The 72,089-nt window shown below is 33.1% G+C and overlaps 1 protein-coding gene across 4 annotated transcripts; it reads left to right on the plus strand.

Moving 5' to 3' along the window:
* Positions 1-14,236: 14,236 nt before the first annotated feature.
* On the plus strand, positions 14,237-51,305 carry ARL6 (ADP ribosylation factor like GTPase 6). Of its 4 annotated transcripts, XM_015598239.2 has the most exons (10): positions 14,237-14,700; positions 16,289-16,347; positions 17,729-17,878; positions 23,507-23,568; positions 23,982-24,050; positions 27,788-27,882; positions 37,508-37,637; positions 41,310-41,365; positions 46,148-46,228; positions 48,563-51,305. In XM_015598239.2, exons 3-10 carry the CDS (start codon positions 17,756-17,758, stop codon positions 48,586-48,588), a joined length of 642 nt encoding a protein of 213 aa, XP_015453725.1. In that variant the 5' UTR covers positions 14,237-14,700; positions 16,289-16,347; positions 17,729-17,755; the 3' UTR covers positions 48,589-51,305. The 4 variants fall into 4 exon arrangements, with proteins under 4 accessions (XP_015453725.1, XP_015453724.1, XP_024896555.1 ...); XM_015598238.2 differs by lacking the exon at positions 16,289-16,347 and having other exon boundaries at positions 14,239-14,700; XM_006923413.3 differs by lacking the exons at positions 16,289-16,347; positions 46,148-46,228 and having other exon boundaries at positions 14,242-14,700.
* Positions 51,306-72,089: the final 20,784 nt, after the last annotated feature.

The following is a 72,089-nucleotide window of genomic DNA, read 5'->3' on the forward strand; positions in this document are numbered from 1 at the left end:
CACAATGGTAAATAACTCAGCATGGATGTGTAACTTTGTATGGCAGTATTTGGAAAGTGTTCAGGGACTTAATCCAAAGGAATTTGCCCAGGTGTGGCTTCCTTAATGATGTACTTAGAATATGATGGTAGATTCAAAAGAAATTGTTGACCTTTTTTTATTTCATGTTTCGTGATCAAGTAGCTTCTAAATTGACATGAATATTTATTTGTTAGATAATTATATTCAACTCTATGGGTTGTATTGTTACTTTATTTTATAGTAGTTTCACTGTTGATAACTGATGTTAAATTTGGAGAAATGAGTAATGATTTTATGTAGTGAATTCTTGTCAGGTATGACTATAGCGAGAAGGGGGTTACTAGAGAGGGAGAGGGAGAAACATACTATGCTTTCAAGTCTTCTAAGGCTGGGTTTGTCTATTTTTTTTAATAAACTTTATAATGTCCTACATATTTTATAGTAGGTGGTAGCTTAGAGGCTTTTCCCCTCTAATTTTTTACTAACCTATAGTACATTTCTTTACTACCTTACGAAGATCACTCCAGGAAAGACCAAGAGTGAGTCCACTACTATAAAGGCTTTCACAGAGTAAAGTATGTAATAAAACCATCACTAGTCCCTTGGTTCTTCATCACAGGTTTTCAAAAGTAATTTTCAAAGTGCTGAGAAAATTAATTGTTCTCAGTAGAATCGCTTTGAATAAAAGATATAAGATTATAGCCTTGGATTTAATGTAAAAAGATTAATTAATTTAAACAGAATTTTATGATAGCTGTATGGTGGCCTAAGAAAACAAACTATCTACCAATTGTTTGATATTAATGCATTTTGCAAGTTTAAGGATTTTTGTTTCATTTGTAAAAATAAGTTACATGAACATGCTGAGCTGTTTTCCAAACCTTCCAAGAGACAAGTATGCTGTTGCATACTCCAAAGAGGACATAAACGGATCTAACATATGAGCATATATAAATTGTATGTCAACCTGGGTTTATTATATTGTAACATAAAAATGAGAACACAGCTAATGTGTGCTGTTGTCATCATCTTCTCAGAGGCTGCAAAAAAAAAAAAGGCAAATATATTTTTTAGTGAATTAAGCTGAGTCAGGTTATCAAAATAGAGCTGTCTTATAAACAAATTCAGTTATATCCTATAAAACTAAAAAAGATATATCTACTGTGCTAGGTAGAAGAGTAGGGAGAATATGTTAAGGGAGGGAAAAAAAGATCAGGTTGTCTAAAGATGCTGATTTAATAAATCAGTTTTTATTCGATCTCAGAGATAAAGGTGCCCTACTCACATTCTCAGATTCCTACCTAAAACACATTTCTTGGTGAAAGTAGCTTTCTTACTATTAAAGGAGACTCACTTTTTCTTTTTTTCTTGAGATTTGTTGATTTTCCCATTAGACTAAACCCTTCTACATATTTTCCTTTGCTGATTTATCTCTTGATTTTTGCCTACCACAGATTAATTTTTCTCATTTCAAAAAAAAAAAATAATGTATAGAGCTAGAAGAAAGAGTCTTTAAAGTATTCCTTGAAGTATACTAAAGAAGCAAAAAATGCAAAATCCATCACTTTTTAAGTAAGTTTGTCAGAAATAGTTAGCAACATTTTCCAGCCATCACTTGCATGGTCATGCATCACTCATAGACTATCTGCAGTTTGCTTGATACATTTACACAAATATGAATACATTTAGAGGAAATGTAAAATTTCCATATTTATCTGTCTTCAAATATATATATTAAATACTAACAGATGTAAAACAGATTAAATTTATTAATCGTATATATTTATTTTTATAATACAATAAAAAAGGTATTTAGGAAAATAAGAAATAGAATAATTGTGGTCTTCTATAAGATTCTGTCAGCAACATTTATATACTTTGATGACATGAATTCTATAAGCTATTTAAATTTCTGTGGGATGGACATTCAGTGCTTGCAAGATTCAAGTTCTCTGTTAAGATTTTTTTCTTTAAAAAGTCTAATTCTACAATATATCTGGCTACTTTATACTTCTTTTTTCATCCCTAATATCTTTGTCTAGTTTTATTAAACTGCTTTTTTACTTTGTCTCTTACTCCAAATTCTCTTTAAATTTTTTAAAAAATTATAGTTACATTTTTCAGAATTGTAAGCATGATAATCTTAAGAGCATAACTTTGAACCTCATTATGGTTAGAGCAAAGTTGAAATATGTATGATATATTAAACAGAAATGTTAAAAAATAAGGATATTTATTTCTTTACTGCCAATCAATCACAGACTCCATGATCCCAAGGGTGTTATAATATCCAGAAATATTAATAGTTAAATTACCAAATTTGTTTGTAAATTTTTACATGAAATATTTTGAGATTTACTAGTATACATATTCAGTAATTAAAATTATTTAATATGCATAAGCATAGAATTTAATTATAGAAAGAAAATGCGTAACTTCCATAAATCACAAGCCTTCAGAAATAATCTTTGAAAACTAAAATATGCATATATATTCAAGTACCTGCTTTAAATTTTCTAATCTATACTACCAAAGGTCTTCTTGGATTTTGAAAATCAGACATTTGAAGAAACTATTTTCATTTTATTTCCTGGGTGGTCAATTTCCAATCTATAGTCAACTCATTACTTCTTATAGTATAAGGCATAGCTGGAAAAAAATTTAAAATAATGTACAATCAAGAAGAGAGATTAGGTACATAAATCATCAATCTAAAAAAGCAATCAGAAATCGTAAAGCCCTTGGCTTAACAAATATCAAGAATCAGAGCACTTTTGTACTAAGTTAACTGTTGATAAATAAGTTATGCATGCCATAATCGAAATGATTTCTCTTATTTCACTTTGTGTTACTCTTTAAAATCTATCCAAGTGCTTATCACCTGAATAAAACAACCACCCAGGTACAGCTTTAAGTCCTATCTCAGCCCATGAATGGAAAACAAATCCAAATCTAATCCTCGAAAAGTCTTCACAGGTCTTCTGAAGAGGTGGTGAAGAATAAATTACACTATCTCCCAACCCCATTTTCTTAAAAACACATTTTTATTTCTTTTCCTAACAAATTTCTACTCTATAAAGCATTCAGTTAAATCTCTTATCTCAAAATTTTCACAAATGCTAGGTCTCTTTATTCTATTCCTTTATTAATTTTTCTAAAAATTCCTTTCTCAGCCTTCTCCGTTCTCTCTTTATTCTTCCATCCCATCTCTTTTTCTTTCTAAGTTCCTACCACTCCCTCGCTTACCCCTATTAGCAATAGAAAGGTAGCATAGCAAACCCAAAAAGATATTACAGATCTCCTTAGAAGAGTCTGAAGGTGGAGGGAAGAGGGAATGTTACAAAAGTCATACTTTAATATTTTGGTCCTACCACATAAATGGGAGCATTTGCATGCACAGAGGGTATGAGTTCTGGCTTTTCATTAACTGCAGATCAAGTGCTTTGGAAAGTAATTTCAAAATGGATAATAATGATCCTTTCTTTAGCTTCAGCTAAAGAAATTTATTATTAATTTAAAAGAACTTATTATTTTAAGGATCAAAACTGATATCATCTCACACTTGGTGTATATGTCTTTATACAACAAAGAGATTAGAAGCAGATGTTATCACTTTTTTTAGTATGATCATTTTTAAGTTTTCCAACCTCAAATTCCATTGTTAGAGACTTATTTTGCTTCATGTTCAATGCAAAAATATTTTAATGCTTTTATATGAAGACTTCAAAAGGTAATGGAGTTTACAGGGTCAAATTGGTGATATTCTTCCATTAGGACACAAGGCATTAAAGTCAGCTAACTTTTGGGTTTTATGATCAACATTTTCAACAAAATTTCAATTTTATAATGCTTCATAAAGGCAATGTAAACTTTATTTAATTCAATTTAACAAATGTCTAAGAGGTGTCTCCCACATACATAAAATATTATGGCAAAGATGAGTTTGGCTGTACTGTTCTTACTTTCAGGTAACTTGAAAGCTTAAAATTTGGAGGCTAAAGCCAATTTGCTATGTTTGCTATGATTGCCACGTCACTAAGGATTTGCTCTTTCCATGGAAAAATAAATAAATAAATAAACCTCTGTCCAGTCTGAATTGGCCTTGCAATCCCTCTAGAAAGAAATAATTTGGACCTCTGATTCTCATAGAATACTCACACTTCTGGCAGAATGGGAGCAGGCTTGCTGGATGCTCTGACAATCTCTCTTGTTAACAGTTGATCCTCCTCAAGACTCACAGATTTTTATTGCCCAGTGGCAAAATTTTCAGTTTATGTGTAGACTCACTATCTCAAAGTTCCTTTCAATTAGAAAACATCAGCCAGTTTTTCACTAACAATTCCAGAGCAATCTCTTGCCCAAGCCAATTCACTGTTCTGAATGTAATAAGTATGAACCTATGTGGTTACATAAAGTTCTTTCAAATATGGTACATTATCGAGGAAAAGAGATGATTACTCATGACTAGATCTAACATATTATCCAGTGAAATAAAGGAAAATGAGAATCTTTATTGCAGAAAAGTAAATACTCCATTTTTCTCTTACCGTTTCCTTAAAAAAAACAAGTATTAGGTATTTCAAAGATGTCTTGGGATAAAAAAAATATATGTTTTTTAATGTTATAAGGGGACGTCACATGATATACATGTTTTCTGGGAAAAATGGTCAAAAGATCCAGAAGATACAGGTCATCAAAATGTACTTTAAACTAATTCTCTTTCTTCTAATAATTAGATTCAAATTTCAAATTATTGATAGATATATATAAAATGTATTTAAAAGGATATTTACATCTTAATTGAAAGACTTGGGTTTTTTGCTCATAATTCAAAAGAGTGTTTTTGTTTAGTTGTATTTGCTTATTTAGGATTTTAAGACTAGATTTGAAAGTCTACCTTTCACTTATATGTCAATTCAAAATTACTGAATTTAGAAATGAAAGAAAAATATTAAAAGAATTTTAATTACTAAGTAAGAGTAGCAAAGCACTAGTAACAGAATAAACTTCATCTTTTAAAAAAGAATATAGCAAATACAAAGTTTCATGTATCTCTTAATGATACCAAGTCACCTGCATTTTATAATGTTTTTGCACTTTTCCATTGAAAGCGATGTTCTTTCTAAACATAACAAAGGAAAGTGTTGTTGCTTGAATTTCTACACTAGTTAATCAGACTATTAAATCTCTAAGGGAATTTTTAATTAAGAGAACTTTTTATTTGTTTCATTTAAAGAGAAAACTCTCAAAGAAGAATTCCACTACCTTTAGTCATACCTAATTCATCCTTAAAAGCAAAGGCATTAAAGAAAAATTATCTGACAGATAGCTCTTAAATGTAATATAAAGATGTGGTTTCTACTTTCGATTAGAAAATAAAGTACAGATTAACAACACTATTTCCTGGGACTTGTAAATTAGAAAAGTGTCAGAATTAGTGAAAATCTCTCAAGTAAAGTTCTGTCCTTATTCATGTTTCTCCATTATTTGTAACCTCTGGCTATCTTTAATTTGCCATAATAACTCACTTTTGGTTAAACTCACTTTTGGTTAAGATAATAAGTTATCAGCTCAAATAATAAAGCAGAAGAACTGAGATATCACTTTAAAGTGTTCTACAAAATAATAAAGGGAGGACAACCCTATTTCAGGATTCTTGTTAGCATCAGGTCCTCCACCTTATTAGCCTTCATTGAAGGGAGACTATCTTTATTCCAAAATAATGTTATTATAAAGAAAATTCCAAAAACACGAGAACATTCATTTTTCATATATCTAATTCAAATTTTATATTTAAGCACTATCAACTTTGAAGATAGATGTCCTTGTTTTCATGAGTTAAATGTAAGTTTCCCTGACAAGCAACATTGATGTGAACATTTCCATGCACATTTATAGATCATCATTCTTAGAATAATCTTAATTTGCAACTGTTCTAGAAAGACCAAATGTCATTTAACTTTTTGAAATCATGATAGATGAAATGAATAGTGCTAAATTAAAAAGATGAGTAAACAATACACTTTCAAAATTTTTACCTAATTTAAAATGTCCTCTTCTATTGCTTTTATAATAAATTTAAAGTCTCTTTTCTACATTTAGTAATTTGTAGAATAAAATGTACACATTTAGATAGAAATGGATTTTTTAAAATTTTCATTTAACTACATCTTTGCTCAGAGAGAAGCCAGAATTAACTCTATTTGCTAATTATTCATACAAAGTAGTAACTTTGCTCTTTCAAATTATTTACCCAGTAATATCGTCATTAAAGTTGTAATGTGTTTCCTTGATTGTACATGTTTTATTTATTGCCACATATTATTTTTGTCTTTGAAAGTAAATCTGCTTAAAACTGTGGTCTTTAGAAGTTCTACAACAAAATCAATGGCCACTCAATTTGCTAACAAACTTGCAAATGAGCGAGCTGTGTTCCTGGTCAACTGATATGAGCAATGTTAAACCTAACTTGTTTGAAAATCCATTGGTACTTTATCTAAAGCTATATCTTTAAAAGTATCTTTAAGCAATACTGAGCTTCACTGACGATATAATAAATAATGATTAGGGCTTTTAAAATTTTCTGCACTGCTTGGAAAATAAGTTTTAATGTGCATAAATGTTTGTCATTGAAGTTTTTAATTTGCTTTAATGTGATGTTTCTTCTAATGCCATATGTACGTATTCAATGAAAATTGTAATAATATATATACTATGCAAAAATATCATTTCTTCTTACAGATGTAAAATTTCGATTTAATTTTCTTTTTTATGCCTCGAAGAGAAAAAATCAAATGTGAAATGGGAGCTTTTTTTGGAAGGTGGGGGAGAGATACAAAACCTGAACAATCCTAACACTATAAATATGAGTAACTCTTGATTTTAAATATTACTATATGTGCTTCATTTCTGATACATTATTAATCATTTTGTTAATCACACTCTTAGAGTGTGTCATTGAAAATTTGAATAAATATAGGATACAAATGTCTTTGGACACTCTTCACAAACTATAGTTGGGTTTCATTTTGTATACAGTGCAAACTCTGTTTCCTAAAAAGTTATGTTATATTTTATATAATAACATCACTTTTTAAAATTCAGAGGCAGAGCATGAATGCAGAACATGGAAACAGACCAAGTTCCATTAAAATTGAGGAAAAGACAAAAAGGTAATACAAAGAGGAGTTTGTGTAAAAATTAGTAATTACCTCATAAAAAACAAAAACAGTACTAGAAGAGTGGTTGCAAATTATGTCATGTTACTATTACTGGTAATCTTGAAACTAAAATGCATTTTGAGGGTGGGAATCTCTAATACAAGTAAGTCCACTAATATTTGTTAAAATACATATCGATGCATAAAATTAGAAAGGAATCTTACCAAAATATCCAAAATAGAAATTTATTTTTTTAAATTGTATTAATAGATCAAATGATCACAATTATTAAATTTCCATACTACTAATTCTTTTTATTCCTAAGGCCTATATAACCAAAGAATTTGCTAAAAATAACATATTGAATATTGGACTGTCAAAGCACTTTACACATATTAATGAACTACTCCCATTAATAACTGAGTTTTTCTTCTGCTTTATTAAATTTGACAGTAAATATAGATAAGGTGCAAATAAAAAATAATTGAGTCGAAAGGGTAGTCTTTCAGAATCAATTTATGCTTTTATGCAATTACATAAATTTTACACATTTAAACACATAAATGTTTAAAATATGGTATCTACATATTAATTTCATTATATCATATGACCTCTAAATGTTTATATTCTTTCAAAGAGTTTGCCTTTTCTTTTCAATTGTGTTTTTTTTTAAAGAGCTGCTTTATTTTTTATATTTCCATTCAGCCTCATAATGCTTGTAACTTTCTAATTCTCAAAGAAGTTGAAGCCAAATACCATAGCATAGTGGCTAGAAGTTATTATTTTTGAAATTACTCTTATTTTATCATATGGTGGTCATATATCCCATAAAGTCTGCTGGAGAAAGCAAACTTCTGTACTTTTGCATGAAAAGAATTACAAAAAGAAATCCTCCATTGAATTTTGTGAATTCAAAATATTAAGCATATATTTTTATAGTTACTTTTCACTACTTACACTTTATTCAGTTTTTTAAATTTCATGAAATGAGATACTTCAAACAAAAGTTTAAAGCCATCCCATTTTTGTATAAGCTGCAATTTTCTTCAGAGTCTCCAACAATCCCTTTGAGGAAGCAAAACATTACCTCTCCCACTGTACAATCTTGATCACTCTACTATTAAATGAAATAGTTAGGCATCTATTGTCTAATGTAAAAAACAACAGCAAAAGATCATGATTTGTCCAGTAAAAGCTCTTTATATTATGGGGAAGAGATATAACAAACAAACAGAAGTTAAAGTCATGTCTGTTTGCTGGTTCAAAATTGTATAATTCCTAAATTTTAAAAATAGTATACATACATATATACCAATTTTTAAAAATATATATTTATCCATAAGTCCATTCATTCATTAACTATTATTTATTGAACACTATTATGTATCAGTGACCTGTTTTAAACACTGAAAATACAGGGTGACCAAGACAAGCAAAAGCTGTCTCATGGAATTAACCTTCTAATGGTAAAGACATACAGTAAAGAAAGTGATACATGTTATGCTGACAATTAAATTAATAAAATTATATAGCATGACTGTGGCTTCTTTATATTAAGTGGTAAGAAAAATCTCTAGGATGTGACACTTACACTGGTATCTGAAAAGTGTGAAGGAAACCAGTCATGGGAAGATCTGGGGGAAGAGCATTGCAAGCAAAGGGAATAGTTTAATGTATGGGAGTTTAGAGTGTTTGAGGGTAGAGAGAACAGTGCACTTGGTACACAGTAGATGAGCCAACTGAAGCAAAAATGAAAGGGGGTCAAAGAATATTTATGAGACGACTGTAATAGTTCAAGCAAAAAAATAAAATGGGCGGTTCAAAGAGGATTGAGGGAAGTAGATGGATGTGGGGTATATTTGAAGACAGGTCTTACTAGTAATGAATTGGATATAAGGAATGAAGAAGAGAAAAATCAAAGATAAGTTCTACATTTGGAGAATAAGAAATTGAGTCAATAGTAGTGCAGGAGAAGTGGATTTGGAGGGAAAAATCAAGAGTTTGGCTTTAGCCATGTACAGGCTAAGATCCTGTTAGATATTCAGATGGAAATAACAAGTAGAGAGTTATAAATGAGAGTTTCAAAGAGCAATCAGGGCTAGACATCAATTATTTGGAAGTCATCAGTATATACATGGTATTTCAAGTTTTGAAATAACCTAGGAAAAGACTATAAGATAGAGAAGTAGGCCTCGATTGAGGTCCAGGGCATTCCAATGTTTAGAAGTTAAACAGACCAACAGGACACTGAAAAGTATAAGATAAGGTAGAGAAAAAAGAAATGCAATCGGTGATCTGGATTAAATGCTTTTAAGAATTCAAGATTAGAACAAAGAAATGGCCATTGCATTTGGCAACATGGAAGTTATTTGACCTTGAGAAACTCTGTCTCTATGAAGCAGTGAAGCCAAAGCCTAACTGAAGTGATTAATAAGATATTTTCCAAAAGAAGGTGGAGTATTTATAAACAACTCTTTCAAGAAGTTTTATTGTAAAGTAGCTGGAGAGAGATGTGGGGTCAAGAGATATTTTGGCTTCATGTGTGTGTTTTTAGAGAAAGGAGGACAGAGCATATTTATATACTAACGAGAATGATCTGGTAGAAAGGAGAAAAGTGATTATGCAAGAGAGAATATAAAAAGGCCTTTAGAGGTAGAAGGGTTAGAATTTATAGCATAAGTGGGGAGTTTAGTTTCTGATAGAAGGTGCATAGAACTGCAGTTGAAGGGAAGGCAGAGTGCATAATATGCAAATAGTTTGGTAGATTTGTGGTCCAGAGGTAAGGATGTTACTATGTGAGTAGTTTTATTCTGCCAAGGGGAGATACGTCAATAAGGGGAGTAGGTAGGAAGGGAGTATAGGTTGGAGTAGAGGGATGTAAGTAGTTGGAAAGGGGGGAAGTATATATATACACATACACACACATATATATACATACATACATATATATATACATAAACATTATCAGTGAATATTTGTGTATATGTAATACATCATAGAAAAAAGATCTATTGTATAAAATATTTTAATGCCATTTCTACTAAATATTTTGAGATATCTTATTTGGAAGACCTGAGACTGAATTCTGTGCTTTCCAAGGACTCTGATAAGTTTTCTTTTCCATAACGTAGAAATGAAATGAGGACTTCTCAATGCCATAGATATTTCTCATGTTTTATTTATTTTTGTCTATTATAGAGTAAAAGACAAATACTTTTTAGCTATTCTAATTCAAAGCTTATGAAAATTAAAATTAGTTTAATCCCAGAAGTGTACTGTATACTCAAACTACAGTTTCTCAAAACACGATTTTGGAGGGTTTTAACTCATTTAATTTAAATTAAAAAGAAGACAATTAGGCTCTAATCATTTATTAAAACAATACATTTACTTTGTTTTCAAATGAAAAACTTCAATACCATGTCATTTAGGAAAAACAAATGGGTGATACGGTTTTTCTGTTTATTGTGCCCTCCCTATCCTATAGGAAAGATGTGTGATCTTTCCACTGTGCTTGGAGTTTATTTATCGATAGGCTGTATGTAATTTAATGTGTTGGAATTTATAGGTGCATACTTATTCTTTGGATTTATTGTAAAATTAGATTGTGAACAATGGAATAAGATTGCTCTCCAATTTTTTTGTTTTAACAAGGCCGAAAATATAGATATATATGTACATATAAATATGTATTTGATTAAATATTTAATATTTAAATAGTCATGTCAAATATTAAACGGTAGATGTTGACATCTGCATTGTATTCAAAATACTTATAAAAATCTCTGCAGCACAAATCCGAAAAAAATTTACTAATTTAATACTAAATAGTACATTTATACAAAATACCTATATAACATCTGTCTGGGTTGAGGCATTTAATCCCTCATAGAGCAATATATGACTAATAAAAAACTGCAGCTGAAAACCTTTTCCCTTCCTATAAGTGAATGAATATGATTTTTAAAATGTCTTTGTAACCTGTCATAAAGTTATTTATCATTAATTATGGATTTAGCACTGTACCCATCTACTCTTACAAAGAGGGGGAAAGATCTGTTTTAAGAATAAAGAAGTACAGCACTGTATAATTTTTTTCTTTAATCTTACACCATTTAGAGCTTCTATTTATGCCTTCCACGCAGGTTCCTTACACAGCCTATATTCTCTTTTCTGGTTGTATCACAATATTGTAGAGAGAGAAACACAGTAAAAGGGTGTTAACACTAGAACTACAATCCTACCTATTATGTATTTTACTATAAGTCAAGTAGTCCAGACTTACTTGAAGGTGGTATTGTTTTCATCCTATAAAAATCTACTGTAATATTATGATGTTCCATGTAAATTTTCATGTGCTGGCATGCTTACAAATTAATAGTGTTATAGAATGCTCAGTTTTCAATGAGGGATTGTGGTGTATTGCATTATATATATCATCTCTCTATTTGCTAAAGAATATGATGTTTAGCAAAACTACTTGCTGAGCAACATAATAAGATTTTTGTACAAAGTACAAATTATTAATTATTGTATTTTATTTTTCTATGATTTCCTAAGAGGCATTATCAGGGTCTTACAAATGAAGTAAGCCTGTTTATTAAAATATCTATTAGCAAATAAAAGTTACAGTTCTGGTGGTTGAATTAGTGACTTTTTTGTATTGTATTGATGCAAATTTAATATTAATTTTTAGTCTAGATACTTTTAGATACATTAGTAATTCTGGATACAAAATCATAGCTGTAATTTTTCAGATTACATACAAAAAAGATTTTATATGAGCAAAATATTTTGTGAGATTCAAGTAAATTGTTCATTGCCGAGATACTACTGTATACAAACTGCAGATGACCAAAAGATACACACTATGTCCAACTGCTCAAATAACTTTAGACCATCCACGTTTATTCCAAAAACATCCAATAAACTTGGGATTTCCTATATTATTTTAAAAATTTCTGGTAAGAAAATATATAAAAAGTAATCTGAATTTATCAGAATACTGCTATATTTATCATTTCACTTCTTTTACTATAGTTCCAAAAGCCAGTATGAAATTAAAACTGGTAATAAAGTACCTGAAATTTTCTTCCCTTACACAGGTATCTTAAGTAGCTTTCAGAAAATCACATACCATTTTAAAGCCTCTTATTTTCATTGTAAAATGAAGAGAGCCAAACTTCTTAAATCAAGTGGAACAGTTTTTATGCTGAGCCTTGAATGTACCTGAGAGATCTTTCAGTTGTCAAAGCACCAAAACAGCAGATTCAACCATAAGAAATATTTACTTTTCCTAAGGTTGGTATATTCAAAACTGGCATTTCCTAGGTTATTGAGTAGCTTGTGAGTTTTATAATCACTACTCATCTCTAGTAATTATAAGCCATCACATCAACTACACTAAGATAACTATTTTCTTAGCTAATTTTTTTTTCAGTAAAAGCATTACATCTGCCTAAATGTACTGAAAAGTTAAATATCCAATCTTTCCATTATATTTTCATTTTTCACCAAATGTTTTGTACTAACCAAGCAGAAAATTACCAGCTCCAATCAGGAAAAATCAAGTCTGTCCACTAAAATTTTCTGAAACATAAAAATTTTGCCTACCTCTAAGAAAAAAGTCAAATTATAGCTTTAAATTTGCTTCCGTCTCTTATCAAAGTGAGTCACAATGCCCAGACACACAGAAAAGCAGTCAACAGCTCCCTGTAAATACATTCATATTTAAAAACAATCATATTTAAAAATCTTATTCGTATTACAAAAATTTCAGTACAAAAGAAGACAAGAAATTATTTATTGAACACCTACTATATGCCCAACATTTATACTTCTATTATCTATTCCTCAAAACCACCAGATGAGATAGTGTCTTTTTGAAGGTGAGAAAGCTGAAGCATTATGGAGGGCTAACTGACCTAAGGCCACACAATAAGAATCTATTTCCATAATCCATTATTAAGAAGATGTATAAGTCAGTTATTTTGGAGTTGCAACTAGAGAGTTTTTTGTTAGCTTTTGCTTTTCAAGTCACTAGCTCCGAACCACATTTTTTTTCATTGTAAAAATAACATAACATTTGAAAATTTGGAAAAGTAACAAAAGCAAAAGCACCCCATAATCATACACATACAATCTTTCATTTCATCATTACTTTTATATAATTCCTTCTAGTCTTTTTTTCACCCTTATTTAATAGATTAAATTAATTACTAGGCTAAAGAACAAGATAGGGTAGTAAACATAACACTAGGTAGTTGGAGGGGGCATAAATCCTATACTCAAGGTAAAGAAAGTAAATGAGAGAACGGTTAAATCTGAAGAACGGTTAAATCATGAACACTATTCATTGCGGGGTGAAGTTGGTGGGGTTAGGCAGTTTAAAGGTTGATCAAAAAAAGGCCTAGATATCTAAAATTATTGCATCTGTAGTCTCTCCGTTGGAAAAAATTCTAACAATAATGTGGAGAAAACGTGTACACAAAACATTTTCAATTGGAGGATCATCTGTTAATATAAAATCCCAGAGCAGTTTAAGAAGGTGGCTAACTTCAAGCATTCAAACTATTAATTTCTTTTCTGACCACATTCCGATTTGATTTTGGCGACTGTCATCTAATCAGAGATTATGACTCGTGGAAATCTCTTCGGGAGATGAGACAGCTGAGGAGCCAGGATACAAGGCTCATGCTTTTTGCCGAACAGCGCCTTTCAAATTATCTTATCTCCCTACCTACATTAACAGCTTTACTTCGCCAGGACTCCAAGGTCTGAGGCCTATTAGAGCCCAGAAGAGAGTCAGAGTGATGTGCGGCAGAGCAACTCTGGCGCACATCTCGCCCCAGCGGGCACGGTCGTGTCCCACAGTCGTTGCCACCACGCTGCGCCCATACTCCGCAACGACGCAAACACTCCTCAGCGCTCTGGGCTCCACCCAGAAGTCCAGCCCCTAGGAGCTGAAATTGCAGAGAGGCTGGGGAGGACTACAGCCGAGAAACACGCCTCAACAAGGGCGGGCGCCAAAGGGTTCCCAGCAGGCTGTGCGCACGCCTACAAGTCCCATCATGCTCCTCCGTGGGCTGAGCGACTCCCCGCGGGAAGGCGGCTGTTCGCCACGCCACCCGTGCTCACAGCTTCTTTAGTACTCCTCCGTGTGCCTCTGGCATTTTCGGGGGCTCTTCAATCCGATAAGCAAGGGTACGGCGGCTGGATAGCTATGACCTCGGAGGAAGCGTGGCTTCGGGACCGGAAGAACCTCCGGTTGCCAGGGCAACGCCGCGCGCCCAAGTCCCTGCCCAGTTACTGATGCTCTGGCTGAGGCAGAGGCTATCTGTTTACCCAACTTGTGGACTCTGCTTTTGTTCAGGACCAGTGATCCTTCCTCTCGAGGTGTAGAGAGGAAAGCTGAGAGACGCCTGCACCAGGTTTCTATCCCAGAGACGGATACGGGCGAGTGCGTTCAGTCCTATTCCTCACCAGCTTCTGGGCCCGCACAACTAACCTCAAAGACCAGGTATTTTCCCACTTACAATTTTTGTAGCAGAGGCGCCCTCACTCTCCCCCGTTGCCCCCAGAATTGCTCTTTGCTCTTTTCCATATTTTTCACTGTGTAGTTTCTAATGTGTGAGAAGTGGAAAAGGAGAGGTAGGCTTATGCGGTGAGTACTAGAAACCCCAGAAAACTTATTGAATTGGCTTAACCAAATTGGTTGGTTGGTTGGTTGATTTTAACGCTGGTTTTAAATTTAACACTACCCAATTTGGGTGGTTTTATTTGGTATGTAGGCAGTGTGATTGAAATTTCATTATCAAAAACTGAAAGCCGAATAAAAATGTTTATTTGGGGTAGTAAAAATATGCTATAATTCACTCTAGAAATATTTTTAAAGTTTACGTTATTTTCTCTGCCCACCCCCTATCTCTGCAACTTACCTTCCAAGTTCTTAACTGTAAATGACATCCCAATTCTTCAGGACTTTTCTGGTAATAAGTAATCCTTTAGAAAGCAGTTTCTCACATAACAGCCAAGAGAATTTGATTGGCTGGTATGCAAAGAGTAGAAACAATAAGACAAACTAGAAAGGTAGATTGGCGCCAGATTGTAAACAACCTTAAAGCTACGTGTAAGTTTGGACTTAATTCTGAAAGCCAGTAGTGACTGTACATCAGAAACACTGTGGAGGTTTTTACAATGCAGATGCCCTGAACCCGTCTTCAGAACTACTAAACCAATCGTTCATTTCATTGTGCAACTAGTGTTGAGAATAATGGCCAAAGGAGTAGGAAGCTACAGAAAACTTTAATTGTGTCTCCCACTGTTCACTTAGGACATGATAAATAAACATTGAATGTCTTGAATTATCTATTTCCTTCTTCCATGCATGCAAAGGTAAACTTATGGAAGTGTGTAATTACTAAGAAATAGAAGCATATGTAAGGCTGTATGATAGTTGTTTATAAAACAACTTCAATAAATATATTTACATCTTTTAGAACCGACTTCTCTTTTAAATTATATGTCCCAGAATATTTCAGTAACAAGCATCGAGTGTTCGATAATCCATGAAAAAGGAATAGAAAATCACAGTCCAAGTTTCTATGAAAATGAATATTTAAGTATCAAGCTTTTGACAATTGATGTTTTATAATAGATTGCCAGAGGGGGATGATGTGAGAAATGGTCATGGTTTTAAAATCTGTTCAAAATTGTATGGAAAATGGAAAACTATATGTAAGTCTTTATATTATGTTTAGTACAGTAAATAAGAAAGTAAAATTTACTTTGAATTAAAATTGTGTGGATTGTTTTATAATATCAGAAGGCTACATTAGATTCTACAAGTGCATATCCTTAAGCCTAGCTATAAAGGAATGGATTATGAGTGATATTTGAATCTCCAAATAATGAGAAAAGTTGATTCAAGTGGGTCCAATGGAGTACACCTGACATCAAACCTATTCCTTGGGTAAGACAACTGTGGCTCTGTTATAGGCCCCATGCTTGGATGGTCACTGCACCTTTTTTTTTTCCTGCACATCATTAGAATTCAGTTTTGAAACTTCTATCCATAAAGCAAAATTTACAATGCATCCTTCTTTCAGATGCAGTTGTCTTGGAAGCCTCTTATTGTTTAAGTTGCTGCAGCCTCACATCCTTCAAGGTATGGCCTTGTCTAGGATGGTGCGAGATAAAAAAATACTGAAAGATCCATAAGAAGACAAGGTTCTGGAACTTTAGATGGTGATGAGAATAAATCAAATAAATGAAGTTAATATTTAGAGAACTTTGAAAATGATGGTCCAAGGAGTGATAAGCAATATTTGGAACAGGTTTATTGTAGTTACTGCTGTAGCAGTCCTTGTAGCAGTTGAGGGCTGGTAAAGTGGTATCTTCTCCCACCACATAATATTTTGGTAGGTAATGGACCCAAAGGGAACACCTTTGGAAAGTTTCATTTGGAAACGTGACTTCTAAATTTGACAGTACCTTGGAAAGATATGACTAGCCGTAAAGTTATCACTTAGCAAGCAATAAATATGTCATTGGCAATTTTATGACTTCAGAATACTTCTATATGGATTGCTGATGACATTTTTTTTTAAGTTTGCATTGGAAGAATTTTTTTCTAACGAAAGAATTGATGAACAAACAAATGAACTCTTCAGGCATGAGTTAACAAACTTTTACAATATTTGAGAAAACGAGATTAAAATCTAAGGTTGATATTTACTTTCTTATTTTTTACTAGGTACTAAGATTCTTTTAAAATAATATTTAACAGGTTATTCAGATAAATTACAGTTTAAGAAAAATATTAAGGTGTAATGAAATTGCGTGTGTGTGTATTTTGCACATCACCTTCTCCCCAAATGAATTTGTAGTGACTTAAGAAGCATATATGTAAGGACTAAGAAAAAATTAAGATAAATGTATTGGAATTCTGTATTCCTATGGATAGAAAATGCAACTAAACTGGATTTAATCACGCAAACACAAAAACAGTGCATTTAATATTTATTATTGCAAAATACAACAATGGGGCTAGCTTCAGAAAAAGATTTAACCAGTGGCTCAAATGATATAACAAAAATCTCACAGTTTTTCTCTCTTTTTCTGATCTGCCTTCTACTTTCTAAACTTCAGCCTTAGGTTTTATATAAACCCCATTACCCATACATTGTTCCAGATTTCCAGAAGAGGCTGCAGATATTTTCAAGTATCACAAACAACAGACTCCACATGATACTAAGTTTAACCACATTTTCTTCTTAAATTTATAAAATTACAGTGAGATATGTACAGTTATTTCAAGGGCATTATTCTTTGTTGCCAGGGGTTATAAGCTGCCAATCTGCATTTCATTTAAGGCTCCTTCCTGGTAATCAGCTTATACTGTGTTTACTAAATGCAAAGCTATGTTGACATGGTTTTCACATCATTGTGTCTTTATATTATTAAATTTTTTGATATACATGCTTTCATATTTCCCATTCTTATGGTGCCTGTGGGTAATATAGCTTTCTTTTTTTTCTGACTTGCAGCTGGTTTGTAAATATTTGAATCACATTATGGGATTGCTAGACAGACTTTCAGGCTTGCTTGGCTTGAAGAAGAAGGAGGTTCATGTTTTGTGCCTTGGGCTGGATAATAGTGGCAAAACAACAATCATTAACAAACTTAAACCTTCAAATGTAAGTATCTTCGTTAGATGCTATATGTCGTTTCTGCTAGAGAGAGTTAATATGCAGAATTATTTTGTTTGCCGTTATACCTTCATATAATCACGTTATGAAATTCTGTTAACTTTATACTACCTTAAAGGAAAAAGTACCTGTCAGCATTATTTGCAGTGTATTTTATGCAGGTATATAGGTAAATCTTGATTATTTAAACTGAAATATTTTCCAAATATCTTTTTTTTCCTAAAAAGATCTTTGCAAATTTGCTGAGTTTACTTTCAGGTAGCATTGTCTTTTTTTTTTTTTTTTTTTGGCTCTCTTTTTAGAGAAGGAGCAAAACAAAGGGAAAGGTGAGTCATTTTTATAAGTTCTGTGGATAATTAGACAGTTTCCCTAGAGTATTGCCTATGCATATCAGTAGTAGTAAGCAAGATGACTTTAGGTCATTTAAGTAATAAGTACATTAACATATTATTCTAATAACTGAAAAATGTATAAAGTTAACACATTAAACACCACATAAAGTATAAGTTAAAACTAGGTTCTGCTACATATAAAGAAAACCCACATAACAATGGACATAGCAATAAATAACAAAATAAAGTAGGGACTTCTTTTCCTATCCTCTAAGTCCAGAGGAAGTATTCCAGGGCTGGTGTGGCAGCTACGTGGTCTCAAGAGATCCACGCATTTTTCCATCGTTCTGCACTGCTGTCCTTAATACCTGGTTTTCATCCTCAAGATCTCTTCACGGTCACTTTGGTTAACTGTATGTCTATAGTCTAAGTTACAGGGAGGAGAAAGAAACAGGGCAAAAGAATAGTCCTTGCTAAATACTCCCTCTTTAAAGAACTTACCCAGAAGACCCAACTAATACTCTTGCTTGCATTTCACTGGCTACCTTTATGTGTGAATGAGGCTGGATTTTTTTTTTTTTAAAAGCAGGGCATATTACCGCTTTCAAAAATAATAGGGGTCCTATAAGTATAGAAGAAGGGGAAAACTATATGGGGTAGGCGATTAATATTTACAGTTGTAAATACATTTATTTAGATAAAAACTATTAGACAATTAATAAAATATGTTTAGTAAAAGATAATATGGTCTGCACAGATAGGGTAAAAAGTAAGAAGCTGTTACTCTTAATGACTGAATGCCTGGACAGTGGAAAGCATTGCTCCTAAATATGGTAATTAAAGGTGGACTTCATTGCCTCTAAACAGTGCTTCAAGTTGAGCAGAATGAGAAGCCTTACTGCTCCATTTTCTTTTGAGACAGCTTTGGTTTTACTTTTGTTTAGTTGGAGATTGCTTCGGAATCACAGAAATGCCATTTCTTTTCTTCAGTCATTATTCCCTTTTTGTACATGGATTAGATTACCATGTAAAAACAAATAACTGCTGGTGTATTTTCAGATGAGAGTTAGTTTAAGACAGCTGATATAAGCTGAAAATGGATTTGGAAGGCAATTTAGGTGTTATAAGGGGGGTCCCCATCTGAGTTGGGAATCAGTTGAGATATACTTGCTGAAGTCAGGCTATATTGAAAAGATTGATTTTGGAGGATGAGGTTTAGGTCTGGCCGGAGGTCTTGCTAACACTCTTGAATTGAGATTAGCCTCCCAGAATTTCAAAGTTTCCTCCTCAGCGAAAGAGCCAGCTCTTTTAGGTTTCCTGCATAGCTAAGAACAGATGAGAATGCATGCTTGAGATAAGCATATGGCTTTCAACTGAGAGAGAGAGAGAGAGAGAGAGAGAGAGAGAGAGAGAGAGAGAGAGAGAGAGAGAAGCAGAACTAAAGATATTCAGTTCCATTTCACAACTGAGCAGTTAAAGAAGTAATTTTTTTCCCCCATGAAGAGTAATAAATCGGGAGAGGAGAGATAGAGAAACTGGGAGTTTAATTTTAATGGAGTTTTCTCTATGTGGAAACAGGAGAAAAGAGATTCCTCCCCAATAAGGAAAAGAACAGGTTAAAAAGTTGACCCACATTAGAATCTGCCTCCTGACCTACGTGATTACAAAAAATTTCTTTATCAGTTCTTAAGAAGTAGCATCCTATCCAATTGGATAGGGTCTAGAATTGAATTTAGAGAACATTGGGTGTGTGATAAAAGTAGAACCATACCCATCTGTGCCTCAAAAGGTGTGTGTGTGTGTGTGTGTGAGAGAGAGAGAGAGAGAGAGAAATAGGCCTCAAGTACAAAATAATTGAAACCAGAGCCACAGTTAATAGCCCCAAATGGACCAACCGTTTCTCTGCCTATTATACTCAAATTGGGAGAAATAACATCCAAAGAACAAAATAGAAATGATAGTCTCTTCTCCAGTCATCCCCAGGAGTCTAGTGACCTTCTGTCCCCTGGCATGGTTATTAACATAGGAATAATATTTAATATGGATGGGAACAGCTTTCTTTTCTAAACAGTATTGGTCTTTTGAAGACACTTGCTCTTACAGATTTTTTTTTTCATAATTTCTTCTGTCATTTCTAGAGATCTGGGGTAGAAGAGGAAGGAGGCATCATGTTTGTCATCTTAAAATATTCTAATATCCTCATTTCAGACTGGTCTTGTGAAAGACCTTCTGACCCTAACACATTACATTAGTCACAGAGAGCCTCCAGGAAAGCGTGGGTACACAGTCAATAACTGAACCTCTTTAATTAATCTTCTATTGCTTTCCAACATCTCTGTCTCTCTGTTACCTCTGGTGAATTATGGAACTAGCATAGACTAGCTCCAGGACTATTTTAAGAGGATCACCTAATTTCTGACACTACTTCCGAGCCTTAATCTTTAGGCAACTATGCTTTCTCCTCAGAAATGATTGACCTAGTCTAGATCCTGAATACACACTAAGTTGCTTTGCTTTTTTTTTTTTTAACTTGATAATAATAGCCAAGAAACCACTTGAATGAAACTTTATTTAAAGACCCCAAAACCTGTCACTCAGATATAGATACAACACTTGCTTCCTCCTTACCTTTGAACTCAGTAGCCTCTTGTGAGCTTACATTCACTGTTAAAAACTTTATTTTTCATGAATAAGTGAATTATAGAAATCTACAGTGCTCTACTAGAAATGTCTTGCGAAAAAAATTGCAAATCTCATTTTATAGTAGTCTCTTATTTTTTGTGGATAAAATCAGTTTTTAGGTAGCTAGGTACTTCCTGGACCCAAAATGGTTTCTAGTATTAAGCTGTCCTAATGTTTATTTATTATATACATATTGAGGTTGCTGGTGTTTTCTAAACTGATACATGGTGGGGGCAGGGGTAGGGACGGGAGCATTTTAACTTGATCACTCTTTTCAAGAATCTGGTCTTAGCTGTCATTTTCTTAGAGATGTACTAATAAACACCTTTCTTTTAAAATTCCCATTTTTTTCCCCATTCCCCAACATTAATACTATAATTCTGTCACATCATCCAGTTTTATATTCTTTTCATTTAAAACACTCTGAAATTATCTTGCATATTCAGTTAGTAACATTAAATTTTTCTTCCTTATAAATTTAAATTCCATAAGAGCATAGATCTTTTATTGTTCAACACTGAATCCCAAATACCTAGACTATTGCTTGCTACTTAAATACATTTTTGGACAAATGGATTGATGGATGATTTTTTATTTTCATTTTTGGGCAGGGAATGATGATTAATTTTATCACTATTAGGTAAAACAGCAAATTAAAGGGGAGCATCTCTGGAAACAAAGAGTTTGTGAAGAAGGTGGGTGATTATGGAGAGGCTAGATGAATGTTTTAATTATAATTCATTGAATACAAGGCTACTATTTTCTGAGATTTCTTAAATTTTTACTTCCCTTTCTATTGTATGTTTTTTCTTATAATAGCTGATAAATTTTATCACAAGACTGGCACATGAAAACCCTTAAAACAGTGAGGTATTGAGGACAATAAAATTAGGAAACTCTTTAGTCCAAAGTTCATTGTGCAGTAAAGGAACCCTAAGATATGAAGTGGGAATCTGAATAGCAGGAAATAAATTCTAACATAAACAAAAAGATATTTTTAGAAGAATACTAGGCAGTTCATAACATGGAAGGAAAAGCTGAATAAACAAACTTCAGAAACGTAAAATCAGGGCAGCCATCGGAATACCTTTTCACTAGCACATTACTAGCAAGGTGACCAAGCGCCAGTGACTTCAGCTTCTCTTTCTATTTGAATTGTAAATTTCTAGAAGTAGGCTAGCAAAGTGAACATGATGTGAGTTCGCTTTACTCCTATTTTCATATGAAAGCAACAAGATAAACTTAAGGGGAATTTTTTTGAAGTTATTCTTGTGGGACTATGAAGAAAATGGGGATGAGAATAGAATCAATGAGTATAATTATAATAACAAACATTAATTGAGTATTTACTATGGACTAGACACTGTTGAGTATTTTATTTACATCCATTAACTCATTTAATTCTTATGATAACTTTATGAGTTAAGGATAATAATATATTTCACATTTGAGAAAATTAAGGCTTAGAGAAGTTTAGTAACTTGTCTAAGGTAGCATATTAACAATTAGGGGTAATTAGGAGTAATTAGAAGGCTGTTACAGTAATTCAGAGTGATAATCAATAAGGCCCTGACCTAAGTTAGATAGAACCGATAAAACTTAGGATATGGTCATGTAGAGAATGTTAAAAAGGAAGGAGTCAAGAATAACTGCTAGGCATCTGGATCAGAAAGTGGATGATTTTTATTCAAAAGGAAGAACAGTTTTGATGGCAGGCATGTTAGGTGATACCTTGTTTAGTAGTCATATAAGGCATTTTATTTGCCTGTGGGACTTGTCAGCTGGTCTCTGCTGTATCCTTGCCCATTTGAAATCTCTTATCCACAAAGAATTTGCCATCATGACCTCCAAGGCCCTACCTCCCTTACTTTGTTACATATGCCTCTTTCCTTTATGCAATATACTTTAGACATAAAGGCCTTCTACTTCTCCCAAGTGGTAAGTTTCTTCCTGTCTTAGGGTCATTGCATTGGCTAACTCACTTGACTGGGATGTTCTTTGCCAAGATCTTATCATAGCTTTCCCCCTTCTTGATATTCATTCTTGTCACCTCCCCAGCAAAGCTTTTCCTGAGCATCCTTCTTCCATGCCTCTTACCAACCCTCCCCTGCCCTGTTGCCTCCCACTTCCAGTCACCTTTCAATGTACATATCACTGCCTGAAAATGTGTTCATTTGAAACTTAGTTTATTGCTGTTTACCCCTGTAGATTATAAATTATAAGGGCAGGGACCATGTATATTCACCATCTACACATGAGACCAGTTCCCCGTAGCATATATTAACTCAGTAAGTATGTATTGAAAGATTAGAAAGTCCTATATGTGAACTCAGGATGGTTTCATGGTAACTTGCAGCAAGTCACACAGTGTGAATTAATACGTACATGTAATACAAATTCATAATTAGTAAACCTTAAACTACTATAAAGAATTTACACACAATGATCCCTTTGCAAAAATTATAATTTTGTCTAATCACGTTGTTTCCTTGGTGGCAGATTTTAGAATTGGAAAATCTGGATGCTTTTTTTTTTTTAACCTGAGGGAAAAAATTCACCTTTGGTAATTGCAAATTTCTAAACTTTGTCTTTTCTCTTAAAGGCTCAATCTCAAGATATAGTTCCAACGATAGGATTCAGCATAGAGAAATTCAAATCATCCAGGTAATTCACTTTATTATACTTGTGACTAAGAAGTTATAGGCAAAAAATGGTATTAGATCTACCAAGTCATTCCTCTTACTCTTAGAAAAAGTAATTTGTTGTTTCAGAAGCTCATAGATGTTAAAATATTTGTACTACTACCTCTGGATTATTTTTCAAAATTTAGAGTTTAGACAAACTCTGATAACTTCACTAGCAAAGGAAACATCTTTTTTATGTTACTCATTGCAAAATCATATTTATATTCAATAAATTTATGGCATTTTTACTTGAAAATTGGCCCAAGTTGAATATTGTATATTCAGATTGGTTTCTTTGATTGAAAATAATTTAAAATTTAAAGTGAAAGTTATACTTTAAAGTTAGTAACTTATAATGTAGTCATGGTTTTTTTTGTTTGTTTGTTTTTGTAGTTTGTCTTTTACAGTGTTCGACATGTCTGGTCAAGGAAGATACAGAAATCTCTGGGAACACTATTATAAGTAAGTTTATTTGTGAATTTTGGTTAACTAGTTGAGTATATTTTAATAACAAATAATTATTAGAAATTCAAATGATCACAGGCTAGGTTGCAATGTTTACTCTTCATGTAATTTAGGTACATTTACTAATTTTTAAAAAATGTGCAGTCATACTTCACATTATTTCTTAAATGCATGAAATTCTTTATAAACTTTGGCCTTCGTGTATACTGTTTGCTCTGTTTTTAACGCCCTGTTCTTTTCTTCTTCTCTGCAGCTTAAGGTTAATATATTCCTGCTATCAGGACTAGCCCAAAAGTCACCTCCTCTGTGAAATTTCATTGTTTTGCCCAGTTATCCTGTCCCATGTTCACAATACTTTCGCATCTCTAATTATACTTATTATGTCTTAAATTCATGTACCATAGCTGCCTCCCTAATGGGATTGTGAATTCCTCTTCAAGGGCAGGAATTATTTCTCATTCAGATTATTTCTTCATAGCCAAGTATGATGCTGGGCATATAGATCTGTAAATACTTACTGAATAAATTTAGTTAAAAAAACAGTACTGTAACAGTTGATGCATTTGTTCCACAAGCAGGTCTAAACAAGATATTTTTCAGCAAATGCAAATCCAGGGCTTGATAATTATATTAGATTAACAGCTGTCAAGTTAAGGATCCAAATGTGTTACACCCTCTCAAGACTTATACACAGTGTTAAAATGAATTCATTAACTTCTAATATTGTTAGAATGCCTTTATTTAAGGGCAGTGTAACTCACTTTTTGGAGTCCGAAACTTATAAACAATATCCCTTTACTAAATTCCCTTTTGTCCTTATGAACTCTTCCTTTGAAATGGTATGTGATGACTGCCAGATCAGATTTTGATTTTGATTGATTCTTTCCTGCTAACATGGGAACAAACACTATTCCTCAGACATGAACCAGGAAGATTTATTCTAGATATTATTCTCAATGAGTACTTTAATAGATTGAAGGCCTAGTTAAATCCTAGAGATCCAGAGGACCTATGAGAGAGAGAGAAACGAGTGCTTCAGATCTGAGGGTCAGTTTGGAAAAGGAAAAGTGGCATGTCTGTAGTATCTTGCATTAATTTTCCTGGGGTAATGTGAGTTGTTGTTTTATTTTGTTTTTTAAGAAAACCTGAGTTTTCAGTATAGGAATCTATAAATTATTACTATAATTAGTTGGTAAAAAAAATCCTTTTATGAAAAAATGTATTTATATTAGCTACTTTTTAAAAAATATCATAATTACAAGGAATAAAAATACATAGAACTAGTACTTTGAGAAAAGAAAATAGTTTTTCTGATTTTGACTCCTTTCTCTTGAAAGTTTTTGGAATAAGTTACTGAATACAGGAATATTATAAATAAATTGTAGGTTGAATGGGGAATATGGTTTGAGGAGTCTAAAGTAATAGTAAATTTATTTATTGTATCTCTATACTTTTCTGATTATTAAAGATCAAGCATATTTTAAATCTATAAGACTGAAAGATTAAAAAGATTAATTGGAATATGAGTCAGTCTTGTAGTAGGAATTTAACACCTTTTTCAGGATAGTTTATCAATATCTATTAAAATGAAACACGTTCATGCCTTCCAGCTATCATATTTGCTTTTTGAAATGTATCCTATGACTTGGACTAGTCAGAGTAAAAAACATACTTAGAAAGATGTGTTGAACATTATTTATAATGACATTTTTTTCATATTGCAATTATATAAAGAAAAATATTATTCTTAATAAAAATATGTGCTTAGTATATATACAGAGAAGAAACTTGTTAGCGGAATATGCACCAAACCATTAATAGCATTTGTTTTTGGAATAATAAGGTTATAAGGGAAATTTACTTTGTAATTTACATGATTCTATAATGTTAATTATTATGTAATTTTTGCTTATTACTCTTACAATACAAAAAGTTATAAAGTATAAAATATACAGAATGTAAATTTATTAATGTTTTAAAATACAAAAGATTTTTAAAATGTTTTCCATAAATGTCACTCCTAATTTACCATTGTTAATCTTTTTCATGTTTCTTGCCTTTCGAAATATATAATGTACGCTTTACATAATTGAGAAAGGCTCCTTCTAAATTTGTACTATATATAGTTTTTTATCTTGCTTTTTCAGTTAAAATTCTATAAGGGAAAATCAGGAAAAAAGATACAAAGAATATAACTAATAGCTGCCGAACGTTTTTCATATGCCTATGCCAAAATTTGCTTAATCATTTCTCTGTTTTTGAATATGAAGGCTATTCTCAGTTCTTGAAAAGTATAAACTGCATACTTGAAAAGTATAAGCTGCATAAATCTTTGTCACAGTTCATGTTTCCTTAGAAAAAATACCAGAAATAAAATTACTCTCTCAAAGTGTTTGAATATTTTTAAAGCTCTTGATAGATATTTTCAATTGTACCAGTCTCTGTATCCACTAGTAATATATGACTATGATAATCTGAATTCATTTTTTTAAATAATAGGAGAAAATGTTATTAAAAAATTGTTTCATATTTACGTCATTACTAATGACATTAAACTTTAAAATATTAATTTATGACTGGAGTGAGTCACAAAAAAGTATAAATGTTCAATAAGTATATGAAAAGATAATGAATTTCACTAGCAATTAATGAAATAAAAAGTAAAATAATACACTGTTAGAATGACAAAATATGAAAAGAATGGTAAGAACCATGCTGGTGAAGGAAGTAGGAATAATGCTAATAGTAGTAGTATAAATTGATAAAGCATTTCTGGAGGATAAACAATTTATCAATGTTTATCTAAAACTTTAAATTTTATATATATTCCTAGAAATTTTATTCCTAGGAACAGATCCTAAAGTTTCAAGAAATTTAAAAAATGTATTCAGGAGGATGTTTAAAGTTTCTCATAATAAAGAAAATTGGAAATAACCTATAAGCCCAACCGTAAATGTTTGACACAGTATTTGATGACAGATCCATGAGTAGAATACTTTATAACCATTAAAAAGGAAGGGTGTAGAGGTAATCAGTGATTTTTCAAGTGCTGCTGTGATCTATAAATGAATCCTTAAACTAGGTCAGTGGCTGGCTATCAGAAAAAAATAGAATAAAATAAAAGCTATTTGTAAGTATTGTTTCAGGGGATTTATTTCAAATATATTTACATATATATCGCATCTTAATGTAAAATGTATGTCTCAACTATGGTTATGGTAAAAACAATATTTGAGAAACATTAGTGTAGAGCTTTAATGTTTCATATAAAGTAGTTCAGACTATACTCCAAAGAAGATCAAGGAAATGTATGTACATATCAGGAAGGCAGAGTATAAAACACGATTCCATATGTACAAGCGTAGATACTTGTATGAATACATAAAACATCAAAATTAATTATACAAAAATATTAATAATGATATGTCTGTGTAATAGGGTTATGATTTTACTTATAATTTTTTAAAATTATGAAATAACAAGTCATTAAATTTACCCTGTTATCTAAGTGGAGAGAAATTATTTCACATGAAATATCACTAATGGTTAATATTTTAATCACTCATGTGAACTATTAAGAAACAGCATTATAATGATAAATTATAATGATAATTTAAGCCTATAATGATAAATGGACATAGAACATGAAGAGATAATACACAGATTAGGACATTCACATGGGTAGTAAACATCAAAAACATATGTTTGAATTTTTCTCATTCTTTATTAAACAGAGAAGGACAAGCCATTATTTTTGTCATTGATAGCAGTGATAGATTAAGAATGGTTGTGGCCAAAGAAGAACTGGATACTCTTCTGAATCATCCAGGTCTGTGTATGTGTCTGTCAGTCTGTGATATCTGTGCTTTGGGGTCTGTTTACATATGATGTTTTGTTCTTTGGTGCTGGGAAAAAGCGGTGTTTGCACTATGTAATTATCTTTAACTTAAAATTTAAAAATTTTAAAACAGTTGTGCAGAACTCATAATATCTTTACCTGTAGCACCATATATTTTGTAATAACTTTATTTTTATTTACAGTTGACATGCAATATTATATTAGTTTCAGGTGTACAACATAGTGATTCGACATTTATATAACTTACAAAGTGATCACCCCCAGAAATCCAGTACCCATCTGACACCATATGTAGTTATTACAATATTATTGACTATATTCTCTCTGCTGTACTTTACATGCCCATGACTATTCTATAACTGCCAGTTTGTACTTCTTAATCCCCTTCCCCATTTTTTACTCATCACCCCAACCCCCTCCCATCTGGCAACCATCCAAATATCCTCTGTATCTTTGAATTTCTTTATTTTGTTCATTTACTTTGTTTTGTTTTGTTTTGTTTTTTGATTCCACATGTAAATGAAATCATATGGCATATTTTTCTCTGATTTACTCCACTCAGCACAATACCCTCTGGGTCTATCCATGTTGTTGCACATGGCAAGTTTTCATTCTTTTCTAAACTGAGTAATATTCTGTTACACATACATACCATCTCCTCTTTATCCATTCATCCATTGATGGACACTCAGGTTGCCTCCATATCTTGCCTATTTTAAACAGTGCTGCAATGAACATACGGACACACATGTCCCTTTGAAGTAGTGTTTTGGGTTTCTTTGGATAAATACTCAGAAGTGAGATTACTGGGTCCTTCTTCATTTCTTGTTTTAAAGTCTATTTTGTCTGGTATATATGTTGCTACCCCGGCATTTTTTTCATTCCTATTTGCATGAAATATCTTTTTTCATCCATTTACTTTTAGTCTGTGTGTGTCGTTTCATTGAAGTGAGTCTCTTGTAGGCAGCATATGTAAGGGTCTTGTTTTCTTATTCAGTTGTTCGTAGATATGTAGTTATTGTCATTTTAGCTACATTTTTTTTTAATCTTTTTTCCTTTATCATCTTCTTAAAGAAATCCCTTTAACATTTCTTGTAATACTGGTTTGATGTTGATAAACTCCTCTAGCTTGTCTGGGGAGCTCTATCTGTCCTTTGATTCTAAATGATAACTTTTTCTCAGTACAGTAATCTTGGTTGTAGGTCCTTGCTATTCATCACTGAGTATTTTGTGTCAATTCCTTCTGGCCTACGAAGTTTCTGTTGAGAAATCAGCTGACAGTTTTATGGGAGCTCCCTTGTAGGTAACTACTTTTCTCTTGCTTTTGATATTTTTTCTTTACCTTTAACCTTTGGCATTTTAATTATGAGGCCTCTTGGTGTGGGCCTCTGAGTTCTTGTTTAGGATTCTTCACTTTCTGGGCTTGTATGTCTATTTCCTTCACCAGATTAGGGAAGTTTTCAGTCATTATTTTTTCAAATAGGTTTTCAATTTCCCACTGTCTCTCTTCTTCTTCTGGTTCTCCTATGATGCGAATGTTGGTACGCTTGATGTTGTCCCAGAAGTCCCTTAAACTATCTTCATTTTGGAGTATTCTTTTTTCTCATTGCTGCTCTGATTGGGTGTTTTCTGCTACTTTATCTTCCAAATCTCTGATATAGTCTTCTACTTTAATCTACTATTGAATCCCTCTAAGATATTCTCTATTTTAATTGTATTCTTTATTTCTGACTAATTCTTTTTTATGATTTCTACCTCCACTTTTATATTTTTCTTGGAGTTCTCATTGAGAGCACTGAGCATCCTTATAACCAGTGTTTTGAACTCTGCATCTGATAACCTGCTTGTCTCCATTTTGTTTAGTTCTTTTTCTATAGTTTTGTTCTGATGTTTAATTTGGGATATGTTTCTTTGTCTTCCCATTTTGGCTGCCTGCCTGCATTTGTTTATATATTAGGTAGAGCTGCTATGTCTTCCGGTCTTAGGAGAGTGGCTTTATGTAGTAGGTATCCTGTGGGGCACAGTAGCACAGTCTCCCCAGTTGCCTGAGCAAGGTGCTCCAGATGTGTCCCTTGTGTCAGTTGTGTGTGCGCTCCTGTTGTGTTTGAGTCTTGGTTGCTGTTTGCATGCCAGTGGGAGGTATTGACCTTCAGGATGATTGTTTATGAGGACTGACTGTGACTATAAGTGGAGAGCTATTGTTCAGGGGCTGACCCTACAGAGTGTGAATCACTTTAGCAGGACTCTGGTGCCTGCTCAGTCTGCCCTTTGGGTGTGTCCTTTGTGGAAGTGGATGGGTAGTTCTCTGGTGCGGTCTGAAGCTGGCCACTGAGTATTGGTTCTGGAGCCTCGTGAGAGAGTGTCTGTTTCAGGCCAAGGACAGCCACTTGCTGTGCCTTGCCCAAGGCCACTTGGTATTAGCTACAAAGTGATCTGCAGATTGTTGCCTCTTGTGCTGTGCCTAGAGGTGTCTGGGAATAGCCAAGCTACAAGCTGAGGCAAGCTGCCGCTAGGTCCAGGCTTGAGGCTGCTTAGCAAAAGGTATGGGGCATACCGAGGCCAAATGCTGCTTGGGCTTTGTGAACCTTTGAGAGATTTTAGGAAAGTTTGCAGCAAGAACCAAAACAGGCTGTTTGTATGGAAAAGCCACTGGAAGAGGCTTAAGTGGGCCCACAAATTTTGTAGGGCCGGGTCTCAGGGAATCACTAGGGCAGGGTGAGCAGAATTAGCCAGGCTGATGAAGACTCAGATATAGTAGCTGCCTGTGTTTGCATGCCAGGAGAGGGGAGGGCCCAACAAAGGAACAAGAGCTTCTACCAGCACCTCTCTCTCAGAGAAAGCTGCTCCTGTAGCCCTCGCCCTGAAGCCAGGCAATTCAGTTCCTCCTTGTATGTCCCTGATGCCCTTCTAGCTGCTGCCCCAGAACAGGTGAATCCATCAGTGAGTAAGTCCATGCCCAAGCCCTCTTAAGACGGATGCCTTGGACTCCAACCATCCTCCATCACACTCAGCCACAATTTCCACTGGTTTTCACAGCCAGAAGTTATGGGGACTTCTATTCCCAGCACTGGAACCTTCAGCTGGGGAGCTTGGTATCTGGCTTGGACCCCTCACTCCTCTGGGGTTGGGGAGACCTCCACAGCCAAGCTATCTCTTCCAATTTTTAACTACCACACATGGGTGCGGGGCCAGTCCCTTCCACATTTCTGCCTTTCCTATCAGTCTTGATGTGGCTTCTTCTGTATGTCCTTAGCTGTAGAACTTATGTTCAGCTAAACTTCAGGTATTTCTCAATGATGGTTGTTCTGTAGTTTAGGTGTAATTTTGAGTTAGTCCTGAGAGGAGGCAAGCACAGCATTTCCTACTCCACCATCTTGACGAGAAGCCTTCATATATTTTTTAAGCTTTTTGCAGTGTTTTTCAGATCTATGTCATTTATTTTCCCCCAAATAAAAATGCCCTTTTTTCTGATTACGTAAATAATATGTCAATAGCCAAAAAAAAAAAAAAAAATGCAGAGAAAAAAGAATAAGGAAGAAAGTTAAAATCCATGTATTTCAGTGCTCATTAATATGATTTTGGTTACCATGTTTTCATGTGTATGTGTAAGTATGTGTAATCATAGCATTTCTTACATATTTATTTTGAGAATTTTTTTAAAACACATTTTTTCTGTTTTTGAACTCCAATTGCCAGCTTCCCATTCCCTTTTCAATATACCGATATTAACAATGATATTTTTTCTTTCATACCTTTATATCTACCATACATCTATATCTACTATCTATATTATGTACACACACACACGCATATACAGGCACCAAAGATATATATAACATTGGAGGCTATGAGGACTGTCATTGTTATTTGTTAAAATAGGATACTATTCTCTATACTCTTCTGTATCTTCCTATTCTCAGATAACACTACATGATAGAACTCTTTTAAGTCAGTTTTGTAAATGTAATTATTCTTTTTAATGGTGCCTAAGATGTCAGCTGTATTTCTAGCCTTACTCATGCCTGAAAGAGAGTTTAAGTGGTCTTTGCGTTAGGACTTTTAGAAAAGTGTGGTGATTTAAAAGAAGTATGAATTTGTTAGAGATGGAGCAGTAATAGTGTGGAGTTTTCAAACAATTCTTGCTGTTTAACCACAATATCTTTGGTATTTTTATTGGACAACCTCAAGCTTATTTAAATATTTGAGGAGTACATTATCCAATCTGCACTTTTTATGTGACTCACTTTAAAAAAATTATTGGACTTTTATCTGAGTTGGGAATGCATTTTTGATTATACATTCCCTTTGCATTAATCTTTCCACTTTCTCCTCCAAATGTGTTGTTGTGTTGACCAATAAAATGAAATTTGTTCCTACAAAATCTGCTTCAAATACAATGGGAACCTTGGTTTTTTCAAGTGAAGTTTTGTCCATTTATCATTATGTACTGATGCATTTATTTTATGAGCTAGATCCCCAAAGGAGGGATTTCTCAGCTAAAGTGTATATGAACTTTTTTTTGAAGTATAAGTTCTATACAGTGAAATGCTCAGATCTTAAGTATATAGTTCAGTTAATTTTGGCAACTGCGTACATTCATGTAACTACACTCCCTATCAAGAAACAGGACTTTTGAAGCATCCCAAAAGGTTCTCTCATTCCTCTTCCCAAGCAGTACCCCATACCTGGTGCCAAAGGAACTACTAATCTGATTTCTATTACCAGATTATTTTTGCCTATTTTTGTACAGTTTCATATAAATGAGCAGAAATGTACATACATTTTTGTACCTACATTTTTTTCATTCAGCATAATGTTTTTGGGGAGTCACCCATGATGTTTTATGTATCATCTTTATACTCCTTTCTATGGCTTTATAATATTTTATTATATGACCATGGTTTGTTTATCCATTCTCCTATTGATTGACATCTGGCTGTTTCTAGTTTAAGGCTATGAAGAATAAATATGCTGTGAACATTTTTGTAATAGGCTTTTTAGATATATTTTCATTTCTCTTGGATAAATTACTAGGAATGGTATTGCTGGGTCATGGAGTAGATGTATGGATAATATTTTAAGAAACTGCCAGATAATTTTTCAAAGAGGTTATAGTATCTTACCTTTCAACAGCAGCAGTATATGAGAGTTTCAATTGCTCCACATCCTCTCCAATAATTTATATTGAAGTTCTTTAATTTTACCCTTTCTGAATGTATAGTAAGATCTCATTGTGCTTTTAATTTGCATTTTTCTGATGACCAATAATATTGGGTACTTTTTCATGTTCTATTGGACAATCTTATGCATTCTCTTTAAAAATGTCTTTTAAAGCTTTTGCCCAATTGTTTAATTTGGTTGTTTCTTCATGTTTTTGATAATAAGATATCTTAATTCTAGATATAAAGCCACTATCAAATATATGTTTTAAAGATTTTTTCCAGTTTGTGGCTTGCCTACTTATTTTTTTCACAGTATCTTTTAATCAATAGATATATCTAATTTTGATGAAGTCTAATTTATCATTTTTTATATATACAAATTTTCTATGTACTCTAAGAAATCTTTCCCTGTCTTAAAATTGCTAAAATATGCTGCTATATTTTTTATAGTAGTTTATAGTTTTAATATGTTTAGGTCTGGGCTCCATCTTGAATTAATTTTTGTCCTTTTTTTCTCATACAGATATCCAATTATGTGAAAATCCACTTGTTGAAAAATTTCCTTTTCCACTGAATTACTTGTCAAAAATCAGTTGACTTTCATCCTTATCAAATATCATTTGACTGTGTATATGTGGGTCTATTTCTGGGCTCCATTCTTTTTCATTGATCTCTTTTATGTCCTCTCACACTCTTTCGTTGGTCTGTGTGCTTGTTTTTCTGCCAATACCATATGTTTTTATTACTGTAGCTTTGTAGTATAATTTGAAGTCAGGGAGTGTGGTACCTCCAGCATTGTTATTTTTTCTCAGGGTTGCTTTGGCTATTCAGGGTCTTTTGTGGTGCCATACAAATCTGATTTTTTGTTCTATTTCTTTGAAAAATGCTGTTGAGATTTTGATGGGGATTGCATTAAATCTGTATCTTGCTTTGGATAACGTGGTCATTTTAACTATGTTGCTTCTTCCAATCCATGAACATGGAGTATCTTTACATATCTTTGTGTCTTTTTCAGTTCCTTTTAATAATGTTTTATAGTTTTCGGAGTTTAGGTTCTTTACATCTTTTATTTATTCCTAGATATTTTATTCTTTTTGTTGCAGTTGCAAAAGGAATTGTTTTTTATTTCTTTTTCTGAAATTTTATTGTTAGCGTATAGGAACGCCATGGATTTTTCTACGTTGATTTTGTATCCTGCAATTTTACTGTATTTGTTTATTGTTTCTAATAGTTTTAGAGTGGAGTCTTTAGTTTTTTCTATAGAGAATCATGTTATCTGCAAAAAGTGAGAGACTTCTTCATTCTCAATTCGATGCCTTTTATTTCTTTCTCTTGCCTGAGTGCTCTAACTAGGACTTCCAACACTATATCGAATTAGAATGGTGAGAATGGGCAGCCTTGTTTTATTACTGATCTTACAGGAAAAGCTTTCAGTTTTTCACCATTGAGTATATTAGCTGAGGGTGTCAATGGGGTATTTAAGTCCCCTACTATAATTGTGTTTTTATCATTTTCTTCCTTTAGTTTTCTTAGTAGTTGCTTTATGTATTTGGTGCTCCTGTGTTGGATGCATATAAATAAGTGTTATATGGTCTTGATGTATTGACCCCTTTATCATTATAAAATTTCCATCTTTGTCTCTTGTTTCCTTTTTTTATCTTGAAATCTGTTTTATGAGATATAAGTATGGCTGCACTGCTTTCCTCTAAATGCCATTTGCTTGGAGTATCATTTTTCACCCTTTCACTTTGAGTCTATGCTTATTCTTGAAGCCGAGACGTGTCTCCTGAAGGCAGCATATGGTTGGGTTTGGTTTTTGATCCAGCCCACTACTCTGTACCTTTTAATTTGGGTGAGTTCAGTCCATTTGAATTTAGAGTGATTATTGATATACAAGGATGTTTTATAGCTGTTTTATCCTTTGTTTTCTGGTAGAGCTCTGTGTCTCCATTCTTTTTCCTTGTGTTTCTGTCTGTTATTTTAGTTTAGTGGTATTCTATGATTTTTTCCCCCTCTGTTTTCTCTTTTTTTATATATATATTATTTACCTCAGTTCTAGATTTGTGTGTGTGGTTACTATTAATTTTATGCAAAAAGAAAGTTTCATGTACACAGTAGTCCTTTTTTTTTTTTTTTTTTTACTGATTGCATCATTTACCTCTGCAAGTTCAGTCTTTTACCCCTCCCCTTTTAGTGTCACAAATTATCCCTTATTCTGTGAGTTTATTTTTAAATTCTCTTCTTTTTTTTCAATGTTTTTATCTCCTTTAACCTTTATGTTATCTTTAAGTGTTTAATACCTTATTCTGAACAAGGGTTGCAATTTCCTGCTTCTGCCTGTTAGTCATCTAGCTCATGTTTTTGTATTCTTTTGTCTTTGTTTCAGGTTGAAGAACACCTTTCAGTATTTTCTGTAATGCAGGTCTTGTGATGGTAAATACCCTCAGCTTCTGTATATCTGGAAAAGTCTTTATTTCTCCTTCATATCTAAAAGATACCTTTGCTGGAGATATTATTCTTAGCTGATGATTTCTCTTTAAATAATTTGAATATTTTATTCCAGTTTCTCCTGTCTTGTAGGGTTTCTACTAAAAAAACAAAAAACAAAAAACCTGATGATAATCTAATGGTATTTCCTTTATAGGTTAGTGTCATCTTTTTCCTAGCTGCCTTAAGAATTCTTTTTTTGTCATTAATTTTGACAATTTTAATATAATGTGTCTTGGAGAAGGATGTTTTGGATTGAGATAATTAGGTGTTTTATGAGCTTCTTGGATTCGAGCATCCATTTCCTTCCATAGGTTTAGGAAGTTCTCATCAATTATGTATTTGAATAGACTCTCTGTTCCCTTCTTCTCTTCTACTTCTGGTATACCCATTATTCTTATATTTCTCTGTCTAATGGAGTTAGATAGTTCTGTTCTTTTTTTTTTTTTTTTTTTTTTTTTTTTTTTTTTTTTTTTTTTTTTTTTTTTTTTTTACTCTCGATTTCCTCTCTTCTTCCACCTGAGTCATTTCTAGATTTCTATCTTCTGTCACTAATTCTTTACTCCATCTGGACTATTCTTTTTCCTAAGCTTATTAGTTATTCTTCACCTTTTTTATTGAGTTCTTCAGCTTCAGATTTTTTTTTTTTTTTTGGTTCTTTTTCTGATAGTTTCAATCTCTTTTGCAAAGTACTCCTTTTGTTTGTTGGTTTTTATATCTGTTTGTTGAATAGCCTTTCTCAGTTTTCTTGTATCTCATTGATTTTTTTGAGAACTGCAATCTCGAATTTTCTGTCACTTAAATCATATTCTTCCGTGTCTTTAACTTTATTTTCTGGAGGTTTTTCATTTTCTTTTTGAATTTCCTTGTTATCTTGGTTATTCATTGTGCTTTATGGATTATTCATCTGCCTGGCTATTTGTAGAAATGAAAACTGCTTTTTTAAGAATTTAATACTTGTTAAGCAGATTGATAAGTAGAGGTCTTTTTAATGTTACTTTCCAGAAAGTGGCACTGAAGCTCCAAGTTTGTTTGTTTTTTTCTCTCTCTTACCTGCACTTCTGGGGCTTCTGGGATCTCTGTGGGTCAGTGTAAATATTGGCAGCAACACAAATATATCTCGGTTAGGTCCTGGTTAAATAAATTATGGTACATAATACTAAAAGACAAAATATTCCACAACTGTTAAAATAATGAAGAAACTACTCTGTATGTACTAATGTGGGACAGTCTCTAAGATATAAAGTTAAGTGAAAAGCAAAAGATATAAAATACTGAGACAAGTCTGCTACTATTTATATATAGATTAATAAATAATTATTTACAAGTATGGAAAATACTTCTATGAACATGCTGAGCAGTGGATGATATGGGTGCTTCTTCTAGGGAGGATAAGTAGATGGCGTAGAACAAAGATGAGAGGGCAATTCTTTTACTGTCTACCATTTTTTGTCTTCTGAATTTTGAACTATTTAAATGAATTATCTATTCAAAACAATGAAAAATGTTTCCAAAATTGTAACAAAGTAAAAATATCTTGTTAAAATATCTAGCTTGTAGTTATAATACTGCTACTAAAATCTAAAATTGGTTTGTCTTCCTTCTAATTCTATTTGAAGTTTGCCTCCTTTCTGTTGACAGTAAAAACAAAACAAAATATTTGACCCTTTTATAGGTGCTGCTCAGTAACTGTTTAACAAGTCCCCCACTTCCACCTTGCTCATTTTTGTTTTAAAGCTCCAGAGGCCAGATAGTTTTAGAAAAAGTATTTTTTAAATTCTATCACTCAAATATATGTCTGACTGCATATGTCTTTAAATGTTTAATTGTATGTGATATAGAAAGAAGTGATTGGAAAACAATTTTAGTGAACTTCAATTTTAAGGATTTGGGGGAAAATGACCAAAAAGCTGAAAGTGTAATGATAGTCTTATTTTCTCTTTCAGATATTAAGCACCGCCGAATACCAATCTTATTCTTTGCAAACAAAATGGATCTTAGAGATGCAGTGACATCTGTAAAAGTGTCTCAACTGCTGTGTTTAGAGAACATCAAAGATAAGCCATGGCATATTTGGTAAAATTTTAGATTTACTTTTTATTTTATCATTCTGAAAAAGTCTCAAAGCTTCAGTGTTTCTTTTCCAAGCTCATTATTTAAGTGACCTAACATGGTAGGATATAAGCCAAGGATCTCATTTTATAGAATGTGGCGTTGCAGGTATTCATGAACATATTACTGTTAAAACCTTTTTACATCTTTTTGCGGTAGAATAACATAAACAACTCTTTAAAAGAATAACTTACACAGCTCATTTATGCACCCAACTTCAACTGCATTGATTTCTTTCTGCACAATGAATCAGCCAACCACAGTCCTGTCTCGGGGCATTTGCACTTGTTACTCCCTTTGTCTGAATCATTTTCCAAAATAATTTTCCTGGCTTGCTATTGCACTTCCTTCAGGAGAGAGACCTCTTCTAATAGCTCTCTAAAACATCACCATATCTTACCCAGCCTCATTTTTTCCTCACTTTGCTTTGTTTTGCTTTTGCCATATGCCCTCTTTTTTCCCCCTTTGTTTTATAATCAATTTTTACATCAGTACATTAGAACCATGAGAACTGGGATTTTATTGGTTTTGTTCATGCTGTAATCCTTGGAATAGTAGTAGTACAGGATACTTAGTAGGTTCATAATAATGTGTGTTTATATTAATAAGTAGAAATAGAAATAAAATCTTATTTGGACATACTAATAAGGTTGAACTCAAATAATTAGTGTCTGAAATTATTATACATTCTTTGGAAAGCCATTTCTAACTAATATATTTAATTCCAGTGTGCCTTTTTGCCATAATAGACCAATGAGAATAAGCAGAAGTTATATATAAGATAGTATTTTAGTGCCTACCACTACCTTATATAAAGCTGTCTCTGTCCAACCATCTATCTCCCACTGCTGCATGATTTCCTTGGCTTGCCAGTTTTCTCCGTTTTTGTAAGACAGTATCTGTGAAGAAAGGCTGAACACAGAGACAGAGAAATCCGCTGCCTCCAGAAGGAGAAACAATATGAAGCAAAGTGGTAGTAGAGCTCAGAGAACTTTAAAAGCTAACCTTGGTACTGGAAGAGTAATAATATAAAAGAGCTTAAAAAAGCCCTTGGAACTCCTCAGTACTTCAGGCCTCCAGCACCTCTACCCAGGAATGAAACACTGCATGTCTCAAGTAAAATCCTCCTTCCTTTGGAATCAGAAAAAAAGTCAATGTTTACTAAATGATTCTTGAGTTTGCATTTGAAGTTCTGTGGTATTGGTAAAGAGAGGAGGGATTTAGAGTAGGAAAATATCTTAAGATGGAACCTTTGCATTTTTCTACATCATTTAGGTAAATCGTATCTAAATTGATAACATATAAAATAGAATGACTTTTAATTTTTGCATTGTAGTAAGTATTGTGAGTACTTTAATAGAAAATACAACATTCAAACACATGGGCCTAATTAATAAAAGATTGTCCTGACTTTAATTTTGAAGTAGAAGTTAATTTTGCAAATGGAGAAAATATCTTCTTAAAATAATTAGCGATTGAATTTTACCAAATTTATTTATTCAGTTGTGACATCTAAATATTTTTCAGTGAAAGAAAAAATAATGTCCTGATGTTATAAAAGATGTAGAATATTCTGTTTTCTGTATAACTTATAGAAAAATGCCAAATAATTCTTTTATATTGGTCTGTAATTTTGAATTCTCCTTAATTCAAACTAGACATCTCGCTAAGTTCAATTAGTGCTTCATTTGTTAAATTTTTATTTTTTGTAATGTTTTTTAAAGCATGTATAAAATTGAAAATGCATTTATCTTTTTCCACTTTTAGAGATAAAGGTAATGCACAATGATAAAGGAACATTACTGTATAGTTTCGACCATTATACTAAACGTATAGTCACCTCCAATTTTTAAGATCTGATTGCAGTATTTTGTTCTTCTTATGTGTTCTTTGACTCAGTCCCTGGCATTATACATATATGTTTTTGTTTATTTACTATCTTGTGAAGGAGACAGATAATAAAACAGGTGAATAGATATATAAAATGTCACCTGGGAGGGTAAAGAAAAAGAAAGGATAATAAGATAAACAATAATGACACATACTACCTCTCAGATCTAATTGAAGTCAGGGAGCAATGCACGCAAAGGTTTGGAGGAATAGCTTTCCAGATAGAGAGGCAAGTGAGAGGCTCTTGGTTGAGAATGTGCCTGGTGTATTTCAGGAATTGCAAGAAGTCGAGGCTGATTGGAACAGAGATATCTGTGGGGTAATTTGTAGGGGATGAGGCCACTGAGAAATAACCAGGCGCCATATCACAGAGGGCCTTGTAGGACATGGTGAAGACTTTGGCTTTTATTTAGTTACAAGTCTGATGATTTATTTGGAAGGAAAGGTGGAATTCAAACACTCTGGAATTATTAGGAAAAGATGCAGGGTTTTTAGTAGGGTAATGACAGTCCTCCATCAAAGGGGAAGGATTTCTTCATTGTATTAGTTATTTGATACTGTAATCTTGTTTGGAGCTATAGTTAAGTGATAAAATCAATACATTGATTTTTTTGATAAAAGTATTTCAGTTACTCATGTTTTGCTATTGATATAGATAATCCATAGTTTTCTTTAAATAATTGTATATCATGCTGTTTGTTATATCTTCCTATTTTAAAATATTGTGATGAGTCACATTCTTAGTCTAATAAGTAATTCCTTAGAAGTAATTTTTGTTTTGAATGGAATCAAATTAACTCTTTAGATAATTTAGTACATTTTAAAATCATGTTTTAGCACACTAAAAGGAACCCTAATCATTCAGAAAATCTAATTATGGATACTAATTGCTATTACATGATCAGTAACATGTTATGAGAAACTATTAGTCTTTGTCTTGGAAAAAATTGTTTGATACTCTAAAAATCCTTTGCATTTTATTTTAGTTTATATAACTTAATTATGATTATAGAATATCACAATGAGGATTTAAGTTTACTTTCTTAAGAATGGAAAGACCATGAAAAGGCCCTGTTTTAGGTATTTAATTCTCATAATAACTATATGAGGTCAATGGTAATATTCCCCCATTGTACATATGTTAAGACACAAGAGTTAAACTATCCAGGTTCCTGAAGACAATAAGCATAAAACTATTTTTGAAAGCTACCGATATATATTTTTTTATTCTACCAGTTTACCAAGGTTATAATTATAGGTTTATACACTATAGATATCAAATTCCATTTCAAATAAAGTCACTCTATCTTATGGCTAAATTACCACCTAAGTCAAACAATTCTAATCAATAAATAAATGCAGTTGAGTCATTGGGGCTGGGAAAAATAAGATGGTGGACTCTATAAAACTTTTCCACCACTGCAAAAATAACTCAAAGTATATGTTTTGTTAATGTCAGTCTGAGTAATATTCCTAGAATAACTTATTAGTGCTATCCTTTTCCAAATGTCATACAAATTATGTCAATACAAATATCAGTACAAAGTATGAATAATTTTCTCATGTCTTGTTCCTGAACACTCAGACTTTTGTTTCCCATGTATATTCTATTTCAGTGCTTAACCACTTTTGATCATATGTGTTACTAGAATATATTAATTTGCCATGTGGCAAAATTATAATTATTTATTCTTATAGTTCTATGATGTAATGAAATGGGTATGTTTCTTATGGATTTTATTTCAGTGCTAGCGATGCCATAAAAGGAGAAGGATTGCAAGAAGGTGTAGACTGGCTTCAAGGTATATCACAAAATACTGTGTATCTTCAACCCTTATTTCCTTTCCAATCACATTTTTCTTTCTTTTTTTGAACATTTATTTTTATTATATCATTGCTTTTTTCCCTCTTGTTTCCATTTATTTCTGCTGTCAGAAAAAACAATACAGTAAGTATCTAATACCTTGCATTTAATACAATCAATATACATGACAACTCTAGAAAAATATTTTTAATTTATAGCAAGAAATTTCTATCAGATCTAGTAATAGCACATTTGAAAGTTGGAGCAAAATTTAGGCCCACTGTCACTAACTAAAAAATAAATCTATATGGCATGTATTGTAAGAATCACAGTGTACTCCATATATATATATTCATTTATATATAACATGTTTACACAACTTTTAACATTCATCTAATATTGTAAATACTGGTATTATATTAATGTTTCGTATATTGCAGTTCTATTATTTATCAAAATAACTATCATAGGTTTGTAGTTTGTAGATTCTCACTATATCAGGAAATAAATTAAGATATATCGTTTTCCCTGAAGTTACATTGTCTACTATTCACAGGAATGGCTTGAAACCCAGTGACCCACACAGAGCAGAATATGTGAATGAAACTGTAGGTTCTTCTTATTATGAGACCCTGAGGGTCAGGCAAAAAAATTTCCTTTCGTGAGCAGAACAACTGAAGATCATTCCTATTAAAAATTTTCCTGCTCTGAATGTGGGTGAATAACAAGATATTATAAATTCAAATTTTAGTCTTATGGCTATCAATTTAATTTCTTCTACACGTACCTTTTTTATCTTCTCCATCTTTATTGAAATAGACAATGCTTGCATTTACATTGTACAATTCAGTGAGGTTTTTTTCTCAATTATAGTTGGCCTACAATAATATACCAATTTCAGTTGTATAGCATAGTGATTAGAGATCCACATAACTTGCAAAGTGATTACCCTCCTAAATCTAGTACCCCTCTTCCCTTTTACATATTTATTACATTATTAGCCATCTTCCCCATGTGAACTCTACATCTCCATGTCTATTCTGCAACTGTCCATTTGTACCCCTTAGTCCCTTCGCCTTTTTACCCCTAACCCTCCTCCTATCTAGTATCCCTCTAAATGTTCTCTATCTATAAGTTTATTTCTTCTTTTGTTGTTTTGTTGTTGATTATGTTCTTTAGATTCCACATGTACGTGAAATCATGTGATATTTTTCTTTCTCTATCTGACCCATTTCACTCAGAGTAATACCCTCTGGGTCCATCAAGGCAATATCTTTTTTCCATCCCCTTCCTTTTAGTCTGTGTGTGTCTTTTAATCTGAAATGAATCTCTTTGTAGGCAGCATACATAGGAATCTTGTTTTCTTATCCATTCAGGTACTCTATCTTTTGGTTGGAGCACTTAATTCTATCCCATTGAGGTACTTGTTGATAGGAATGTAGTTATTACCATCCTTTATTCCTGTTTTTGACATATGTTTTTTTCTTCTTAAAAAAGTCTCTCCAACATTTCCTGTAATACTGGCTTGGTGATGATAAATTCCTTTAGCTTATTTTTGTCTGGAAAGCTCTTTATCTGTCCTTCAATTCTAAATGATAGCGTTGCTGGATAAAGTATTCTTGGTTGTAGATCCTGGGTTTTCATCACTTTGAATATTTTGTGCCAAGCCCTTTTGTCCTGCATAGTTCTTTTGAGAAATCAGCTTCCAGCTTTATGGGTGCTCCCATGTAGGTAACTAACTGCTTTTCTCTTGCTGCTTTTAAGATTCTCTCTTTGTATTTAACCTTTGGCATTTTAATTATGATGTGTCTTGGTGTGGGCCTCTTTGGGTTCCTGGTTTTGGGGACTCTTTGAGCTTCCTGGGGTTTTATGTCTATTTCCTTCACCAGGTTAGGGAAGTTTTCTATCATTATTTCTTCGAATAGCTCTTCAACTTCTTGTTTTCCTTCAGGTACCCCTATGACACGGATTTTTACCTTTAATAGTGTCTCATAGGCTCCTTGAATTATTATTATAGTCTTGGCTTCTTTTTTCTTGCCATTCTGATTGAATGTTCTTGGCTTTCCCATCCTCTATTTAGGTCATTTGACCCTCTTCTTTATTCATTTTGCTTATTTCACTTAATATACTTCTCATCTCAGATAATGTGTTCTTCGTTTCTGACTGGTTCCTTTTTATAATTTCCATTTCCATTTTTTTTTTATCTCTTTGTTAAAATTCTCACTGAATGTATCTATACTTCCTATAAGTTCATTGAGCATCTGTATAACCAGTTTCGAACTCCACATCTGTTAGATTGCTTTACTCCATTATTTCTGGATCTCTGTTCTGTTCTCTCACATGGGTTCTGTTTCTTTGTCTTTCCACTTTGGCCACCTTTCTGTGTCTGTTTCTATGTTCTAAGCAAAGCTCTTAAGTCTCCAGTCTTATTAGTGCAGCTTTGTGTGTCCAGTAGCACAGTCCTGAGAGGGGTTCAGCTGCAGGCTAGATTTATCCCCAGTTTGTGCCCCTCCGGGGCCACCTGTTAAGATTCAGCAAGCAATCGACAGAAGCTGTGCTAATAGTTGCCTCAATTGGCCACACCAGAAACCAAGGCCAGCTGCCAGCAGTGTCTCTGTGCTGCTCAGCAAGGGCACCTGACTCCCCAGGACACACCTAGATGTGCCTTGGGTGGGGCTGTTGGTTGGGGGAGGCAGAGTTTCAGGGAATCCTCTGGGCTGAGTGACCTCTGTTATACTGTTTGATTATTTGTCTGCTATGGCAGTGCTGAGTTCGCACACTGGAAGTGGGGGAGGGCTCAACAAAGTAACAATGGTTACCGCCAGCACTTCTGTACAGAGCGAGTCTCCCCTTGGCCCTCACTCCGACAACTCAGTGTCCCCCTGTAAGTCCCTGGTGCCACTTGTGCAGCTCAACCAGCACTGGTGCTCAGAGCAAGCAGGTCCATCGCCATGAAAATCCGCTCACAGATGTGGCCCCTTTAAGAGGCATCTGCTGTCGCAGCCTCCATCTCATTCAGCTGCTCAGGACAGGGCAGCCCTGCGTCCATGCCCCGTCCTACCTTCTGCCATTGCAGGGTGATTTTTTAGTTCTCTCCCTTAGTCGTATGGCTTGTTCATGTAGATCCCAGGCAATTTTCCTTGCTGTTTGCTTGTTTTTTCTGTCACAACTTTTATTTGGTTGCCAAAGGTATGAACAGAGCCTCTATCATCTATGCCATATTTTTTCCCTCCTCTATACTTACCTTTTAATGCCAGTTATATGTGATTTTTTTCTCCTCTGCATATCATGGTGGATCTAAGAGTAGCCTGCTTGCTCATACAAAGACATAATATTTCTTTGATTCAGAGTACTAAAGGTACACCTGAAATATTTTTGTTATTAGTAAAATATGGTATTTTAGCAACTTCACAGACTATTCTCTTTTATATTTATGTAGTCATTATATTTACCATTAAACTGCAAAGAACATTTTAGTTGTATTTTACAATTAAGTGAAACTTAATCGAGAACCTCTAGTGGTTCTCAGAAGAACTACTGGAATTTTTCTGTAAATATACCAACTTAGTTTCTTAGACTGTGGTAAAGAAGTGGTCAAAGTTAAGGGACTGATTTCCACATGAAACATAGATTACAGAGGTGCATTTCAGAGAAGACACCAAAAACATTTTCAGCCTTGATTTATTATTTTACAAGTGCTTATTGTTGCTCACGGTAAAGATATAGCATGGATGGAAATCTTTCTATTGCTCATAATAAAGTGATTCATAATATCAACTGAAGATAGGTTGATAGAACCTGGATTTTCAGTTGTAGTTCTTTTTTTCTGTGGGGGGAGGTATTTTTGGTTTTATTTTAACTGTAACAATGAGGCCACTAGGTGTCAGTAACAGTCCGACTTCACAACAGTGCCACTTGCCAACTCTGGTCTTGTTACCTAACCTTTGTTTCTTTGACTTTTCTAATCCATTCTTTGCTTCTTAGCTCCCAATCTTTGTAAGGAGGATACATTATTAGAAATACTTTTGTGCCCTTGTGTTGCCATATTATTTTATATAACTTTACAATAGTTCTCTGCAAGTAAGTATAGCATCCCCATTTTATGTAAGCAGCATGGAATAGTAGTTAAACAGTACTTGGGCTTTTGAATCTGGCAGATTCATTCTACTAATTATTAACTAAAATCTCTTGTGAGGATGATTTTATTCAACTACAAAATTAAAAAATAAAATATCAAAAATTACTATACAGATTAAGTGAAACACTAAGTTAAAGTACCTATCATAAGTAAACATTCAATAAATGTTAAATTTACCCTTTTTCCTAACTGCTCTATTTAACAGAGAAGGAAACTTAGTACATAGATTAAAAAGTGTATCCGTTTGGTTTTGAATAGGAGATCCTTTTTCACGTTTCCTATGTAATAGTAAATAGTTTACATTTTGATGCCCCCATCTCTCTAGATTTGAAAAGTGGTAAAAATCTATTTTACAAAATAGGTAGCAATATGTAGGAAACTAGTCTGTGCCTGTAACCAATTTATTAGCCAGAGGTTTTTATGTAAATCTGTGAAAGGTGTTCTATACTTATATCTCTGCATTTTGCTTCCAGAATTCTGAAATTTCCTTGCATGATAAATCAGAAGCCTTTGGACCAATTTAATCTTATTATTTTAAGTTTAAGGTTGAAAATATTTAGGTAAAATATTAAAATGACACATTTTGTGCCATCATTTCATTATCTTTTGGAAGGGTTCCCAATAATTACCTATGTATTACAGCCCAAAGACAAGAACTCCCTGAGTATACCATGAAGTACTTTTTTGAAAACCAACAGAGAATATACAGAAACCATTGCAGAGGTATAAATGGTTTATATTTATAAAAGTGATACATTTATAAAAGAAATTATCCCACGTGACTAATGAAACTTGCTCATTTTATCACTTTATCTGTATGAGAAAAGTTAATGCTTCCAGGTTTTAATACGACTTATAAACTATGCACATGGGTGTTCTAATGAAAACTATAGGACCTAAAGATATTAACATCAGAGATTTACAAGGAAATGGCTTAGCTAAATACACGAGAATAATGAAGAGTGTGTTTGACAAGCCTAACACACATACCGAAATTCCAGTTAGCTTTACAGTGTTCACTCGTGTATGTGAAGATGGCAACGGATCACCAGGCATTTGAGGACCAACACATTATGAACTGTGAAACATAAGCAAACCAAAAAAAGCAGTTTAGAAGTAGAATTTATTTAGGGAGAACATTTCAAAAAACTAGTAGAGTATACTGAAGAAGATAAGAGAAGGTATTACTTTCATGAATATACCAGGATACTGCTTGAAAGAAGAAAGAAATAAGTTGCTGGGAAATAATAGAACGGTGGAAATGGAAAACTCAATGAAAAGAAGGTAAATAGAGGCAATACCTCAAAAAGCAGAGCAAAAAGACAAAGAATAGAAAAATAGGAAAGTAAAGAAAGTATGGGGTCATATTTAGGAAGCCCAATGTCCAAATAAAAGGAATTTCGGGAAGAGAAGAGAGAAGTAGAGGGGAGGAAATCATCAAATAAATCATCAAACAGTATTTTCCAGAACTGAGTCATGAGTTTGTAGTTGAAAGACCACTTGAGAGCCTAATGAAGTAGAGAAAATATTCCTACCAAGGCGCATCATTATTAAAATTCAGTACTGAAGACAATGGAAGATTTTACAAGCTTTCTGAGAAGAAGAAAAGAGGTTTCATGTAAAAGATTAGAAAACAGAGTAGCATGAGACTTTTCAACAGCAGCACCTAGAAGCTGTAAGATATTTGGGCAATGCCTGGAACAGTTCAAGGAAGACGTAACAGAATTATTCTCAGGCATTGTCAGTGTATTGTGACTATAGAATTAAGACATCTTAAGCCATGTAGAGTCTCAAGAATTCACTATATCTTTTACTAAGATTGCCACTAGGAGATGTACTATTCAAAAACAAGGGAATAAAAAATAAAGGGATATGAAACAGGAAAACTAGCACAAGAGAGGGGTGGAAGGAATCCCCAGGATGATATGGAGAGTCTAGAATGATAGTTAAAGGTCTCATAAGAAAATAACTGGGCAAGCATAAAGAACAACTGATCTAGATTAGAGAGTTTTGGAAGACTCTAGTGGAGAGTTCTTTAAGAACATGAAATTGATAGTCTATATAATGTGCTTCATAATAATAAGGGTTTAAACATTGTGAGAGTAGTGGGATTGAAGTAGTATTAGGTACATTTAAAAAAAAAAAAAAAAAAAAAAAAAAAAAAAAAAAAAAAGCAAGGCCGGATTGGGGATGAGGAAAAATTAACTCTAGGGAAAACAAAATGTAGTTGAAGACAGGAAAAGTAACTGGAGTATACCACCTGTCTGAACTCTTTTAAAGCCATCATATTGATAATGACTACATTTAAAGCCATCATATTGATAATGACTACAATGTAGCATTTAAAGCCATCATATTGATAATGACTACAATGTTAGGAGAATTGGAGTGTTGGAAGCATTTAACTCTAGGGAAAACAAAATGTAGTTGAAGACAGGAAAAGTAACTGGAGTATACCACCTGTCTGAACTCTTTTAAAGCCATCATATTGATAATGACTACATTTAAAGCCATCATATTGATAATGACTACAATGTAGCATTTAAAGCCATCATATTGATAATGACTACAATGTTAGGAGAATTGGAGTGTTGGAAGCATTATGAGGGTTGCAGAGAGCAGCACAGAAATGCATAAGAGCTGAAGCCTCATTAAATAGAAAGGACTGATATTTCAACAACTAGTAATAAAAGTGTATTATGCAGAGATACAAAGGTACTCACCTAAAGGGGGGTTAGTTGGAAGTAGCTGCCTATGAAAAGAGAAAGAGGAGATGAAGCAAAGGACTTCTGTATTTTATACAAGCTCAAGCAGTATCCTGGTATATTCATGAAAGTAATACCTTCTCTTATCTTCTTCAGTATACTCTACTAGTTTTTTGACTAATTATTTGCATGTATAACTTTGACAAAAATAAAAACTAGTATCAATTGTGCTTTAAAAAAATGGGTGTGTGCATGTGTTTCTACCATGTTCTTACAGATTTGTTTCAGATTACATTAGAAAATAGATTTTTGCCCTGTAGAGACTGATAATTTCTTGTTTATTTTTTATCAGATCAGATCCAGGCTGTGAAGACATGAAAAGATAATATTTGGAAATGTCAACAATTGTCAAATCGTGGAATATATCTTAAGGCAAACTGAATACTTTAAAATTTTTAAAAGATGTTTGTGCATCTAAGAATATAATAATTTGCTTTTACGGACTCTAAATGAGCTTTATAAGAACATAGGACTTCAGGTATGTTAATCTGGCCATTAATTTTATGAAAACTAAATCCTCAGAAAGGCTCCCCAGAATTATTAGCTTCTTGGTAAAGGTCTACATTTTATTGTAATGAGAATGTTTAAAGTCAGTTAAAATTCATCTCAATATCTCCTCATGAATTATGATACCTTTAATGTATTTTATTTTTTTAATTGTCTTCTGAAAGTTTAGTTTGTGGTACGACTTTGCAGTATAATTGTGCTTATGAAAAAGAACTTTAAATCTTTATAAGGGACCATGGGTAATTAATGTATATTAGATTTTTAGTATATGCCACCATCAATAAAACATAAAATATAATGTACCAACTAGTGTACTTTGTTTATGCTGAAAAGAATAATGCTGTGTTAATATGGTGTTTGGTGTTTTTACTGTCAAGCATTTGTAAGTTATCTGAAACCAAGTTATACTGAATTTGCTTACCCAGCGAATCTATATTCAACAGCTCTATACCTGTACTAGTCTAGCATTATCCTACACAGTGGTGATACAAGATAAATAAGACATTTCTTATCCTCCGACAACTTAAAATTTAATGAGGGCGAATTTGAGAACATTTTCATACATTGTATCTAATTTTGTTTCATTGGCTGAATGGAAATATTGACCTGAAGATTAAGAATTATAAAAATGAATTGTGTGATTCTTCAATAATTATTATAACTGACTTTTTTCCTTCAAAATGCTACCAGTTTACCATAGTACTTTGTTAAAATAGATTGTAACTGGCCAAACAATGTTTTTTTCTGAGCATAAACTGCTACATAAATGTTCTTTAAGATTTTAGACATATCTTGGTTATCTACTGTATGCAAATTGTTATTCTCACAATTTAAAGATCACTTACAATTGTGAACTCAAAATAGAAACTTTGAGTTTAAGGTAACCATTTGGAAACAGTGTTTAGAACAATGGTGTCAGTTCTAAAAAACATAGCATATAAAGAAAATGTAATATACAATATGTAATATCTTAAACATCCTTAGCTGTGAAATGATAAAAACAGAAAGTAAAAGGTAAATGAGTAATAAAGATGTGTTATAGTAACTGCAGTAGTGGCATGTTTCAGAGATTTGAATAAAATAATTTAAAAACTACAGTAAAAATTCTATAATCCAGTTTCTCATAGCCAAGAAGTCCCAGTGATTTATAATTTAACAAATTGAAAGTTATCCAGACTATTTCAGTGGTCCAGCATTTTAAGCTAGCTTGCCAGCTTCTCAATAAATGTTTTGATGAGGATAAAAACTGAGACTCATTAATCTAGAATTGACTCACATATGAAAAGGACATGATGAAAACACTGAATGTCATTTAACAAAAAACTGGTATGCTGCAACTATTTTAGGAGGATGGAGAAAGGGGTGTTTAAGAGAATTCAGATCCTCATCTACCATACGATAATAATAATAATAGTTATCATTATGTGATCACTATATTTTGAGCAAGATATTATTATTAGCATGTGATTTTATGTCATTTAATCCTTACAATAACCTTATATGGTAGGTTCTATTATTTGTTTTACAGACAAGAAAACTGAGGCCTAAAAAAGTTAAGTAATTTGCTAAAGGTCACAGAGCTAATAAATGGTGGTACTGGGATTCAGAACCAAACAATCTGTTTCAAATTGATGATTCAAGAGTCAGGAGTATTGCACATATTAGAGATATAGAAGTATCTGCCATAAGAATAGCTAAAAGGGTTGAAAAGACTCTCACTGGGGAGTGAGATCAGGCTGGGTAGGGGAGAGGTCAGAGATAAAGGACAACTATTTTTAAGTCTATTAACACTTTGAATTTTAAATTTTGAATGATAAATATACTCAAAACTATTGTGCTATTAAGTTAATTAGTATTCTACAAACTACAGTGACTCATACCTATGCAGATATTTAGAAGAAAGAGAATACTTTCTCTTTTATTTTCATGAACTCCAAATCTAGTTTATATTCTGTAGAAGCAAGTTGGGCAACAATAGTCACAGGATGCCATATAAGTGTGTTTAAGCTGAGGTTATTGCATTTTATTTAACACATGGAATTAAAATTTATTGCATTAAAACTCAAGCAGGTATTTTTTCATGTTTAGACATCACTGTGTTATAAAGTTTAATTCATTGAGCTCTACATTTCAATATAACACCTCATAAAGTGTTCAAAACATCCTATTGTACATTTTGCATTTATGTGGCCCTATTTATATGTAGCCCTATTCAACCTGTGCTTTGTATATCACAAAGGGGCTGAGTTTTATATATTTACTTTTCATCTATAAGTTGTCTGCTAAAAATTATGAGTTGCCTCCTGATTTCTTAGGGTTTTTTTTTCTTTTGGAATTTTTGGCACACCATGTTGGAATTTCCATGCATATATGCAGATACTCTTGCAAAAAGGGCAGATACATCCTACATGCGACTCTGGTACATTTAAAATACTGTAGCATTTTAATGGACTTTGTACATATTTTCTGCTTTCTGATTATTCCTCTTCTTAATTTAAAAGAATAAACCGATTGAAAGTTCACTTAAATGGATGTTAAAATAAGTTTGTTTCTGTGGCTGAAAAATACTGTAATGATTGAGAAATGGTTATTGTATTTAATTGACTGTTTCAGATAACTTACTTATTCCATTTTCATAGTGAATCTTTGTAATTAAGGATGATCCTGCAGGGGTTTGCAAGAGACTGCCTCAGGACCATTATTCTTCTTCCTTCTGATCACTCGATTTTAATGCCACAGTTGGAGGCTTCATCAATGTGTGTTCAACTTTTTTCTGGTGATTTAGAATAAACCAAGAAGTGCAAATTAAATACTCTCCATGTTTCAAGTCACTAAGTAATGCTAGATAGTGGTCATACAGGAATCGTAGGTATTTTGAAAATAAAATTTGGTTAGAAATATAGTAGTAATTCTTCAGTGAACATTGGGGTACATAAATCTTTACAGATAAATAATTTCAGATATGGGGATAGATACCCATAAGAGGAATTGCTGGGTCATATGGTAATTCTAAATTTTTTTGAGGAAACTTTATACTGTTTTCCATAATAGCTGTACCGATTTATATTCCCACCAGCAATATATGAGGGTACCTTTTCCCCAAAAACCTCTCTAACACTTGTTATTACTTGTCTTGTTGATAATAGCCATTCTTACAGGTGTGAGATGGTATCTCATTGTGGTTTTGATTTGCACTTCCCTAATAGCTAGTGATGTTGAGCATCTTTTCATATGTTTGTTGGCGATTGTATGTCTTCTTGGGAGAAGTGTCTATTTAGGTCCTCTGCTCATTTATTAATTGGATTGTTTGGGGGTGGTTGTTTTTGTTGTTATTGAGTTGTGTGAGTTCTTCGTATATTTTGGATATTAGGTCCTTATCGGAGACTTTGCTTGCAAATGTATTTTCCCATTTGGGTGGTTGTCTCTTTACCTTGTTGACAGTTTCTTTTGCTGTGCAGAACCTTTTTAGTTTGATGTAGTCCCATTAATTTATTTTTGCTTTTACTTCCCTTGCCTTTGAGGTCAAATTCATAAAATCTCTAAATCAAAAGATCATGGGTTTAGTAGCTATGTTTTCTTATATGCAATTTATTGTTTCAGGTCTTATATTTAGGTCTTTGATCCATTTTGAGTTCATTTTGGTGTATGATGACAGATAGCCTACTTTTATTCTTTTATATGTGGCTTTCCAGTTTTTTCAGCACCGTTTATCAAAGAGGTTTTCTTTTCTCCATTGTATGTTTTTGGCTTCTTTGTCAAAAAGTCTTTGCCCACAGATACGGGGATTTATTTCTGGGCGCTCTACTCTGTTCCATTGGTCTGTGTGTCTCTTTTTCCGCCAATACCATGCTATTTTGATTATTGTCACTTCGTAGTATGATTTCAAGTCAGGCACTGTGATACCTCCAGTTTTGTTATTTTTTCTCAGGATTGCTTTGGCTGTTCGGGGTCTTTTGTGCTTCCATACAGATCTGATGATTTTGGTTCTATTTTTAAAATGTCAATGGGATTTTTTATGGGGATTGCTTTAAATCTGTATATTGCTTTGAGTAGTATAGCCTTTTTAACTATGTTTATTTTTCCAATCCATGAACACAGAATATTTCTTTGTGTCTTCTTCAATTCCTTTAATAATGTCTTATAGTTTTCAGTGTTTAGGTCCTTCACATGCTTCATTAAGTTTATTCCTAAGTATTTTATTCTTTTTGTTTCAATTGAAAAAGAATTTTTTTTTTTCATTTCTTTTTCTGAAATTTCATTGTTAGTATGTGAGAACACCATGGATTTTTGTACATCGATTTTGTATCCTGAAACTTACTGTATTTGTTTATTGTTTTTAATAGTTTTTTGGTGGAGACTAGAGTTTTATATATAAACAATCATGTTGTCTGCAGAAAGTGACAGTTTGACTTCTTCATTCCCAATTTGATGCCTTTTATTTCTTTCTCTTGCCTGATTTTCTAGCTAAGACTTCCAGTACTATTTTGAACAAGAGTGGTGAGAGCAGACAACCTTGTCTGGTTCCTGATCTTAAAAGGAAGGCTTTTAGTTTTTCACCATTAAGTATGATATTAGCTGAGGATTTGTTATATGTGGCCTTTATGTATTGAGGTACTTTCCTTCTATACCCATTTTATTAATCATAAACGGTTGCCATATCTTGTCAAATGTTTTTTCTGCTTCTATGGATATGATCATATGATTTTTATCCTTTATTTTGTTTACGTGGTGAATCACATTGATCGATTTAGAAACAACTGAAATGCCCTTCAGTAGATGATTGGATAAAGATGATATGGTACATACATACAATGAAATATTACTCAGCCATAAGAAAAGACGAAATACTGCCAATTGTGACAACATGGATGGATCTAAGTCAGATAGGAAATGGTGAGAACTGTATGATTTCACTCATATGTGGGATGTAAAACTGAAAGCAACAAATGAACAAGACAAACAAACAGACTCACGGACACAGACAACAGTTTAGTGATTACCAGGGGGAAAGTGGGGAGGGGGTAGATATGGGTAAAGGGGGTCAAATATAAGATGATAGAAGGAAACTTAACTTTGGGTGGTGAACACACAATGCAATATACATATGACATTATTGAACTGCATACTTGAAACCTATAGAATTTTATTAACCAATGTTACCACAATAAATTTAATTTAAAAAATAAAAAAAATACTAATAAACATTTTTATAACTCTTACTATGTGTCACACACTTTCTAAGCATTTTACATATACAGGCATATTTCCTTTTATTGCGCTTCACTTTATTGCCCTTCACAGATGTTGCATGTTTTATAAATTGAAGACAGAACCCTCCACCAGCAAAAGGATTATGGCTCACTTTATTGTGGTGGTCTGGAACTGAACCCTCAATATCTCCAAGGTATGCCTGTATTAACTTATTTACTCCTCATAACAACCTTATGAGGTGGATGCTGTTATCTTTATTATGTAGATCCAAGGTTAGCAACCCGTCAATCTGTTTTTGTATGACCCTTGAGCTAATAATCATTTTACATTTTTTAAACGGTTATTTAAAAAAAAAAAAAACAATAGATACTGTATTCAGCCCACAAAGTCTGAAGTTATTTACTGTGTGGTGTTTTACATAAAATCGTTGCCCACCCCTATTGTAGATGATGAAAGTGAGGCAGGGAAGGTTAAATAACTTCCATATGGTCATTCGGCAAGTAAACAAAGGACCCCAGGTTTTGAGTCCAGGTAATCTGGCTCCAGAATCTTTTCTTAATCTCTAAAAGCTTCTCAAAAACTTAAGACTACTCTAAAATGGAATAGAACAAGTTGAAAGCACTTCTTTCTTAAACACATGAAAGATGAAACAATAGATACAAATGGCTGAAAAGTCATGCTCTTTGAAATCTTTTTTCCCCCAGTAAAAGTTTTGGCCTTCTGAAGTCTTTTTTTTACCTTTTCTTTAAATGGATGGCAACAGATGGGGCAGATTCTGAAACATCAGACATGTTAATTTAAAGTAAATCACCCACAGATTATCCCCAAGCATCTGGCTTGGGCTTCAGATTAATGATTTTTTTACCAATATTTTGAGGTAAATGATAACCATAGTGTTGATAGTCTTGAAATGTATGTGGTAAAATGTGGAAGCATCATTCAATTTGTGCATATTCGTTTTAACTTAAGTAACCACAATTAGCTAAAAATACTTTCTTAATTACAAACATTTCATGGTTATATCTTAATGTTCTAAATTTTTTCCATTCGACTGGAGGAATAGCATGTATCCATAAAGGACTAGGCCCAGGAATCAATCAATCAATCAATCACTCTTTTCTCAGAAAAGTTTATAAGTCCAAATATTTCATAATATATCAATGTTATAGTAAAATATTACTAAACTAGATTTATTCTTCCTTCAGTTAACTGTAATCACTAGGATTTGAGTTAAAACCAATTTCATATTCAAGCTCTATCTTCTTAGGTGCAGTGCAGTGTCTGTATGTGATGGTGTCAGGATGCACCATCCTAAGGTCAAAAGCAGCTCACACTTCACTCACTTTAGTGATCACTAACTTTTCGCCCAGGGCTTTTTTGGGCAGATTTATAGATATATCTTGCAAGTATGTTATTCTTAACTATATTTTAGGTTTTATTTTGTTCTTTGTTTTGTAACTCTTAAATGTGATACATCAGTTCTTCATCAGCTTTTACCCTTTCTGGGAACTTTATTCTCTATAGTTTCTAATGCATTTTTTTAGACCCTGGATGATTAGTATCTTAAGTACTGTCTGCTAATTAGTGAGTTTAATTTATAGTTTCACAAAATATTATCCTTTTTCACATTATAAAACCACAATACTGTCAATAATTTCATTTTATTTATACATCACAGGACAAGATTTTTAAAGAACAAATAAAAAGATTTCCAAGACCTTATATCAATACATAATATCAATACAATCTTATTAATGTTAAAATTTGTTCTTTCTAATATGACACATAAAAAACACAGCAGTATTTTTTAAATGTTAATTATCTGTTTGTTGATTAAAAGGGAATGTCAGTCTTTAATAGGCAAGAGGCAGTATCGTTCTGCTTATTATATCCCCTTATAACGAGTATTCAGTACTTATCATAGAGCTCATCTATGTGGGAAATGGGAATAAACTTAAGAAATAGACTATCGTTCTTTCTGGAAAGAGATCAGGAGGAGCCTGAGGCGTCTACTCCATACAAAATGGGTAGCTTCTTAGTCTTTCTACGGATAGGGCTTGCCCTACAGTGGAATAGCATTCAAGCAGAAACTATGTTTAGGAAGCCTACAATTATATTTCCTTTTAATATAACCTCAGAATTACTAGCACCACAGAGAAGATCTTATTAACTTTAAAGCTTATACAGTACTCTGTATTTAACTTAATTAAATCCTCACTTTTATGAGATTTATTTATCTAATGCATTTTACTTCCCAGAAGCAAAGTGAAAAAGAATATCTGCATCCTAGATAACTTCATAACAAAATGAAACACCATAATACTAAGAGTGCTTATTCTAAGAAAACCTTGAAATTATTAACTCATTTTAAATTTTTTAAAATCTTTTTTTCTTTAGCCCTACTTCAAAATGTTCTTCAAAGCACCTAAATTAATATCAATATATATGCATGTGTTAAGATAGTCCTCTAGTCAACTACAATCAGAAAACAATTTGATAGTGTAACTACAAATATAAACTCTCTAATTATAAAGAAAGAACCTAAATCTTTGTCTTCCCTTCCTTCTTACAGAGAATAATATGGAATGTGAGGGGGCAGGGCAATGCTGCCCTAAATAAAACTCTAATGTGAGCTAACGTACAGAAAAATTATGACTTCAGATGTTTCCAAGTCTGTGTAGCTATCAGTGAAGAACAAATAAAAAGATAGTACATTTGCTTATTCTAGTAAGCCTGGGGCACAGCTTGGAAGCCAAAAATGAACACATTAGAGAGTGACATAGTTCTGCATAATAATGTAATGTTCTTCTCAGACTATATTATGTGTAGAAAATGGTTTTGTTATCCTCAAAATTATTCTAGACTTTGACTCAGTATTTATTTTAGAGAGATGTACATGAACTTGGTTTGCAAGGGCAACAATTGTGTTCTGAATGTTTGAGTCCTTATTGTAATTATTGAGGAAGCTGATTCATTTCATTCTCCTTTTTTGCCTAGTGATCCTAGTTACTCTTGCCTTGAATATCCATTCATCTAAGATATTGTTTTCTGCTGATTTCTATCTTAAGTGTTTTCTAAACAGGTATATTAGTTCCTAGGGTTCCTTATGGAAAGTTGTAACATAATCTATTGAACCATATGATGTTGCCATTTTGTAGGCCCAAAGTAGCTGAATGATAGATTGTACTTTTATATGGTTCAGTTGAGATCACCTGGAAACTTCTGAATGGCTTAATTCTCAAGTAAAGGCCAAATTGATTGGGAATACCTAGTCAGCCAGAACCTAGTCTGCCCCCCACCCTCCCCCAAAAAAAACTGTGGTGAAAAATACACCCACAATACTTTATAGTCCCATGCCTCAAATTTAGCCAGAAATCTGAAAACTTCTTAAATATTTAAAATTCTGGTTCAGACACATTTTATGAGCCATTTCAAATTCTCTCAGGCTCACCATCTCTTGTTTCTGTTGTCACTCCTTGTAGGCTTTAGCCAACTATATGCAGGTATAACTTGATTGTTCCCCACATCTCTCATTTCCTGTTTTAGAGCTTCCCTACTTGCCGCGTCCTCTTTCTACCCTACTGCGTGACAAGGTCCGGAGATGGGGACAGAGGCTTCAAGGAATGCATCGTCAAGAACGAGGACGTGGCATGTGTTTAGGGATAATTGGTTTCTTAGAAATGATCCTATTAATAGGGGGAATTTGGGTAGCACAAATTCTAGTAAGTGTAAACGCTGTACAAATGGATTTCCTCAAAACTGGCTCTGAGGAAAAAACAGTAAATTCCCCGCGTACGGAATCAGCTCTAGTCACCCTGACGTATCCAGAATGCGTAAACCCTTTATTTGAACAATTATTAAGGGAAATTCCTTTTGACGCGCCTCTTAAAGATATTATGAATAAATTATAACAAGCTGAATTACTGGAGCCAGTTTATACTCCTGTTCCCACGCAGTTAGTAGAAAAATTAGTAAAGGATAAGAAATTTACTCATAAGCCTGTGCCTACTATAGAAGGGCCTCCTTTTGTGGCCTAGTGGATAAATAGAAAACTCTGGTATCCACCTAGGGGGGCTAATAGTATGAAAAGATTACCTGATCTTCCTTTGCCTTATACAAGAGCTTTTAATAAAGATAGTATACGTATAGTGAATAAAGATGGAATTCATATGTCTTATAGTAGTTTAAGTTTCATAGAAAGGCTGGCTAGGTCAGGACCTCCTTGGTGCTTAAAAAACAAAGGAACAAAAACTTAGCTTATGAAAGCAGTGTTGTAAAACTGATTTTTATAAATATTTTCCTCATTACTGCACCAAGGAAACTTTTGAACAGCTATGAGAAAGGTTCAGCTTGAACTTTAGATATAGCATAAATCAAATAGCATTTAAAAGATTTCTTCAGGCAGAAAGAAGAACAATGTCTACCCACAAGCCAATATTTGCTGTTATGAATACATCTATCTATCACCTTTACTTAAATCAAACTGTATCTTACGTAATAGATATAAGAATTAAAAGTTTAGATTGTTCCATCAGGTAGTTCTGTTCTAATGATTGAGAGAAAAATGTACTAGTTAATCATGAACATTAATAATAATATAGTATAATCAAATGCCAAAATAAAAAGTATAAAAGTTGTACTCAAATCACAATAAAACGGATCAGTGTCACACCGCCTCTGAGCTGTGTAGTCGACTGTCTCCCGCGCCAATGCCTTGCCCACCTTCGGGGCCCCCTGGATCCTGTCGTGGCTGGACCGTGGCATCTACTTTTGCTCTGTTACTCCCACCAATACCATTCATACATAACCCAACAGGGGAACCATTGAGCAGTTAGAGACAAGAGCCAGTGAATAAGTTCTCTCATTTCTATTTTTCCCATCAATTGTGGACAGTCTTGAAACTCATTGTATGTATAGCTTCTGGGATGACACCTCTGAATCTAACAATTAGTCACACTTAGCAGCAGCCAGCTCAATAACACATGCTCATATTAGCTCTCCTAACTTGCTTCATTCTCCTTTTCCATAATGTTACTCCTTAATAGATAGCACAAAACCCCTCTGCCTCAGCAATGCTTTCTGAGGAACCCAGGTTATATCCAACACTAGTTCTCAAATTGTATCGGAATCACTTGTAAATACATGTGCTAAAGTTTGGAAAGCATTCCCTTAGGACTTTTTTTTTTTTTCACTTTTAAAATAGACTTTTTATTTAGAGCAGATTTAAGTTCACAATAAAACCGAGCAGAAGATTCAGAGATTTCCCACAAACTTCTACCCTCACATACACACAGCCTTCCCCATTATCCACATCCTGATGGCCTAGGATTGAGAAGCACATAAACATCACCTTCAAGTAAGCATAGTGATAATCAGTTGATCAAAAGCTACCTTAGAAGTTCTGGTTTTGGTAGTTTGGAAAAAGCACACTTCACTCTATCACCTCCACTGAATACAGTTACACCAACCAGCTATATTAATGCATGGATCAGCTACTTGAGGATATTGAGAAGGGGAAAGCAGAAGGCAGATTGAAGAAGACCAGGAATTTAACATGCCATCAGACCAGCAGTGAGTTTGCCCATATTTTCCCTTTGTTATCCCCTCCACCTGGGCTTAAGGCTGCTTAAAAGTTGGAATTGGACATCCATGCAGACAGAGCATCAGGAAAAATTCTGTAATTCTGGCTCAAGAGTGGGCAAGCAGTCTCCTAATGATCAATGAAAGATAAGAAAATAATGTTTTTCTTTTCTACATTTTCTTGTGCACCAGCTCCCAAGCAATCTGAGGGCAGCAGCAGCAGCAGTGAGGAACCCACAGACAGCTAAAATTCGGAGGAAGGAGAACCTTCTTCTATAATCAGAGGAGCTGTGGTCCCAAAAGGTTGTGGTAAATCCTCATTGCTTTAGTTTTCTCTGTCTTCCCACTTGGCCCAGATGGAGATGCATTCACTAGAAATGTATGACAGAGTGGGGTACATAAAGCCCCATATTTCTAGATGGAGGATCAAAAAGGGGAGCCTAGACAACTAGAAAGTAGGGGGAGATAATGGAGGGTGAGGAGATTGGCAAAGCAAGCCCATAGATTTATTTATGGATTCTTAGCCTTACTCTCAATGTGGGTCTAAGTCTAAATAGTGTAAACTTTGAGAACTCAACTACAGGATGGACTATGACCCAAATCCAAAACTGGCACACACATGAGCTAGATCTGAATAAAACTGAAAAATTTTTTGAAAACAGAAGTAACATTGAAACGACAGCTCCAACAAGATTGGTTGGAACTTTTGGCCTTAATCCAACCAGGTTGAATACCTGCTAAAACAAAATTATCAACACTCTCCACAGAATTTAAATCAGACCCAGACTTTCGTAACATAATACTCAAATGCCCAGGATACAATCCAGAATTTCTATGTATACAAAAAAAAAAAGAGAGAGAAAGAAAAAAAAGGAAAAAAAAAGTAAAAAAGAAAAACTGACATGGAAAAAGGAAAAGCAGTGGATGCCAATGCCAATGTAACACCCATGTTAGAGTTGGCTAACAAAGACTTTAGACTAGCTATTACAAAAATGCTCAAAGCAAAGGTGAACACCCTTGAAACAAATGATGAGATACGTTTCAACAGAACTAGAAGATATAACAGAAATGAATGAAAAATTTAAAACTAAAAAGTACAATGACCAGAATAAAAATTCGATGGGTTCAATTACAGAATGAAAATAACAGAGGAAAGACTCAGAACTTGAAGGTATATTAGTAGAAATTATCTAATCTGAATAATAGAAAAAAGAATTGAATAAAAAAATGAAAACTCAAGGGCCTGAGGGACAATATCAAAAAGTCTATGTTCATGGAATTAATGTCCCAGAAAGAGAGGAGAGAGTACAGAGCATAAAAAGTATTGAAAGTAATAATAGCTGAAAACTTCCCAAATTTGGTGCAGGGCATAGCCTATGGACTTCAGAAGCTCAGCCTGAAAGCCAGAGAAAATGACACATGACTTATTGGGAAACAATGATTCAAATGACTGCTGATTTCTCATTAGAAATTAGGGCTAGAAGGAAGTGGCACACCATTTTTAAAATGCTTTAAAAAAAGAACTGTCAACCCAGAATCATATATCCAGCACAAATATCCTTCAAGAATGAATGTGAAATAAAGACTGTCAGAAAAAAAACAGACAAAAGCATTTATTGCACTAAACATGCTCTAAAACAATTGCTAAAGGAAGTTCTTCAAACAGAAGAGGAATGATATCAAAAGGAAACTTAAAGAACATCTTGTGTTCTTTAAAACGTGTTTGACAGTTGAAAATATTGTATTATTTGGGTTTTAATGTATATAAACATAATATGTAAGACAACTACAAAATAAAGGGGGAGAACAAAGAGTCAAATATGGTGCTTTCTAATATAACTCTTGAAATAGAAAATATTTTTTAAGTAGACTATGAAAGTATGTTTATTGTAATATCTAAAGAAGCCACACACACAAAGAAAACCAAAGTAGTTAGAAACATAATAAATTAAAATAGAATACTGAAATGTGTTCAAATGACTCAAAAGAAGGCACAAAAGGGAAGTAGAGGAACAAAAAATGAAAGGAGAAAACAAAACAATAAAATGGTAGACCTAAATTTAAACATCAATAATTTATTCAATGTAAATGGCCTAAACATACCAATTAAATAAATTGAATGGATAAAAACATTACCAAACTATACACTCTCTACAAATAATTTACTTCAGATATAGTGATATAGGTAAGTAAAAGGTGGGAAAAGATTTACTGTGCAAACACTAATCAAAAGCAAGCTGGAGTGGCTATATGAATATCAGATCAAGTAAATCAAAGATCAAAGAAATTTACTAGGAATAAAGATGGGCATTACATAATAATAAAAGGGTCAGTTCATCAAGAAGACAACAATTTTAAATGTACATTTACCTAAAAACATGAAGAAAAATAGACAGAACTGAAATAGATTGATCTATGATTATAATCGGGTACTTTAATACTACTCTTTCATTAATTGGTAGAACCAGTAGACATGATTAGCAAGGATATAAAAGACCTGAAAATATCACCAATCTGCTAGATCTAAATGATATTTATAGAACACTCAATCCAATAATAGAATAGTACTTTTTGTCAAGTGTTTATGGAATATCATCACCAAGAGAGACCATATCACAGATCATAAAACAAACCTTAATGGATTTAAGAGTTGAAGTCATACAAAGTATGTTCTCTAACCATGAAGAAATTAGACTAGAAATCAATAACACATCTAAAAATCTCCAAACACTTAGAATTAAACAACTCAGTTGTAGATAGTTTGTGAGTCAAAGGACGATTCAAGGAAAATTAGAAAATATTTTTAACCAAAAATGAAAACACACCATATCAAAATTTATGGGGTGCAGCTAATGGCACTCAAAGAAATATACAGCATTAAGTTAGAAAAAATATTTCAATAATATATTCTATGTTAACAAAATAGAAAAAGCAGCAAATTAAACCTAAAGCAAGCAGGTGGAAAGATATAAAGATTAGAGCAGAAACCAATGAATGAAAACACAATTGAGAAAATTAATGAAACTAAAAGCTAGCTCTTTGGAAAAAAAAAAAAAATTACCATAACTTTGAAAGTTTTAGGACCTTGCTTTGATTCACGTATTCTCTTATCTTCTTCTGATCCTGATTTCGTTATTAGGTTAATTCTCACTACAAGAAATAGAAGACACTCTATTTTTAAACCATGAGTATTTGAGGCAACTATTTGGGAGATTAAGGGATATTTTTCTAGGGCCTTGACCAGCCATGGTAAAATGAACTATTTAGAAGTTAGATCTAAGAACTGGAGACAGATAATAAAAAGTGGCATTAAATTATTCTCCTACTGTTTTTGACAAGTTTGTAGAGTTACTAATGTAAATACATATGTATTTAGATGTATCGAGACAGATTTAGAACTCTGAAAAAATAGGTGATATTTTAAAACATTAATTTAAAATAATACTAGTATTCGTGTTTCTACTTAGAAAGTATGACTTATAAATAGAGTGATACCCTAAAGTTTTATCAAACATTCATTCTCTGAAAATACCAGAATAATATGATTTAAACTGTTAATGTTTCCAAAAATTTTTAAACTTCGTGCTTTCACATATGCACATTTGGGAAATCTGGGAGGACTATATTTTTGCAATACTGATAATTTCATTTCCTGCTGTTAAATAAAGGTCAAGTGGCATTATGTTGTAACCCATCCTAGAATTTACAGTAGGTTATATAAAGAAAAGTGGGAGAATTGAGTAATCACAGTGTTCACAGTTATACAAGCATGCCAAGACAAAAAAAAAGAAATTTCTCCATTATAATCATTATTCCATTCACTTTGCAAATAAATGTAAGAAGATTCTATCTTTTTATGTACCAACTTGCATTAGCTCATTTAGCCAATCAAAATAGGATATCAGTGATTAAAAATAGGTTTACTGATGGTAAAGTAAAATAATGAAAATGACACTGAATGCAAGTTATGGTCCATTATGCCAAAAATTAATAATCAAACTGATAACAATTAAAATATGAAGAAGACATATAATTTTTTCTCATCTCTCTCTTACAATATATCAGCAAATCCTGCTTTTAAAAATCCAGAATCTGGCCTAACACCCCTCCACTAGTATTTCTCTGGTCCAAACCACCATGGACTCCAATCTGGACCTCTAACCTCACTTCCTAGTTTTAGTCTTTCTTCTTCCCTTTTACCTCAACAAGAATGTTCTCCCTACACAGCAACCAGTATTATTAGACAACAACAACAACATGTCACTCTTCTATTTTCAAGCTTCCAGTAGCTTCCTATCACACGTGGAATAAAATCCAGAAGTTTACCAGAGTCTACAAGGGTCCCTATCTAACATGTTCTGGCTACATCTTAGGCTTCTTCCCTATAACTGCTATCCTCACTGTACTCCGGTTTACTATTCCTCAAATGAGCTAAGCCCTTTCTCATCTCAAGACCATTGCATTTGCTCTTTCCTCTACCTAGAACGTCTTTCCCTGAATCCTTGCATGTCTCACGCCCTCATTTCACTCAAGGCACTTCCTCAGAGTTGTCATCTCTGACTATCATATTCAAATCAGCAAATCCACCCTCTCCCCTATTCTCCTCTCCTGCTATATTTTCCTTTCATCACTTTATCACAATTTGATATTATTATATATATTTATATATAATTTATAGTTGTTTTCACTTTAGAATATGAACTTTATAAGTGTAGAGAATTAATTCACACACTGAGTTCCAAGTGCCTGGGACACTTCGTGGCACATATTAGACTCCTACTTGTTGGATGAGTGAATGAATATTTTTAAAGGCAATATTATATGTAATTTGTGTCATGGTCCACAGATTTTGGGGATATATTAAAGAAATAAAATTGGAATTTTAGTGAAGTTTATAATGTTAATCTAAATGAAATATTAAATTATTCAGTGATTAACTATTTTTGTATGTTCATTCAATTTCTATTCCTAAATAAATTCTTAAGTTTCTAACCGTGAGGTACTAGGCTAGTAGTATGTGATATTTTTCATTGTTTTAAAAACAAGCTTAGACTGAATTCTTCTTCTGGTATGGTGGAATAAGTTCCTAATAGACCAACCCTCCTATAGATAACTGTAAAATCTGGGCGACAAGAAAATTCCAGCGAGCGAAGGTCCTTGAGAATAATCAGGAGCAGGCATATTCAGGATTGGATGTAAAACTGAGAAGAAGCACTGGCATGGGGTGAGTTTTTCAGTTTGAGGCTTTAGCCTGAGGAGAGGTCACAGGGTATCTAAAACTCTGACGGAAAATCTGCATTTTTTTTTTTTTTCTGACTCAAAGTAGAGGACAAAGCAAAGGACAACCAAAGCTACTGCAAAATGAAGGGAGGAACATTTGGTAAAGTAGACATCAGAGAATAGGAGTCTAAAATTCCAAGTATAAACTTTCCCAAGTCTCTGGCTAAGCCTAAAACCATGCACAAACAGGACAGACTCAAGGTAGCTTTCATCTAAGGCTAAAATAATAAACAGATTTGATCTAATACCTGCAATGGGCAAGGCTGTTTGCAGTTTGAGTATAACCAATTCATGTCCCTCTAAAACAAAAAAGGCAATACTGTTTGGAATTATATAATATAATCCACATCTCCACACCGTAGCATTCAAAATATCTAAGAAACAATCCAAAATTACTTGACATATGAAGAACCAGAAAATTGTCACCTGTTTTCAAGGGAGACCAACACTGAGATGACTGAAATGGAATGAACACTTAAGGACTTCAAGGCAGCTATAACTCAGTTCAATGAAGGAAAACATGATTACAATATATAAAAATATAGGAATTTTCAGCAGAGAAATAGAAAATGTAAAAAGAAACTAAATGAAATTATAGAACTGAAGAATACAATATCTGACTTTAAGAAATCACTGCATAGACCTAGTAGTAGAATGAAAATGACAGAGGAAATAAACAGTGAACTTGAAGATATAGATCAATAGAAATTTTTTCCATCTGAAGAAGAGAGAAAGAGAAATTTTGAAAAAAAAACATGAACAGAGCCTCAGGATCCTATGGGATAATGTCAAGTTTTTTCATATGTGTAATTGGAGTCCTATAATTAGAGTTCCACAGGGAGAAGAAGAATGGGGAAGAGTAAGTTTTTGAAGAAATAATGGCTGAAAACTTCCCAAATTGAATCAAAGACATAATTTACAGATTCAAAAAAGCTAGCAAACCCCAAATAGAGTTAATACAAAAAAAAACAAAAAGCCTAGGTATATCATAGCAACTATGTGGAAAAACAAAGAAAATCTCAAAAGTATCCAGGGCAGGAGGCAGGTGGAAGCAAACTAAAATCATACACAGAGTAATTGTGATACAGTATCAAACTACTGTGGATTTCTTACCAGAAACCATAATATTACTTTTATAATATTTTTGCCAAAAATGCATAGCCTAATTCTAACCATAAGAAAACACCAGACATACCCAAATAGAGAGAAGTTGCCACACTCCTTCCACCCCAAAATGGCCTGTAATATTCAAAAGTGTAACAGTCATGAAAGTCGAGGAAAGGTGAAGGAACTTTTCCAGATTAAGGAGACTAAAGAGGCATGCCAACTAAATGTGATACGTGATTCTATACTGGATCACTTTGCTATGAAAGATGTTAATGAGAAGCTGGCAAAACTTGGAGTCTGAGGATAAGATGGTAGAATACAGCAACATTAATTTCTGATTTTGAGGGTTGTATTGTGGTTATTTAGGATTTTAGGAGAATTGTCATGTTTAAAAGAGTTACACATCAAAGTAAGGATGATGGGACACCATTTTGATGATACCTGCAAATGGTTCAGGGAATGAGAAGTTCTTTGTACAATTCTTGTAATTTTTCAATAAACGTGAAATAATTTCAAAAATAAAATAATCTTTAGATAAAAATAATGTTATATGAAATAGTAATAGAGAGCAAATGGCATTTTACATAAGAACCAGAGTAGAATATAGTAGATGAGTAATTAATTTCTAAAAAGAAAGTCTGAAATTTTATCACTCGTAAAAATCAACTGCCCAAATATGTTGATAATTGCAGCCAGTATGGGAAATGTGAATATATTCTTATTATATGAGTTACAGAATACTTGAACTTTGTAGTTATAATATTATAAAATACAGTACTGCTGCCAATTTTTAGGAAAAAAAAAAAAAAACCTTAAACACCAATCATATAGAGGGACCAGGTGACTTTCTGGATTTCACAGTACTAGTAATATCAACCTAACAACTTTTAGAGTGAATGCAAGGTAATAGCTGTGAGAAAGGCAATTTGTATAAGAATGCCAAACAGCTGTCAAACTGTTTGATTCTTGTATGTATTTGATTTTGGTCCTAAATTAGATATTTGGTTAATAGTAAGACTGCTTCAGCCTGATTTACTGGTCCAACATGTCTCAGTCAGTAATTAGCCGCTGTAAACTCAGATTATGTAGGTTGCTTTAGGATCAGCAGCAGTTTCTCTACCTGCATATTTCTCATACATTATTATTATTATTCACTTATGCAATTATTTTAAAGAATGTAGCAGAGTTCACTTAAAGAAGTTTCATATTAACATACCAAAGCCCTTGAATACCCTTATATTACATATAGTATTTGATGATTCATAATGTAATAATATCCATTTACTGTAATATTTCCTCACCAGATCAAACAGAAAAGAAGTGTTAATTATATGTCTATTGTTTGTCTAGTATTGTGTGTTTTGCTATTGGGCCTTGCTACTGCTTTTTGACTAGTGTGATATTCCTAATATAAATCTGTTTCAATAGGTGTCTTAACTGGTTGTGGTTGTGGAACTTTCTGATCCATACTTCTAGATTTGTGATTTGTGAAATTTATCACTGACCCCACAATATATATTCCAATCACCAAGTACAGGGCCTGGTAATATTCAATAAATGTATATCAAATGGATGAAAGGCTATAAAATAACCTTGTTGATGAAATATTGTTGTTTGTTTGTTTGTTTGTTTTTTAGGTGTATGTTTCTTCCACCAACTTTCCTAATAAAATTTGGAGCACATAACACTAGAGGAATAAATACTAGGTCAATGATGTTTAAATTCTAGAGCCTTATTTCAGAATTTTCCATTTTCTTGTTTGGTTTTTTTCTGAAATGTAGATTAATAGACTTTTCAGTAAATATATACATTTTTTAATTCTCTGACTATCTTCATGACCTACTAAGGAAGAGTTATACCAATAGCTACTTGTTAAATTTTATTTGAAGGTAATTTTTTTTCCTAAACCTAGATTGTGTTTTATTTAAGCCATAGAAACCAAATATACCTACAGAATGGTCTTAAGTGGTAGGAAGAACTAGAATGAAATGGCAAAATTTTAAATGAATAAATTGATTTTTGTTCCCCTCAGACTATAGTTGATAGTTTTATAGAGACAAATTCTATCCTGTGGTATAGTCAGCTATTTCATTTGACGAGGTACATGATCGATCATTTGAAGTGGAGATCCTGTCAAACAAGATGGAAGTTGAATCATTTTTTTTTTAGTTACTTAAAATTAATACCAACTGTGAGGTTCATAAAAACAGTTGTCTTCTCGACTTGATAATTCAAAGTAGTAAGTCAATACATTTACCTGTATGAGAAGTAAACCAAATGACATAATGGAAACTGACTACTTAGAAGAGCTTATTTGTGGAGCTGAAAGAAAAATAACATAGAAGGTAGAATAATGGAAATGAATGAAATTAAAAATGGTTGTTAACATGAAATCAATTATGAGAATTATCTTTTTACTTCCATATTTAAGTCAAAATATTCCTATATTCGTAACTTTTTTTTTCTTTACCAATGAAAGTTGACTGGAAGAGATGAAGAAAGAATTCAGGATAGACTGATGGAAATATTTGATGAAATGTACTTTTGTTCATTGTATGCAAAACCAGTTAAATGATAGTTTGATGAATTTTTAGAAATCTTTCAAAATGAACATGGGGTCATTGAGAAATATACTTGCTATATTTCTAAAAAATAAAAATTATATCCTTTATAGTAACACTTGGTTTTATAAGCTCCACATGGATTTTTTGTTACTCCATTTAGCAATATTTTAAAATGAATTTTAAATGAATTCTGAAAGTTTTTAATGACATAATTCCATGATGGAATATGTACAATTTCTATAGATAGGTATGCCAAGATTATATTCATCACCATATTTATTACTTCATCACCCCAGATTATAAGCAAAGTGAATAGACTTCCATTCTATACAAAGAAAACTCATGTAAGGTAAACAATGCTAATCTCAATTTTAGATTAGGTAAAGTCCCCATGTGAAAACTGTGGTTCATCTTATATGACAGATTGTACCATTTCCAGCTGCTTTCTCTCTCTAATCAAAACATTTGCTCACAGTAACAGCTGCCTCTATGCCTTGTTTTTAAGCCATTTGCAACAAATCAAACTGGGAACAACATGTCCATACTAAGAGAACTCAGGATTCTGGGACATGTATGTTCTAAAATGCCAAAACAAGAAGAAAAAGAAAGCAAATTCACAAGCCAATTATCTTTTTATTCTAAAGCCTTAATAAAATTTACAATCAACACTAATATAGTACAGCCCAGAAATTTATAAATAATTGTTCTTTACAAAATAGATCCATTTAAAATCATATATCAGATATGCACAATTCAGTACACAGCTTATGTACTCAGATGAAATATTTTGGGAAAACATAATAAAGGAACTGAATTCATGTAATAGTAAATTATTATTCTATGCCATTATCTGTATCATGCTTATGAAGCTGCATTAATAAAAGTTAATATCCTACAAGACCATATTTTAGATAGCATTTGATTCAAACAAAAGATCACATTGAATTGATGTAAATAACTATTTTGGAATACATCTTAATAATCTATATTTGCCAAAGAAATCTTCTTATTTATACCTTTTAGAATATGCTGGTTTGGTATTAGCAAATTTTTTACTGTTTGAGAAGTAAATATTTCATTGTTAATGTTATATTTTTGTAAAGAACTCATTTCTCTTTGTATCATCATATAAAGGGAAGAAAGGAGTAATTTAGGTCGGACTGACACATCTTAATTAAAGCATTAAAAGACACATATTTGAAAGATCTCTATTTCCACATGTTCTGGAATAAAAACCAGACAAGCAACATAATAAAACTTCATGGGACCTGTAGAAGTCTGAATAACCAATTACTTAAAAATTTCACCATCTGCTCTCATTGAAGCAGCAAGACTGAGGCATTTTCCCGCATTACAAACCATAATAATCAGAATGTAATAGAATGGGAACATCCTTTCCCCCACTTTCTTATTTGCTGTGGTGGTTCTTAATGAAAACTTGAGCTATACAAACAAAGGAAAGGGGAGGATACTCCTCGACCCCATTTCCTAATTGAGCACTTGTATCCAGTAATAGCTTTTGCTGCCCTGGGCAGCATGACATTGCTTCATTTGGCCATGCACAGCTATTATTCTAGGAGGCAGCTAGTGAAGTGTTCCAATCCATCTGCTTGCTTTTCATGGACTGGTGCTTTCCTTGATGTTGGCAGCTGTCTTAATATTCCTGGGCCACCTGCCACGTAGTAAATACTGTGCTCTAAGATATATACAGAAGTTTGTCCCTCTGGTGGACTTCTCAGAACAAAAAGCTTAGCATTTCTAAACTACACTTGCATCTTTGTTTAAACGCTTCAGGGACCAGCACTTTGTTCTCATACTTCTGAGGTGTAACTCTGGGAGTTACAGTGTGATAAACCAGATTTTTTCACATATCAAATAAACTATTGAATTGCAGACTTTGTGGAAGTCACGGTGGTCACAGAAGGTAGAGAGGAAGCGAGCATACTGACTGTTATTTCCTCTAGTAAGCCTTCCTGGCATCTTCTAGACTAAGTTGGGGAGCCATCCTATATAACCGCTTAGAAGCAATCCCCTGTCATACCCCCTTTGTTCATGTTTCCTCCATAGATCTTGCTCCTGGAGGGAAAGCATTTGGCTTTTCTCACTGTATCTCTAAGAATGAGCATGTACCTGATACATAGTTGACACTCAGGGACAGATCCAAGTTTTTGGTATCTGAAGATTTTTACAATTTGCAGGGGGTCCTCTTTAAAGAAAAATGATTTAAAATTAAAAATAAAACATATAAAAGTGAATGAAAAAATAAATCATGCAAATTACCAATTTAAAACGGTCGACTAATATTACAAATATCACAAAGTCTAGAAAAACAATATTTTTTCCATTAACTGCCTGATACACCTCTTTAATACTTTTCTATTTTTGGTAGTATACTTTTTGATAGACTTTCATATGACCATGATTTTCAGTTATCATTTTCTATACATAGAATGGAAAGAATTCAGTCTTTCCTCAAGTATGGTTGAGCGTATTTATTGATAGAAGGGCTGTGCAAACATGTAACACATACACATTCACTGTTTCTGGTATTGCTACTGGTGTGTCTTCAAACAAGAATACTGATTAATTCTATTTTACTTGATTTTCATAAAAAAAGTTTGGTGTACTTACAGTTATAAAAATTGTACACACTGTATTATTGAACACATAAGAGAAATCACATCAATTAAAAGTCATTCTTCCTCTTTTGGTTTTGTCTTTAGATGCCTGTATGTTTCAAATCTTGTTTCACCTCTACTATCCCATATTTTCAGTGTTAGGGGACATCTGGTCCTACATCTTGGGTGGAATGTTTGGTGAGTTGTACAGTGGACAAATTGGAATGTATGCAACAACTTTGGAGAAGTTGACAACCACATAAACATATCCCACCAAATCTAAACTAAATGTATTCCCAACTCAAATTCCCCATCAGATCCCAAAATGCCCCCCAAAACTCCAATGCCAACTGACTCTAGGAATAGTGTGGTGGAAAATCCAGGTAGAGATTGTGGCCTTAGTCAACTATAGTTAAAACATTTACGTTTGTAAATTTCACAAAAACACAAGGACATGTGATCACAAAAACACAAGGACATGTGATCACATTCCTGAGTTCACACTGGAAGCTTTACTTTCAGCAGTTTCACATTAAATATGTGTCTACTGTTAATACTCACTAAATGTCTTCTGAACACCTGAGTGAATGAAGACACCATGCTAAATTAGCATCTCTAAGATCCTCACAATTCTAAAATTCAGCAATTTTACAGACTTCCCAATGTGATCTTAGAACTTAGTATTTATTCAGAAATGTGTTATTATGAGTTCATAGTGTAAGGATGTAAGACATCTAGGAACTGATAGATATTAGAAAAGTAAATAAAAATTCAGGGGTCATTTTACGGCTTTAAGCTAATTTTTCATAGACAAAGTTTGCCTTAGTGGAGGCAGGGCACCACGTGTAATTACAATTCATTCAAGTGCTTTGTTCTACCACAGAGTGGAGATTAGAGTATCATTAGATATTCATTGTTTTCTTCATGAAGTAGTGGCTTTAGAGAGAAAAAA

This window comes from Pteropus alecto, unplaced genomic scaffold (genome assembly GCF_000325575.1).
Source record: "Pteropus alecto unplaced genomic scaffold, ASM32557v1 scaffold379, whole genome shotgun sequence".
Taxonomy (NCBI): domain Eukaryota; kingdom Metazoa; phylum Chordata; class Mammalia; order Chiroptera; family Pteropodidae; genus Pteropus; species Pteropus alecto.

Excerpts from the sequence above, each read along its gene's own strand:
- ARL6 (XM_015598239.2), top strand. The coding sequence starts at position 17,756 with ATGGGATTGCTAGACAGACTTTCAGGCTTGCTTGGCTTGAAGAAGAAG. Across the intron at positions 27,883-37,507 it reads TACTCTTCTGAATCATCCAG|ATATTAAGCACCGCCGAATA; the intron begins GTCTGTGTATGT and ends TTTCTCTTTCAG. Across the intron at positions 37,638-41,309 it reads GATAAGCCATGGCATATTTG|TGCTAGCGATGCCATAAAAG; the intron begins GTAAAATTTTAG and ends ATTTTATTTCAG.